The sequence below is a fragment of the Myodes glareolus genome, chromosome 19, assembly GCF_982192425.1.
Source record: "Myodes glareolus chromosome 19, mMyoGla1.1, whole genome shotgun sequence".
Taxonomy (NCBI): domain Eukaryota; kingdom Metazoa; phylum Chordata; class Mammalia; order Rodentia; family Cricetidae; genus Myodes; species Myodes glareolus.
In genome coordinates this window covers 56,639,097-56,711,185 of record NC_142044.1, presented here as the reverse complement: position 1 = coordinate 56,711,185, position 72,089 = coordinate 56,639,097, and the positions used below count along the sequence as shown (strand labels likewise).

Sequence of the window (72,089 nt, the reverse complement as noted above, 5' to 3'; positions counted from 1 at the left end):
ATACACAGAGATGCTAGAGAAAGATGTCAGGTATCTTTCACCTTATTCCTTTGAGACATGGTCTCTTACTGAATCTAGAGCTAGGCTGACAATCAAGAGGCCCCAGTGACCCTTGGGACTCTGTTTCCTCATAATGCTTGGGTTTCTGGCAAGCATAGCTGTACCTGGCTTTCTGCATGTGTCCTGGGAATTCAAATTCAGACCCTCATGTTTGCATAGCCTGTGCCCTTAACTAGGCCTGAGCCATCTCTCTAGTGTCAAAGGTTCTGTGATGTTTAAAGCAGCAGAGTGTGTGCACGCCTATCATAAAGACACTGTGGACAGTCTCCCCGGTTAGCTGACACCCACACTCCCCAGTGCTTGTCCTGAGGTTCACTCTGCTGCCTACTCTCACCTGCCTTCTACTGAAAGTCCCTCCTGTATGAACCTGCTAGATGCACATTCAGAATCCAGGTGACTGAAATGTCTTTGGTTGTGAAGGATTTTGCGCATGCCCTAGAATTCTCTAACAATTCTGTTCATTACTTTAAGGGTTTTATTTCATCGTTCTCTAAAGTCACTGCTTAATGAAACAGCAACCCTTTGAAAAATCATTAGTTTCCTAAAGGGAAGGGACCTTTATGTTGATGTCATTGTCAGCAGTTCATAGAATGGCAAGCGGGATTTTCCTTTGTACTTAGACTGCTTGGGATTGAGTTGAGATGGACGGCTCTCTGGGTTGATGTGTTTTGTCTGTTGGAAACCTAAAGCTTTTGCTTTTCTAAAATATTTTTCGCTCTGGTTTCTGGCTGTGGGATGTTAAGATTAGTTGGCAGCACCCCAGAGAACCAGAAGAGAGTTTCCATGTTATCCTCTTAAAAAAAAAAAAAAGAAAGAAACTTTTAAATTTAAATTGGATATCTCACACTGGCCTCTTTTCAAGATTTGGATAAGTGTGCCCCATGGAGTCTTAAGTTCAGTACTACATGGTTTTCCGTGCTAGTGTGTCTTGTTATAGTGGTTTGAATAAGAATGTTCCTCATAGGTTCATATATTTGAATGCTTAGATACCAGGGAGTGGAACTGTTTGGAAGGATTAGAAGGGTTAGGAGGTGTGATCTTGTTGAAGAAAGTGTGTCACTGTGGGTAGGCTTTGAGGTTTCAAAACCCCATGCCAGGCCCAGTTTCTCTCTCCTCTCTCTTTGCTACCTGAGGATAAGATTGTGACACCCAGCTACTCTTCAGTACTACCCCTGCCTGCCTGCCTGACGTCATGCTCTCTACCATGACAATAAAGGACTAATCTCTGAAACTGCGATCAATCACTAATTAAATACTTTCTTTTAGAAGTGTTACCTTGGTCATGGTGTCTCTTCATAGTAATAAAACACTGACTAAGACTCTATTTCTCTGGTTTTTAAGAGATTCTCTTTCCTGCTTAAACTCTCAATTTTCCTACTTGTGCTCAGACTTTTCACCAGTTCCTTGCCATATGCTCCTTTCAGTCATACTAAATATGCCACTTGTTAATTTTGACATCTGGGCCACCAGTTGTTCAACATCTGGGTCACCTGTGGTTTGACATCTGGGTCATCTGTGGTTCAACATCTGGGTCATCCCTGATTTGTTTCTCTTTGTTGTTTTTTCCACTGAATCATAGTTTCTTCTTGTCTCATAAATTTTCTTTGTGTCCAACTTTTTTTTGCATGTGAAAAACTACTGAAGACCGCTAAAATGCCCAATTTCCCACGTGTGCTCATACTTTCTGGCAGTTCCTTTCCATATGTTCCGTTCAGTCATACTAAATATGACACTTGTTACTTTTGACATCTGGGCCACCAATGGTTCAACATCTGTATAACATCATATTATCTCTATGAAATACTATTCTTTCTTCTGCCAGGTAGTTATAGAGTATGGAGCAGACAAGTGAGAAATCCAATCATTAGTCCCTCAGCACTTTTTTTTTTTAATGGAATTAGTTACGTGCAGTTTATGTGTTAATTCCTGGTTCTAAGGGTGAGGTCTGCAGGTCATGAGACCTGTGCTCCAGGAAGACTCTGGAACCTGTCATGGGCACTATGGGCAGCTGTGATCATCCTGAGTATGGTGACCTTTTCGTGCGTGACCTTGTCTTCCTCGGGGCTTTACTGCTGTGATGAAACACCATGACCGTGGCAACTCTTATAAAGGAAAGCATTTAATTGGTGCTGGCTTACAGTTCAAAGGTTTAGTCCATTATCATCTTGGCAGGAAGCATGGCAGCATGCAGACACGGTGCTGGAGAGGTAGCTGAGAATTCTACATCTGGATCAGTATGTAGCCGGAAGAAAGAGTCACACTGGGCCTGGATTCAGCATTTCAAGCCTCAAAGCCTGCCCACAGTGATATACTTCCTCCAACAAAGTCATCCCTACTCCAATAAGCCCATGCATACCTCCTAATAGTGCTGCTCTCTGTAAGTCTATGGGGGAAGATTTACATTCAAACCACCACATACACCCTCCTTTTTACCACCTACATTTTTTTTTGTTTAGTAACTTGAGATCTGTCTTTATACACATCTTACCTTGCCATGCCTCACCCAAAGGCCTCATCTGCTTCAGTGATGAAAATGTGTTGTGTGACTTCACAGGAAGTTATGAAAAAAATCTATTTACTCCAGATAAGTCACTGACAACTAACAAATTGGAAAAGAAAAAGATTCTGTTAAAATCTGGTGATCAGGTGGGTTTATTGGTAGTATTTCCAGGCAATAGGTAAATGTGACAGTTGTAAAACAGTGGCCTCCCCCCAAAGGGAGTGGCATTATTAGGAGGTGTGTCTTTGTTGAGGTAGGTGTGGCCATTTCGGAGGAAGTGTGTCACTGTGGGAGTGGGATTTGAGGTCTCCTATGCTCGAGCTACGCTCAGGGTAGCACACAGTCATTTCCGTTGCCTGCAGAACAAGATATAGAACTCTCAGCTCCTTCTTCAGCACCATAGCTGCCTTCATGTCACCACCTTGTCACACCATAATGATAATGGACTAAAACTCTGAACTGTAAACCAGCCCCCAATTCAATATTTTCCTTCATAAGAGTTGCTGTGATCAAGGTGTCTCTTCACATCAATAGAAACCCTAACTAAGATAGTAATAGGGGTTGTCTACAGAAACATGAATGACTCAAAATCTGATTCATTAGCAAAAAGACCACCACCCAAACATGAGTGAAACCTCATGAATGTCGCTCTCTGAAACCCCCTCATGACATGGAGGCAGTTAGACAAGCTGGAAGAATCTCCTCTTCCCAGCAGTCCTTGCCGCTTACAAAACCTTGGGCAGGGCCTTTGTGGATATTTTGTTTTCTGAGCTTTCCAAGACTTGAGAGCTGACTACTTCCCAAGCCTTAATGAATTTTCTTCCATTGTGAAATGTTTCTATCAGAAAAAAAAAACCAAACAACTGAAGGTACCATCTGTTATAGCTCTGCTCTCCCTTATGGTGGTCTCTGCCATGTATTCAGTGTGAAGGTATCTTCAGGTACCTCTGAGGGTATGTGTCTTAGTTTTCTTATCAATAAAAATAACAAAAGCTTTATGTAATTAGGGTATTTCTTTATGTTCTGCTTCCCTGACTTTAATCTGAAAAGCTTGAAGCTGTTTTCTCAGCCCACTTATGCCACACCAATATTTTTTTGTTCAACCATCACACATTATATGAAGGCACCGTGGCTTTGTAGCAACAAATGGATAGAGGGTGCAGATCTATATAGATCTACATAGTAGCTGCTGCTCTTTTGAACAACGGTCATCATATATATATATGTGCATACATATATGTAATATATATATATATACAATCATATACATATGCACATTCACACACACACACAAACACACACATGATACCTTTCTTGCCTCCTCTCCTCTCCCCTCTCTTCTCTCTTTCCTCTATTTTTCTACAAAAACTCATTGTCTCAGCTCTCTGATGAATTTCCTAAAAGTGAATGCTCACTGAAACAATCAAACTAAAACAGTCTGTGGGTAGAAAGACTGGGGATGCAGACTGCTTGCTGTCTCTCCAGGGTGTAGACAGCAGCATCTGGCAGGAAAAGCCTTACCAGTTTTAGGGGGCAGGTAGTGGGCAGAGGAGGGGTGTGGGCCAGAACAACTAGGGAATTAGCTTGGGGACTTTGATTTTCCTGCAGACTGTTTGGGTTAATTAGAAACCTTTTTCATGAAGTAGTTGACCATTGGAGGCAGATAATGGATATAGTGGCTTTCCTGACTAACAAAAACCTGCTCATGAGATTCCTGAGGGGTACTGAGTTTAGATTTCTGTTTATTTGACAGCAATCTTCCTTTTTTACCAGGTCAGAGTCCTGCAAAGGCTGGCACAGGCTATCATGTAGGAATTGCTAGTGGCGCCGCCATTTTGAGAATCTTCTTTGAGACTAACATTTGGTCATGTAACTATTTAACTTTTCATTTTCATAAAATGGGATGAAGTTATGATTTTCCATGTTACCACATGAAGTGAAAATTAGCAGCCTGAATTGAAAGATGGTCCCTGAGAAACGACTTCAAGTATAGCTGGAAACCTACAGCAATTTCTGGAAAGATTTCTGTTGTTTATGTGAAGTTGTATGCTGCTTCTGAAACATTGATGAGTAAACCACCGATCAAAATTCCTCCATTTCAAACTATCACAATAATGTTGACTCGAGTCCCAGAAGTCTGTAACTACACGAAGTTTTGGGTAAGTCCCAACATTAAAGACTCTGTGACTACTCGGCTTTAAAGACTGGCAGTTAGCACATCTATGAGGCCAACTCTCAGGGATTAGAAGCCTTCTTCCTCCATCAACAACTTTCTAAGTACAGAGACTGAAATAGTACTGCCTGCCACTCATGCTACCGCAGCAGGATATGGAGGGGAGCCAAGCCAGTGGATTATGGACCAGTTTAGTTAAGGAGATCTGCAAATCAAATTGAAGATCTCTTGCTTCTGTCTTCTTCATCTCTAAAGTGGAAAAAAGAGTAATACCTGCCTTATATGGTTGCATAAAGCTTGCATAAAGACATCAGTACATGCTTGAAACTGATGTTAATTGAAGATAATTATTGATTTATTCAGGTTAGGAGTGCCGAATACAAGAGTTGGGATTTATCTCAATCTTATTCTATCTTTTGAAATTAAAAATATTTATTTTATTTATGTATATGCATATGTGTTAATTTGTCTGCATGTCACATGCTCGTAGATGTCTGTGGAGCCCAGAATGGGGCATCTCTAACTGACATAAGATGAGCATCCCATGTGTTCCGGAAGGTGCGTTTCAGAAACTAAGCTGCAGGTACTTGTAACCACTGACCCATCTTTCCAGCTCTCTCATTCTTACTCCTTATTCTTAACATTTTACCCTAGTTTTAAGGATGAATAAATGAAACCACAGAGGATTCTAGCAGAAGATGTGTGCCAAGGCCAGAAGTCAAACCTAGTGCTTGCAATCCCTATGGTTTAATGACCTCAGTCCCTGACAAGTAAGAAGAAATGAGATGTTCAGTTAGAGAAGCAATTGAAAATTAGCCACATTCTAGATACTAACCCTCTCTCAGATCTGGAGCTGATGAAGACTTTTTTCCCATCCTGTAGGCTGCCTCTTCATTTGAATGATGGTGTTGTTTTCTTTACAGAAGACTTTTAGCTTTGTGAATTCACACTTGTCAATTGTTGATCTCATTCTCTGTGCTCCTGCGCTCCTACTCAGAGAGGCTTTTCCTGTGTCTTCTGAGTTGAAACATAGCTAGTGGCCCTTGAAACATAGCTGCCGGGACAGGGGCATGAAATGTTCTTTAAGGATGTGGTGCCTGGTAGGTTAACCATGCACTAGTGTGGGGTTCTATCTCCAGGAGTGTGTAGACGGCACAAATTAGATATTTAAAACAAATTAAGAAAGGAGGATCAAGATCTGAAATTGGAGGGTGAGTAAGGAGGTGGGGAGAGGAGTGGGGCATCAAATATAATCAGGATTTATTATGTGTCATTCTCAAAGAATTAATAAAAGTATTTTAAGAATTAGCTACGAAGTGGAAACATGATCTGAATTCAGACAGTGAATACGAGGAAGGAAGTCAATCCCTGGGCTTGCTGAGTCTCTGTGTAGAAACCTGTTGCTGGTTACGGCTTGATCTAGTGATATGGCATGCTATAAGTTGGACACAGCCTCATAGTGTTAAATCAAGCACAGTCATACTCCCAAGGGCCTCGCTGGGCAGGAGGGGCCAACTCTTCACCTGCCTTTTGTAAGTTCGTCACATGGAGTGGGATCGGTGTGGCTATGATTTGAATTTTTTTTAATAGAATATTGTCTGTGATTGATTTAAACAGAGGGACTGCGTCTGGCTTCTGTATAAATGTGGTCTCAGCAAAGCCACCTGTCCATGAGACGCAGTGTGGAGGCATTGACTTCTCAGCGGCAGGAGCATTAGGTTTCACTCCTCTCGGCTCCCAGCTCTAACGAGACCTGATAAAAGGTGACTTTGGATTTTGATTCCGCCCTCCTCCCACTTGTGTCTTGTTCCTCTGGGGCACATTAATCAGCACAGACAAGCTCAGAAGGGCAAAGGCAACAGGAGGAGGAGGGAGCTGAGCGACTGGATTGGTGTAATTAGCAGTCATGGCTTAGTGCCATATACAACCTAGGCCACCATATGCTTGTGTCTTGTCCACTCTCAAAATTGATCATTTTTTTGTTATCGCTCTCAGACCCTCTTATTTTACACTGACTGCAGACTTGACATTTTTATTACTCTTTCCAAACAACCAATCATATAGTTGTTCTGTTTTTTTCTCTTTCCTGTTTGACCAATTCTTCCTCTCCCACTACTGCTTCCTCTGTTTTTACTTTACTTTTATTTTTTTTATCTTTTGAATGTAAAATACTTTAGCCCTGAATATTTAGCCTTTAAAAAAAAATAGACCGAACATGTTCCTAGGTTTTTGTTTCTTGTCGTTAAAAGATGGAATAGTTTAAAAAAAAATGGAATAGTTTAATAGGAGCCATACATACATCGGACTAAAGCCTTGCCTATCAGAGAGCATAGTCAATAGAGGGAAAAGACATTCTATAAAACAGAGAAGAAGGTTGGCTAAGTTTCTCACTGGAGAACAGTTAATATCATAAATATATAAAGAACTTTTATTTTATAAATCAACAACAAAACAATTAGACTAGTCTTAAAATGAACAAAGGATTTGAGTAGCTGTTTACCCCAAAATGATATGTGGACGGCTAACAAGTATAGATGTCCAATAGCCTCCAACAAATGCAAATCTAAAATCCCAATGATGTATCACCATACACATCGAAAGAGTTGCTGTCAACAGACAAGTGCTAGCGAGGAAATAGGAAAACTGGATCCCTGGTGCTAACCTCATAGATTTGTAAAATGATACAATTGTTAACATTCCAGTATGGATGTCTCAAAAAATTAAAGAGAGCAACTGCCGGCTGATCTGACAATGTCGTTCTCCTGTATGCAGAGCAGGTGACACTGAGCTCTGCGTCTATCTATGCAGCCAAGAGTTTCAACCCAATGAAAACATCCATCTATGGACGAATGGGTCTACAAATGTGGCATGGTCACATCCAACCTTGGAAAGCTAAACACTTCTCATCATGGGCTGTAGCTCGGATGAACACTGAGATAAGCCAGTGGCCAAAGTACAAGTGCCACACGGTCCTACTCACGTAAGGTATCTTAAAGTAGACACAGAAAATACATTGGTGGCTGCAAGGTTGCTGAGGGGAGAAAAAAAGGAGTAATTGTTTACTGAGTGTAGATTTTCAGCTCTGTAAGAAGACAAAACTCTGGGTGCCCATTACGCAGTAGTACGGACATACTCAACACCACTAAGCTGTAAACCTGGAAAAGTTCAGATAGTAAATTCACGCCTCATTTTTGCACCTCCCAAACTGTAAACTTAATATGATGTATGTACTTTTCTTGTTTTTACTTTATTTGCTTTTGGAAAAGTATTTTTTTTTTTACTATTCACATTCCCAATGTGAAATTCAAAAGAAGAATAATGTTTTCTATTAAACGCGTAAATCAACAAGGCAGGAGTTGGGCAGTACTGATGCAGCACCCACAATGTGAAAGTCTGAAATCAGAGTTATTCAACTCCCCAATTATTAAACACCACCATGATGCCTCAAGTGGAAAATTCCACACTTGCTAATGTGAGACATTCTTTCATAAACAACAACATTGTTTGAAAATATTATATGAAATGATCAAGTCATGTGTATGAAACATAAAGGAGTTTGTATTTAGAGCTGAGTCCTGTCCCTAAAGTGTTTCGTGATGCAAATGTTGAGTCCCAAGTCTGAAACTCTTCCAGCCCTGAGTATTTCAGATAAGAAATGTTCAACTTATGAGTATGTGAACATTAATTTCTGAGTATGTTCATTTCAATTTGTCTTTGTTCTCTGCTTTCCTTCTCTCCTTTCCCCTCCTTTTCTCCCTTTTCTGCTCCTTTCAAACCTCCACTTCCTCTGTGTCCCCCCTCTTCTCTTCTTCTACCTCATTCAGCTGCTACTTACTGAAAACACTCTTGCCTCCCTTTTCTCTTTCCTTAACTTCCACAGTGGAAACACAACCATGCATCCTTAAAAAAGACTAACCTTATTCTGTTTGCCCTCAACCTAAATAACGTTTAATCTTTAAATACCCAAGTGAGCAAATAATTCCATCCCGCATTATAGATGATTCTTGTCTTATACTTCTGCTCAATTTTAATGACACAAATAAGTGTTTTTAGTACTTTATATTTTGACATGTTATTGGCCAGATTTTCCCATGCTTGGCACATTCTTTATGTTATCAGATGTCTCCTAATACAAAAGAAATCATTTCTGCGTATAGTTTTTGTCACAGTTATCTCCTATTTTTCGTATATTAAAATGCCATGGATGAGTCATCATTGACATTTGGCTTTGCCCAGGAATGACCTCTGGGTTTTCATTCTAGTCTGTAGCACTTTATTTGTCTTCTCTCAAGAACTCGGCAACTAATCTAACAGGTGATTGTTTTTAGGGAATTGATTTTCTGTCTTTTTCTGAGTTTTATAATTTGCTTTTGATAAGCTAGATTTGTACAATGGTGTTTGAGCATGTGTTCGTTTATGCTTTATGTGACTGGAATTCATAGGGATTCTCAAATCTAGGAATTTATGAATTTCATAATTTCTGAATATTTTCCTTCAAGTATTTCTTCTCCTTCATCAGTTTCCATTTTTATATCCCTCCCTTTTCCATGTTGATACACCTGTCTTTAATACTTCACTTCTCTGAATAATTTTTTAGGTTTATATGGCTCACTAATTTTCAGTTATTCTCTAAGCCTTTAACTATTCTTTTATTTAATTAGATATTTTTATTTGTAAGATCTTTGTTGGATTATTTTTTTGATTTTCCTGCTTATTTTTATAGCATCTCCTGGCTTGTTTATTTTTCCACCTTTATTTCATGCAATTCATTAAGCATGATTATTTTATGAGTTGTAACTGATCATTTTAGTACTGGAAGAATACCTGTTTCTGAAATTGCTTCTTTGTAGGAATTCTCTGAGTTATGAGTTGGAAGCACTCCTTCTAGGAATGGGATGCATTCATCTTTACTCTGTACCATAGAAGGGTGCCCTAAAACTGGGTCAGCTTTAAGTGATTCTCTTTAGACACTAACGTCAATGGCACTAGTGACAGTCCCATGTGAGGGCAACCAGTATCAACCACTGTCCTGTCTAGTTTTACATCAGCATGATACAAGCTGTGGTCATCTGAAATGAAACATTCTCAATTGAGAAAATCAGACCATTATAAAGACTTTTTAAGATTAGCAATTGATGGGGGAGGGTCCAACCCATTGAGGGTGGTACAATCCATGGGAACCTATAAGAAAGCAAGCTGCATAAGCTATGATGAGCAAGCCAGTAAGCAGTGCACCTCCATGGCCTCTGCATCAGCTTCTACCTTCAGGTTCTTGCCCTGCTTGATTTCCTACCCTTACTACTTTTGATGATAAACTGTTAAATGGAACTGAGAGCCAAAAACCCTTTCCCTCACAAGCTGTTTTTGGTAATAGTGTTTCATCTAGCAATAGTCTACCTTAACTAAAACATATTGGTATCAGGAGTGGGGTAGCAACCTGGCCGTGTTGCTTTGGGGAAGACCGTGGAAGAACTTTAGACTAGAAAAGCAGTAAGTACTCAAATCTTATTGAGTCGTTCTGTGAGTGCATGGAAGACAAAAATATTGAGAGTAATGAGACAATAGAGGTCTGGCTTATGATTTACTCTATCAGGGCCTTTTTTCTATTTTGAGTTAAGAATCTGTGGTTCTGGTTAGCTGGTGACTGAAGAATCAGCTGTGATTAACAAGATACCAGAGACACTAAAGTAAAACCTTTTCTTGGCTGAGACAATAGATAGTGGTCAGGAGGGTCTGAAGAATAAGCATGATTTAGAAGAGGATGGCACAATTGAGGTGAAGGCTTCTGGGAAATGTTTCTTCAGGGTCAGCACACAAAGGTTGTGTTATAAGGGTTGCCAAGGTTGTACCTCATTCTGGCAGTCAAACTTGGGAGGGTAGAACTAGAGAAGTAACTTTTGGAAGCCCAGAAGTTGGTGGATGATCCCAGACATTGACCATTGAATTATTTACTTTGGGAGTTTCAGCTTTCTTTGTTGAGATTGTACTTGTGCCCTGGTTCTTCTCTCTTCAAGTAAGAAATTATTTAGCTTGTTTTTGATTTTACAGGAGCCCACAGTAAAGAGACTCAGAATTTTTTAAAAGAGATTTTGAAATTTTTCTAAGGGTCTTGGATTTTAAAAGATACTGAATTTTTAAGTGTTTGAATTTTTAAAAATTGTAGAACTTTTAAAATTTGGAATGTTTATACTCTAATGTTGATATTCATGTGTTGTCTTAGAGATGAACATGAAGGGGGAAATTATGGCTTAACAGTGATATTTGTGTCAAGCTGACAAGGGGTCAGTTGTCATGACTAGTTTTATGTCAACTTGAAACATGGTAGAGTCACAGGAAAGGAGGGAACCTCAATTGAGAAAATGCTTCCATAAGATCCGGCATTCGGGTATTTTCTTAATTAGTGATTGATGGGGTAGGTCCCAACTTATTGTAGGTGGTGCCATCCTTGGGCTGGTGGTCCTGAGTTCTTCTGTAAGGAAGTAGACTGAGAAAGCCAGTAAGCAGCATCCCACTATGGTGTCTGCATTAGGTTCTGCTTTCAGGTTCCTGTCCAGCCTGAGTTCCTGCCCTCCCGGCTTTTGTTGATGCTGAAATGTTATATGGAACTGTGAGCAAGATAAGTCCCTTTCCTCCACAAGTTGCTGTTGGTCATGGTGCTTCATAGCAGTAACAAAAACCTTAACCAAGACATTTAGGAAACTCTCTTAACCTTCATCCCCAGCCTGAGATGGGAGGACTCATCTTTGCCTCCTTAGATTGTACATCATCTTTTGTAACAGCTACATCTAGGATATTTTCAATCTAGTTTCTGGTATTGCCTACCCAAGGTTGGAGAGCAGACAAAATCTTAGTGAATGTGTATTGCTGGCACACACACACACAGATAGATCAAGGGCCCCAGTACCTCAGATTCATTGGAATGGCAAAGCCTTCCCCTGGTCAGAGTTCAAATGCTAACAATGTGTCCAGAAAGTATCCTCCTCAGCTTCCTCCTCCTACAGTGACCCTCTGCTGATACTAGCTAACCTGCCCTCTCCTTCAACTGCATATAACAAACCTGCCTCCATGTTTACCTACATAAAATTAATATTCTGAGTCTCCCAGCTGCTGGTGTATCTCCATCAGCGTGCACAGCCTACCCAGTATCCCAGTTTTTCTGTCTAGTGTCTGTAGTTTCTTCATTCCCATTACCCTAGCCAGTTCAATCCCAAAGCTATGCTGGTGGCAACATTCAAGGCTTTGTCCTCAAATGTTTCCTGCATGAGGAAGTTCATAGGGAGAGTTATGTCATCTCTCTCTTAACATCTATTACTGTTTAGGTCCTGGTTCTAGGACATTGCTTTTACATCACCTATTCATAATTTTATCAAACTCTCTGTATGTTTACTGCAGAAAGCACCCATAGGTCTCTAGCTTGTAATATTTCTAGTAATCAAAATTTATATTTGAACAGAAGTTATCAGACTCTATAAAAATAATTTATTGACTAGCTCTGAGCATGTAACTAATATTGCTATTTCTCTATTTTGGTGTGTTTATAACCATTTTAGTACAAAACATTTTCATTGTAGTTGTAAAATTCGTGTATTTGAAAATTAACTTATGCTTTAAATTTAGTGTTTAAAAGTAATCTATCACAATTTGTGAATATAGTTTTCTGTGAAAATATTTAGAACTTTCTTTCTTCATTTAGACCTTTGTTCTCATTGGAGTGGATCTCTATGTGTGAAATCAGGTTGCAATACTATTTTCCATAGAAATACTCAGTTGTTAGGCTCCAGTTACTTAATAATCTATTGTTTTCTCAGTTTTTCATAATTTTCCAATACGCAGAATCTATAGAGATCTAGTTTATAACTAAATGTATCTAGTGATAATCCTTCCAAGCTTGTAGTTCTTTCTGTATTAACATTATACCTTACAATTTTATTGAAAAACTGTCTTTGAAGTTGAATTAGCATAGCTCTTATGAAATTCTATAATGACTTAAAAGTTCTTTGTAGAGTTACTTGAGTTTACGTCTTTGAGCTCTGCTACGTCTCTCCCGTTTCTCTTGTCATGCTTGTGGGCATGTTATATTATGTGATGGGCGTGGAGCAAGCAGGAGTCTTCGAGCCTGAAGCTGATGGGAGGGTTGAAGCTTCCTAAGTTCCTGAAAAACCTTTCGCTTCTTTATCTGTGCTGGAGAAATGACTTCAGCACACTTCACTCTGTGTTCACTTGACTATTCATGAAGGCATGTATTATCTTTCATATGTATATTAGCGGTTTATAATTACTTTTTACTGATTGTCTATTCAAGTTTGTTGTTCCCTCTCTTGTGTTTATATCTGCAACTTAATCTCAGTATTAATTACATAAACCACTTTTATGTTAAATATGTTAACAGTCAATCATGTTTGAGGTGATAATTTTCTCTAGGTATTTGCTTTGGGCTATACATTTCCAATTGTACTTTGGCCTTTAAAATTTGCATTTAATGTTTCTCTACAGCACATCTTCCATCTCCAGGCTTGTGGCTTGTATAACTTTTGTTTTATCGTTGAATGTATTGCATATATAAAAGGTGTATAATGTGTGTGCCTGTGTGAATATGTGTGGATACATGTGTGAGTACATGTGCCTCAAGTTTCTTCATGTCTATATTCATGTGTGTGTATATGCATGTACATGTGTGCACATGTGTACATGTGTGTGCATGCGTGTACATGTGTGTTGTAGCCTGAATGCAAAATGTCTCCATCAGGTTCAGGTGTTAAACTTTTGGTCCCCAACTGGTGGCTGAAACTTTAGGCGTTGGGGCCTAGCTAGAAAATATAGATTCAGAGTGAGGCTTACAATGTTATTCCGGTTCCAACTCTGTGGCACTCTCTCCCTGCTTCCTGTCCATGGTGAGGTCAGCAGTCTCTACCGTATATCCCCATTCTCGTGACGCTCTGCTTTTTCATGAGCCCAGAACAATGGACTGAAAAGTCTGAAGGACTGAACCAGAGTAAGTCCTCCCTTTCTTAAATTGTTAGTGTCAGGTGATTACTAACTAAATCACCAACTAGAACATTAATGAAGTTTGTGATACTCTCCCATCATAGTTTGTTTGAAAAGATTTTAGTTTTTATAAACTGAATGTCAATTTTTTTAGCTCTTTTTCTTGTTATTTTTGGTATTGCTTGGTTATTTGTTTGAGAGAGGGTGTTACTATGTGACTCTGTTTGGCCCAGAACTCATTTGATAAACTAGACTGCCAATGATCTTGTGAGGATTTTCCTGCCTTAACCCTCCAAGCCCCCAAACACACACAGAAACACACACACCACATGAACTGTGGTTACAGGTATGCATCTCCATACTCAGCTAAATATTTTCATTTGAAATTGCTCAGAGAAGGCAAATTTTACAAAAAGAATGATAAGATCGAGAATTTATGTAAAGAGGAAGGTTGTAGAGATGGCTCAGTGGTTAAGAGTGCCTAGTTCTCTCTCAGAAGACTCATGATCAGTTCTCATAGCAGCTCACAGCTGTCTGTAACTTCAGTTCCAGGGAAGCCAATGCCCTAGTCTACCCTCCATGAGCACCTGCATACATGGGGTACACTTAGATACACGAAGGCGCACACACACACGCTAAATAAATAAGTGAATATTTTTGAAAATAATTTGTGTAAAGATAGAACTCAATAATAAAGCACTTTTCTAGCATACATTGCCAGCTGCCTCCAGCACTGCAGAAAAAGTTTATGTAAAGACATATATGACATATAATTTGTATCAATTCAATATGCCAATTTATTTTGCCCAAATTGCTACAGCAATAACTGAGAGTATTTTAACATATAAATGAAAGTTCAGGAACAAAGGTACCCACTTCCTCATTATTTTCTTTTGAAAAGAAATTACAAGTGTAAGATAAACTGACTTTAATTGCAAAGGAAAATGTCAGGAGTGACATTTCAACATTTCAGCATACTAATGAGCCTAGCTCAAAGAAATGTAAAACCAACCAGGCGAATGTCATCAGTTTCTTCAGGACCTCACTGTTAGAGGAATAAACAATTAATATGTTAAAATGATTTGCTGCTAACGTATCATTATGTGCCATAAATATCAGCCTGACCACGTTGATTGGACCTTGACAGGGATGGGCATGACTCCCATTTAGTTAGCAGTATGACAAGCGAATGAAAACGTTCCAGAACATTCTACGAGTGGGAGTAGGGGTGCACATGTGAGAAGACAGCACAGTTGACAGGTGAGAGCTGAGTCAGCGAATCAGTCATTAGACCTTCAGATCCGTCCCTGTGTTTCATGCTCCTGATACATCTCACCATGACCCTCAGCTTGGCAAACATCCTCTGGGATATCCGAGAGGAATGTTGCTCAGGCTGTGTGAGACTTGACACCTCAGAGAAGGTGGAAGATTTTCGTTGCAGTTACTTGAACCATCATTTGATCGTGAGCCCTTGCTCTAGGCATGTTACCTTCCTCAATCAATCATACCAACACTTTCTAAAATAGTCTAGTGAATTAAAACTCTGTGGGTTTTCCATATGAACCTTCAAAGAAAAAATACACAGGTTGCCTTTTAAGTTGTTATTGACTTCCACTTCCTACTCCAAGTATCAGGTTAGGAATTTTCATGCAATTCTAACAAACAACTGTTAGCCATAGCGAGAGGTGTGCATGCTTCTAGAATGCTACCCGACACAGACGGGGCGATTATAAACCGTCTAGTCTCAAGTCCAACCTTCTCTTGTAATAAACAACCACGGAGCCACACTAACACCCGTCTTCCCTGGAAATTGTCCTCAGCATCACAGTCTTTTAAATAATTCATCCGTTCATTTATTTAAGAGCATGCTGTGAGCTCTGTGCCTCGCAGGATGATGAAGATAATCTGAAGCAGAAAGCATGGCCACTCCCAGAAAACTTAGAGGCAGTCACAAATCAAGTGAGGGAAATCATGAGTATGCAATTACAGTGCGGACCAATGCCTTAAAACAAAGACTAAGTTCCTAAGAACAGAGCAACCAGGGCATTTGGAACTTGGGAAACAAGGATAAGAGTCAGGGAGGCTGGGCCTTGGGGACCAAGGGAGAGAGCCAGGGAGGTTGGGCCCTAGGAACAAAGGGGGAAGAGTCAGGGAGGCTGGAGCTTGGGGACCGAGGGAGAATTCTCTAGTATAATAACGCCTGAGCTGAAGTAAAATGGCAGAGATGGCTGAGAACAAATATTCTAGCTATTCCAGTGGGGGAAGACAGTGAGTTCAAAAGATCTTTGATGAGAGAGAGCTTGAAGACATGAGTTTCCACTCCCATGGACCAGAGGGAGGCTGAGGACACTAGACTCCACTCCCATGGACCAGAGGGCAACCAAGGACACTAGTTCCTACTCCCACTCCCACCCTTGACCTTTAGCATGCTTTCTCTTCCAGGCTTCCACTAAACCCATTCTGTCTCCTTAGAGCATCGCCTCCCAAAGGCTCCTAAAGCCACAGCAATTTTCTCCCCTGCTCCTTTGACTCTGAAACCTGCATTGTGTCATTGTCTGTCCAGCACTGTCGTCTGTCTAGCACTGCACTTTGCCCAAGTCCAGTCCTATCCTTAGCACTGAACATCTCTAGTCTTGCTTGCCAGCTCAGCCCCCTACCTTTCTTGCAGGGGTCAGTGGCCCACACAGTCATGCCTTGAAGATCCAGGTCGTATCATTCTCTCCAGTCATGTGTCTACGTGATTTCCGCGTCTTGTGGGGAGTGTTTATGACGTCTGGCCTTCCAGCATTATAGCATCCTCACTAGGAGACTGAGGGAGGCTTCACTCCACTTTTGCATTCACTGCTGGAGACTCACCTCGGTCTTGTCATTGCTGATAACTGAAGCTCCTCCGTAATCTCAGTGATAAACACCTCATCTGTAGGCCTCTAACATCGCTCCTTCCAGCTCCATCTGCTTCCAAATGTCTGCCGTTTCTCAACCCTGTACAGAGCTCTGGTTGCTTTTTCTTGTCTTGTTAACTTTTCTATGTGTGCTTTGTGCACACCTCACAGCTTATGCTGACTTTGTAATAAAGACTGCGGGGCAGTGTCTGGACTCTCAGTGGGCATAGGAGGTTGCTACCAAGGCTGATGACCTGAGTTTGATTCCCAGGACTATATAGTGAAAGAGAAAAGCAAGGTCATAGAAGTAGTCATATGACCCCAACATGCATTTTGTGGCACATGCCTGCTCCCCACAACACAATAAATAAATGTGATAAAATATTTTGACAAAGAAATAAAGACCATAAACCCATATACTGTATAGAACTATTTTATCTGAATTCAAAAAAGACAGTACAACCATAATTATAAAATATGCAATATAAAATGGCAATGCATATTTATAGGTATGCTGTGCTCAAATTAAACTTCTCCCTACATTAAAATCCACTGAACCATATTTTATTTGGAAATAAAGGTTCAAAGGAAACAAATAAGTCATTCAACAAAAAACAAAAAAAGCAGATAGAATACAGGCAGTCGGAATTTAGAGAAAGAAAGAGAGAAAAGAAAATATGAACCCATAATAAATAAAATAAAATAAAATAAAAATAAAAAGCAAAACAATGAAAGGCAAATGAAGAAAGGAGACTGCTAAGTCCAAATGCGGATTCCATGAAAAATTTAATGAGATCGACTTCAGACAAAACTATAAAAAGTTAAGACAAACAGCACCAAGTACTCAGTGGTGGTCTTTACTTCAGTAGCAAATATGAAGTATGGTTCACCTGCATGAAAAATAGCAATGTGATTCTTATGATGAAGTTAGTAATATCCTTATAAGAAGAAACACAGAACATCACCCCACTCTCCCTGCCTCCCCCACCCCATTCAAGGAAGACATAGTTCTCTGAAACTCAGAAGGAGGAGGCTTCTCACCGGACCCTAATGATATTAGCCCTGTGACCCCACTCAGACTCTTTCATCTCTGACTCTGAAATTTTGCAAAGTTAACTTGTATGGATTATCCCCAACGCTGTGCCGCTTTGTCACAGCAAAGACAAACACAGGTTGAAATTGGCAGTGGAAGACCCAAGGCAGAGACTGGCAGCAGGGTAGAATGTACCACAGCTACACCGGGCAGGACATCACAGCTAGAGTCAGAAAGACGAGTGGTCGGACACAAACTGAGATATGGTCCTACTCACCTGTGTGGTGGAAGCAAAAGCTCATGCTTCGTGAGGACCAGAGAGGACAGGCATGGTGACGGGCACTGTGCCAGGCACAGTAAGCACCTAATTAATGACGGTTGTAATCTTATTAGTAACAACGTACTTTAATTTCCTTATTTGGAGCATGGCAGCTCGAGCCAGGGAGGTGTAATGATTGGGAGAGATGTCTGAAGATGGAGAGGCCACGTGGGACGAGAAATGAGAAGCAGAATTGTACCAGCTCCCTAAAACGTAAAGACGTGTCTGGAAGAACATTTCGAAATGTTAAAACCACATAGCTACCCTCTGAAATGGGTCTACTACCTAAATTCAAGACTTCATAAGCAAAGAGAAGTATGGCTTTATCCATCATTCTGGAGACAGTGGATCTCAGTGACCATCCTTAAAAGATTGTCCCAAGCTTCCTTTCAGTGACCTGAAAAATGTTACTAGAAGCAAGTTTCCTGGTTCAATCACTTCTAAGCTGTTTAAATTCCAGTCCTGACAGAAAGTCAGACACTCCTCTAACCTTAACTACCTCTGTGTACCAGGCCTAACCTCTGCAATCAAGGAAAATAGTGGCTGATATCTTAATTGCCGCTGTCTGGCAGAAGAGGCACACACCTGTTGACAGATGGGCTTGTCGCAATTTCTACGACAGAAATGTTAAAGATAAGACACGATTCTTCTTAATGCAGTACCAGTTGAGAGAAGCAACTGAAGAAAAGGCAGAGACCCCAATTTTATCGAGGTTGTTTTGTTTGTTTGGTGGTGCAGGGGTTTAAACCCACGGCGTCACGGGTAGTAAGCCAAGTGCTCTGTGACTGAGTCGCAACCCCAGTCACGACAGGATAAAGGTACACAATATCATTCTTCCTGACTGATGTGAGGCCACCATCTACTCACAAGTTTCTGGGAAAGAAAATCCCACAGAAATATGTCAGAAGTTATCAGGACAAAGTCCCAGCTTTTGAATAAGACCCAAATCATGTGTGCTTAAGGGAGATGCTGGACTTGGTCAGTCCTGGCAAGGGAGAAACGTTGATAAGTCTATTCTCAAGTGAACACACACTGTAAACAAGCAGGTCAGTTTAGCAGGGATATTCTGTAAAATGTCTTAATAAATACACAACTCGAGAGTAAGGTTTGATGGTTGTTCTCGGTGTGATTGAGTTCTGACTGCCTTCAAGGCCTTGGGCTTGGAGGGAACAAATAGCTTCTGAGTCGGGAGAGTTATCGAACTCCCTAAATTCAACCCAGGTATTTCTCTTTCTGCTCTCACTTGATTTTCCCATAGGCCGACTTGGCCACCTTTATCTAAAGTGCTCGACTTTTGGCAGTGATTCATCGCAGATGTTCCTTCTGCGCACTTGGCAGTTGTTCCTATCACTACCACGTGTCAACAGGTTTCTTTGAATTCTACTGCCTTTACCATTGCCAGGACAACCATATCTTCCTGCTGGGAAAAGTGACCTCAGAGTGAGAGGTCCGATACCGACCATGTTCTTTCCATGTGGACTCTTGACTTAGATCTCTGTGTAACTCCACTCCTTGGAGGGGAAAGCCTTTTGCCATTGAATCTTCGGTTGCTCAGATAAACCTGTTCTTTCTTGTTAAAACCAGCCAACCATTCTTCTGAAGTGTGAGCATGCCAAGCCCTTCATAAACACCATCATCCCAAAGTGGTAGTTTATACCAGTTAGAAACCCTTGTTGCCAACTGTAGAGCTGGGTGCCTGGAAGCTGCCTTTGTGCATTTTTGATAGCACACTGGGTCTACTGGTTCACCTTCCTCCTACTTAAGCACCACTGTCCTACACTCTTTGAGTAAATGAAGGAACCCTATAAAACATCCTTTTCTTACAGCAGTGATATGCTGTTGTTCTGTTTAGAAAGAAAGACACATTACTTACGTGCGAATACATGGTTTTTACCAAAGTTCAATGGAGAAATGATAAGTGAGCCTTGAAAGATTAAGCACCCAGCAAATATATGAGGCAAGACTCTTGCCATGGTTCAGCCAGCAACTACTTAATGCAAAGTACCCAAGGCTGTGTCAACACAAGGAAGGAAAAGTTGGTTAAAACTGAGAAAGATAAACATGATACTTTGGTGATTTTGAGTGGTCGTGTTTTAGGTAAATGTGTCTCCTTTTTAACCAACACTTTGTTAAATCATCTTCCTTATGGGTAGGTTAACGAGGCACTTTCTGACATGAAGTTCTTTGGTTTCTCAAACTTGCTACCCAGCAAGGATCTTAATACTACTTACATGCAAGCGACAAATGCAACTAAGGGCCATAGACGTGGGTGGGTCTCATTTCCTCATGTCCAGGACAAAAGAGTAGTTCAGTTCTACCCAGGTTTGTCTCTTTCATCCTAACTGTGCACGATAAATGAGGAGCGCTCGATGCAATGGCTGGGGTTGACCTTTAGAGAGCAGCGCTCTTCAAACTGGCTTTCCCTTTGCTGTGACGAGGGACGTTTGCAATCATCTCATTTCTACGCCAGCTGGACAACAGCAGATAGACAAAGCCACGTGGTTCCCTGTGTGGCTGTGCAGTCTTGGGCAGTGGTCTCCGCTTCTAACTGCAAGCATGGCGATCCGGACTGAGGGGAATTCGATCTTGCCTCCATCAGCTTGCTAAATGCTCTCTTTCCCACAGCTATCAGGCCAGGTGCTGTTGAAGAACGTACCAGAGAATTTTCACTTTTCAACTTTGTTGAAGTCACATACCAAGTCAAACGTAATTAGTTACATTCAAGAGGCAGACGGTATAGTATTTGATAATAAAGTATGAAAACCTTTCCTTAATTGAGCAATGCATTTCACATGACCTCTTTTGCAAATTTCAAAACTGATTTTTCTCAAGCAGGTCTGTACATTATTTGGATGCAGGCCCAAACAGGTTAAAACTGATTTAATACTTTCCTCTAAGGAATTATGGAAATGAAAGCGAGTCTGCACTGAGCCGCTTATGTTAATGCCGGCTCCTACACAAATGAGATCTGCATCTGGGATAAAGGAGTGGCAAAGAACTCTTTGAACAATTTCTCCAAATATAACCTGTTAGGATCATATTTAAATAAATTATTTCAAACTGGGTGAACTTAATGGCCATTATTAGCTTGTTGCAAAGAAGTCGTTGATAGCATTAACTAGATGCCCCATAGACGTGTCAGCTTTCCTTTCAGGAGGACCTGTAAGCATGGATATTAGAATGAGGAAGTGTGTGTGTTGGGGGGGTGTATGAGTGTGTGTATAAATACACACACACACACACACACACACACACACACACATTCAAATTGGGCAAATATCTCTGTGGCACCAAAACATACCTTTTGGAAAACAAAAATGCAACAGAATATTCACACCTGCATTAGCCATATTTAAGTCATTGCCACCAAGTGTCTGAGAAGAGAAAAGGTTTATTTTTGGCTCTTGGCTTCGGAGGTTTCAATCTATGGGTCACGGGCTCTATTCTGTTGGCCTAAGATGAGCAGACTGTCATGAGGGTGGGAGAATGTGAAAGAGAGGCTGGGTACCTCATGCCAAACAGGAAGCCAGGGGAGGGGGCAAGATATACTCTTTAGATTTCATCCCCAGTGACCCACTTCCTCCAAATAGGCCCATCTCCTGCAGATCATTTAGCAATGAATTTCTTACAGGCTTAGCCCTTGGTATGGTTTCCATGCTCCAATCACCACTGCTCAACAGCACCACCAGTTTGGCGCCAGGCTTTCACCCTGTGGGCACTCTGTGGTGGCACCCTGGGGAGACCTTGACTTGCTACTGCTTTTCCTAAGCACAGCACAAAAGAGATTTGCTTTCTGCTTTGGGCATTTTGGTCACTTTTTCCTCTGGTGGAATTTAGAAAATGCTGATTTTTCCAGCCTTTATCGATAATACCTTTACAAGCTCCCCACAATTCATTGAATGCCAGAAGTGGTAGAAATTCCATTCGTCTTTGATTCCACAGGTAATGTGTAATGCACATGTATTGAGATTACTGTACCCTAGTATAGCATACATGTTAGTAATTGATTCATGACTTCTCAGTCTTTTTCGATAAAGCCTCTAGTGGTGAGGTGAGCCATATTTATAATCCTTCTTTAGCATTAGTCTTTCACATGCTAATAAGAAAGAAAAGTCCCTAAGATTTTCCCCAAGACTCATTTAACTCACAGAGGCAGTGAATTTCCTTACAAACACCTGTGCTATACCAGCCAGTGAGATGTTTTCTTCACTGTGTATATGTCCTATTGTGAGAGAAAAGTCTGGGATATATAATGGACTGGAGAGAATAAAATAAAATAAAATAAAATAAAATAAAATAAAATAAAATAAACAATCTGTCCTCCATTGTTTTAGATTTGGTGCCTGCTTCGGAGTGATTGTATGGACCCCTCTGGGAGCCCAAATCAGTACCCACCCAGGTGGGCTGTATAGAAAGGTATTATCTCTGCAAGCCCGCTAAACATTTCCCTTCCACTCACTTCAAGTTCATTTCTAGAATGTCTATGACATCCCATACAGTACAAATCTAATCTGTACAAACTGGTGCTCTGCTCTTCTCCTCCAGTGAATCATGACAAGAATAAAAAGTCTTCATACGTTCAAGGAAGATACCACTAAGAAGCATTTTCAATCTAAAACAAATAAATAAAAAAAAATTCAGTACCCCATTTTTTAATTGGGTTAATTAGAGTTTTAGTGTCTAGTTTCTTGAGTTCTTTGTATATTTTGGAGATCAGACCTTTGTCTGATGAGGAATTTGTGAAGATCTTCTCCCAGTCGGAAGGTAGCCTTTTGGTCTTACTGACAGTGTCCTTTGCTTTACAGAGCTTCTCAGTTTCAGTAGGTCCCATTTATTCATTGCTTCTCTTATTGTCTGCGCTCCTGGGGTTCTGCTTAGGAAGTCGTCTCCTGTGCCTATATCTTGTAGACTACTTCCCACTTTCTCTTCTATCAGGTTCAAAGTGGTCGGATTAATGTTGATGTCTTTAATCCATTTGGACCTGAGTTTTGTGCATAGTGATAGATATGGATCTATTTTCATTCTTCTACAGGTTGACATCCAGTTATGCCAGCACCATTTGTTAAAGATGCTTTCCTTCTTCCATTGTATGCCTTTAGCTCCCTTGTCAAATATCAGGTGTTCATATGTTTGTGGGTTAATACCCGGGTCTTCTATTCGATTCCATAGGTCGACTTCTCTGTTGTTATGCCAATACCAAGCTGTTTTCAATACTGTTGCTCTGTAATAGAGTTTGATGTCAGGGATGGTAATGCCTCCAGAAGTTCCTTTATTGTATAAGATTGTTTTGGCTATCCTGGGTTTTTTGTTTTTCCATATAAACTTGATTATTGTTCTCTCAAGGTCTGTGAAGAAGTTTGATGGGATTTTGATGGGAATTGCGTTGAATCTATAGATTGCTTTTGGTAGAATTGCCATTTTTACTATGTTGATTGATTCTCCCAATCCAAGAGCAGGGGAGGTCTTTCCATTTTCTGGTATCCTCCTCAATTTCTTTCTTCAAGGCTTTTTTGTTGCTTTTATTGTTGCTGTTTTGTTTGGTTTTTGGTTTTTCGAGACAGGGTTTCTCTGTAGCATTGGAGCCTGTCTTGGAACTCTCTCTGTAGACCAGACTGATCTTGAACTCACAGAGATCCATCTGCCTCCGCCTCCTGGGTGCTGGGATTAAAGGCGTGCTCCATCATTGCATGACTGGCAATGGCACTTTTATGTACACCTGGAGCTATGCAGTCAAAGATGTGAACTCAAAGGAGAGATTAAATCCTGGGGCATATGAACCATTTTTGAACAAAGGTGATAACTTCTGAAAGGGCTGGATCAATGGTGGACTTTTGGCTTCTAGGGATGATAAATTTGCAGAAAGTGACCAGGAAGTACACAAAGGGGCTTGTGGAAGATGAAACTTGTTGTAATGTTTGTGTAGGGTCTTGCTGGGACTTCCATTATGGTTCTAGAGTTCTTCCCTTCTTGCTGGGGTGAAGACCCCTCTTACATAGGACACTTATGTCCTGATTTTAGGCATATACAGGAATAGCAAAGGATTATTTTTTCTGGATCTGTTGTTTCTCAGTTGGCTTTGACTCAAAATAATATTATGTTAAAGCTACACATTTGGGGTGGCAAATCTAAATTGTCCTCATCCATAGTAAATGGCAGTTTAGTAATGAAAATAATAACCATGATTACCAGTGAAGTATTCCTTTATTGAAGATCTTCTTTTTATAGAGTTTTTCTCTTTTCTAACTTATTCCCTCTTTTACACAGATTAAGCACAATCATACTTGATCAGAAATATTAATTTATTTGTAAAGGACAGTCATGCCTTAGACCAGTGGTTCTCAGTCTTCCTAATGCTGTGACCCATTAATACAGTTCCTCATGCTGTGGTGATTCCCCCCAACCATAAAATTATTCTCATTGCTACTTCATAACTGTAATTTTGTTTCTGCCATGAAACATAAGGTAAATATCTGTGTTTTCTGTCTTAGGTTACCCCTGTGAAAGTATCATTCATCCCCCCACAAAGGGATTGTAACCCACAGGTTGTGAACCACTGCCTTAGAATGACTTCACAGACATCATTGCTTGCCAACATGTAGCATTTTCAAGTTTCATTTAGTATTCGCACTTTGATACCTCCTTCCCTCAGGCATCAGACTGTAACAGGTAGCACACTGGAATCAGTTGAAATGCTCTATTGATCTTTAGAACAGTCTTTAAAGCGGCTTATTTACTCACATGATGAATTTCTTTGGCTGAGCAACTATGTGGTAAAGGATGTGTTTGACTCAGAGCCAGCAAATACTTTGGAGTGGGTGAATGAATCCATATCGTCTAGGGTGTAGGTTAGGTAAGGGTTTAAGTCTCCAGTGACTTTAATCTAGGCTCAGTGACTACTTGGAACTGACACAGACAAAGAAATGGGGGTTAACTAATTTGGGATTGAATTGAAGACAATTAATCCTCTCCCCTTTGGAATACAAATAACCAATATAATATTCTCCCACTGGATGCATTTAAACAAAAAAAATCATTTTTTAAATGAAAAGCCAAAGTGCTAGATGATTCATATTTCTAGGAAACTACTCCTATGGGAACTTCCATCTCTGAATAACGCATTCTTCTTCAAAAGTATGTTTTTAATAATAAGGAAAATGGGTAAATTTATGATGTTTATGGTGAGTGATCTCCAGAGATTTTTTTCTTTTATGGTATTTATATGACCCACCCTAGGCATACATATACCATAGAGAAAGCCCATCTCTACTCTTCCATATGTAGAATCCATTAATCTCATCTGCAAGCAGGATAGATGGCGTCATGCTATTACTGAGATTTCAGGTAGGGTGGCTGGGAACTCCCCTACCCTGGGCACTGGAAATGGAAGCACACCAGCAGATCTTCATCTTCTTGACAGCCCTTAATTTTCCTAATGCAGAAAGCCATGTTCTGAAAAAGAAGTATTTATTATGTTGGGTTATTTTTAGGAAAAGAGATTTGCGAGAATAAAAAAAGCACACCACACATTAGCAAAAGACATTTCTAACACACACACGTGCACGCATATGTATATATGCATATACACACATATTAGGTAAATGACTATATATGGTCAAACCATTAAAAACAAGATGAGCTATCTACTACAAAATAGACAAATAAAAGAACATAACAGGAAATCCTACAAATGATTAACATTATTTCTAAGTAATAACTGGGTCTCAAAACAAATCCTAATAATGACTCTGAAGGTATAAAAATATCTAGGGAAAGACAAGTTAAAATTCATAGAACATTCCTTTCAACACGACTCAGTTTGCAGAGACAGAAAAATATGATAAGTTATTATGAAAAATTCAAATCAAATAGAGACAGGTCCAAAAATTACCTAAGTGATAACAACAGTATTAAAAGAAGCGTTAGAACTGTGTACTGTATGTTTATGGTTAAATGAAAACATGAGCATATTAAAGGCCTTAATGTGGGCCTGAAACCTAAAAAAGTCAAGGTTTAGCCAAGGGCTTTCTGAAGAAAGAAACCAATAGAACAGAAGACAATCCAAAGAATTGACAGTGTGCTTATATTAATTTCAAAAGCTTGTGCACAGAGGAGGAAACGATCCGCAGAGTGAAGTTACAGACTCCAGATGAAAAATTACTTGTCATTTATACGTGAGACAGGGATTAATATGTAGAATATTTGAATAACTTCAAAAATGAAATACTAAAAAGCCCATTCAACTAATAAATGGACTAGTAAACTAAATAGATAGCTCACAAGAGAAAACACATACACAGCTAATAAATACTTGTCCTGCCGCTCCTAGATGTATCTGTGGCAAACCGAGGTTTATATAACACAGAGACACTTGTTGCTTACTGCTCCTCTGTTCTAAGACACAAAACCATCTTACATTCCCATCAGCAAATGGAGCACGATTTCTAATTTATCTTAATAATAATAACTCAGAGTCAGCTATTAGGGGGTGAAAGCTGAAAGACTGGGAAGCAGAGCCACTAGTTCTTACCTTTATGAATCCTCAGACTGAATGCCATGAGTTTGTCTCCTCCCGCCTTATATTCCTCTCTCTGCCCAGCCATATCCCTTCCTGTCTCCACCTCCCTAGCGCTGGGATTAAAGGTGTGTGACTCCAAAGTACTGGGATTAAAAGTGAGAGCCATCTTTGCCTGGCTCTGTTTCTCTTTGAGACCTGATCAATCTAGTGTAGGCCAGGGTGGCCTTGAACACACAGAGATTCATCTAATTCTGACTCCCAAGTGCTAGATTAAAGGTGTGTGCCGCCACTGCCAGGTCTCTATGGCTTGTTCCACACTAGTATAGATGTTGTCTTCAGCAACAGGACCTTCTCACCAGTTTGTGCAAAACAACCAGTAGCTTGGGCTGTTTGGGGGTTTCCATGGGGTCCATTTGACCAATAACTTGATTAGATATAATCCCTTCCCAGTACTGGAAGCTTTATTGGGTGATGAGAGATGTCAAGTTGGAGTTCCACCTTCCCCATTATTTGTCAATTTCATTTAGATCACTTTTATACATGTATATATTTTAGGAAGCTTTACTATATTAGATTTCCATATGACTCCTCAAATGGTCCTTAGTTTTAGCTGCCCTTCCCTATATCCCCTTCCTTGCCCCTCTCTTTACTCCCCATGGCTATTCAGTTTGCCCATTCCAATTACCCCCTACCCTCATCTATCCATAACTATCTATGCTATTTTTTCTTCCTAGGGTGATCCGTCCTTCCCACCTAGTTCCTTACTCTATTCTTAACCTCTGTGGTAATATGGATTGCTGCTTGGTTATCAAAGAATCAACAGATAATTAGTAAATGCATGCCTTATATTTTTTCCTGCACCTGGGTTACTTTCAAAGAATGATTTTTTTCTGGTTTTATCCATTTACCTGGAAATTCCATTATTTCATTTCTTAAATAGCTGAGTAATAGTCCATTGTGAATATGTACCACATTTTCTTTATCCATCCATCTGTTGATAGGCGGCTAGACTGTTTTCAATTTCTTGTTATTATGAATGAAACAGCAATGAATATGATTGAGCAAGTGTATCTATGATAGGATGAAGCATCCTTTGGGTGTAAGCCCAAGAGTAGGACGGTTGATCCGAAGGTAGATCAACTCTCAACTTCCTGAAGATCCACACACTGATTTCCACAGTGGCTATGTAAGTCTTTACTCTCACAAATGATAGATGAGTTTTCCCCCTACCTTCATTTTTAACAACATAAGCCATCCTTTGCTTTATTGATCTTGGCTATTCTGATAGGTATAAGATGAAATCTCAAGGTAGTTTGTTTAAAGATTTATTTATTTTTATGTACACTGTTTTTTGGGGTTTTTTTGTTTGTTTGTTTTTGTTTTTTGCCTGCACATATGTCTCTGCCAGGGTGCCAGATCCCCTGGAACTGGAGTGGCAGACAGTTGTGACCTCCATGTAGGTACAAGGAATTGAACCTGGGTCCCCTGGAAGAGCAGCCGGTGCTCTTAACCACTGAGCCATCTCTCCAGCTCCTCAAAGTAGTTTTGATTTGCATTTCTCTGATGATCAGGGTAACTGAACATTTCTTTAAGTGCTTCTTAGTCTGTGCAGTAAAATAGAAGGATACAAAACTGATTTAAAAATCAGTAGTGTTCCTATATACAAATGACAAATGGACTAAGAAAGAATTTGATGGAAACAATGTTTTACAACAGCCTCAAAAATATCTTGGGGGTAACTCTAGCCAAGCACGTGAGAGATTTATATGATAATAACTATAAGATATTGAATAAATAAATAGAAGACGATATCAGGAGATGGAAAGATTTCCCATGCTCGTGGATCAGTGGGATTGATTTAATAAAAATAATTCTCCTACCAAAAGCAATACACAGATTCAATGCAATCCTCATCAAAATTCCAACAAAATTCTTCACAGAACTTGAAAGGACAATTTTCAGTTCCACAGTAACAAAAAAAAAAAAAAACCCAAGAGAGCTAAAACAATCCCAAAAAATAAAAGATCTGCTGGATTTCATCACTATCCCAGTTCTCAATTTGTACTATAAAACTATAGTAATAAAAAACAGCATGATATTGGCACAAAAACAGACACGTTGACCAATGGAATTGAATTGAAGACCCAGAAATATGTCTATACACCTAGCAAACCTGATTTCTTAATGAAGAATATAGAAGCACACACTGGAAAATAGACAGCATCTTCAACAAATGGTGCTGGTCAATCGGAATGGCTGCTGCACACAGAAGAATGCAGAACATGCTTGTCACCCTGAACAACACTTAAAGACCTCATCCTCGTTCGTGGTGCTCTCTCTGTGTGGAAACATCCACCATCAAAAGCAACTTGGGAAGGAAAGGGTTTATTTGGCTTATGCTCCCACAGCACTATTCATCATTGGACGAAATCAGGACAGGAACCTAGACAGCACAGACAGGCAGGAGCTGATGCAGAGGCCATGGAGGAATGCTGCTTACTAGCCTCTTCTACCTGCCTTGCTCAGCCTGCTTTCTTATATATTCCAGAACCAATAGTCCAGGGGTAGGTTGGCCATTAACAATGGGCTGGGTCTTCCCACATCAATTATTAATTAAGAAAATGCTTTATAGACTTGCCTACAACCCGATCTCAAGGAGCCATCTATCTTCTCAGTGGAGGCTCCCTTCTCTCCAGTGACTCTCACCTGTGTCAAATTGACATAGAACTCGCCAGCAAAACTGACCACTTGTCAGCTTGGCACACAAACTCATAACTGCTCATCCATAACCTAAGATCACACATTAATAAAGAATCGCAATACAGAATACTTTATTAACTTGAAAAGTCGCACAACTGTCCAAACTCAAACACTTTAAAAGTCATCTCTTTAAAAATAACCAGCCTCTTTTCAAATCTGAAGTCTCTGTGAAACTCCGAAATGCCTTTCTTAAAAAGAAAGAAAGAAAGAAAGAAAGAAAGAAAGAAAGAAAGAAAGAAAGAAAGAAAAGTTAGAGTCTCTCAACTGTGGGTTCCTATAAAGTCAAAAATAAATGAAATATTTATAATTTCTTACTTTAAGAAGCAAGGACCAGGGCATAGCCACAGTCAGATCAAAGCAAAACGAAACTCTAACAATGTAGATTACTCAAATATTCACTATCTGGGACTCACTTGTGGTCTTCTGGGTTCTTCCACAGGGCTTGGTTACTTCTTGGGCTTCGCCCTCTGTACCACGTATGTTTTGTCTTCTAAGCTCAGACTGCTTCACTCCATGACCGCTGACCTGAAACAAGACCAGATATACTGAATCTGATAAGATGGAAAGTAGGAAACAATCTTGAACTCATCGGCACGGGACATGGCTTTCTGAACCGTTATCACAGGCGATAAGAAAAACAATGAATAAACAAGACCACATGAAACTGAAAATCTTCATGGCAAGGAGCACCAGGATTCTGACAAAGCAGCAGGCTACAAAACGGGAGAAGTTTTTTGTTTGTTTTGTTTTGTGTTTAACCAACTACAATAGAGGACTGATATCTAAACTATATAAAGAACTCAAAAGCCTGGACATCAAGAAACCGGGCACAGACATAAATGAGGAACTCTCAAAAGAGAAAAGACAACGGCTAAGAAGCACTTCTTTTGTCACTGATAACTGAGACCTAAACAGCGGTGAGGTAATACCTTAAGTGTAAGTCATTCATAGTGGCTAAGGCAGCACATAGATACCACCTGCATCAATCAGCTCAGCTTGGGAGGCTGCATGCATGTGACTCCGTGTCCCAGCAGGTATGGGTACACAAGCACGCACACCCATGCTTTACACAGCGTTCAGGAATCCTCAAATGCCTCTCTCCTTTGCATTTGTTTCCTGCCTTTCATCCATCCTAACCCTTGATGGGCACCCTGAAAAGTTCAGCAAGTTCTCTGAACTAATCACACCTTCCCATTTGAACCAAACAAATCTGTCTTGGTCTGAGTCACAGTTGAAATTCTAGACTTCGAAAATATCCTTAAGTAAATATTAAATTTCTAGAAACATAAAACAAAATTAAAAACTTAACTTCAGTGACAACAGCTTTCTTCCAGTAAAAAAATAAATAAAATAAATAAAATAAAATAATGTTTCCCAGAAGAGCTCCTCTGAGCTAGAGGGCCTCCCTACCACAGCTGCCAACTTTGGTTTGACCCCATCTTTGTTGGAGTCAGACAACGACTCAAGGAATGAGGGCCTCTTGAGGTAGGGCAATAAGAAGGTACACAAAGAAAAAAGTCAGTACATGTTGGCCCTCTTCTGTGAAGACTCATCTGGAAACTCAAGCAGCACCTAACCCATCCGTCTCTCCATTGCACACATGGGTGGTTAATGACAGCAAAGCTAAGGAGCGTGCACCCTTTCACAGTTCTGACTTGGGGTGGTCATTTGCTTCTGAGCTGTTATGTAAAGCTGAATGATGATTTAGTCACAATCTGAAGAACCTAATTTCCATCATGTTATTTATTATATGCTAAAGACAGACAATTGTCCCATCCTTTCCCTTCCCCCTCTTTAATTCGGGGTCTAACACTTTTTCTGGCACTAGGATGACTGCCATTTTAAAGTAGATTCTAGGATGCTGTCTGTTCGGTTTGCAAGACTGAGTGTACAACACACATGGTGCTGGTCCATGTACTTCTTGCTATTAGGATTCTTAGTTTGTTTCTAATTATTATTGTTGTTGTATGTGAGTGATGCATTTCGTCGGGTACATGTGTGCTAAGGGTGCCTGTGTGGCTATTAAAAGACAAGCGTGGAGTTGGTTTCCTCCTTCTGCTGTGGGTTCTGAAGATGGAACGCAGGTCACGAGGCTTGCACAAGGGGACAACATTTCCTGCTGAGCCATTATTAGCATTTTTAGCCTTGTTTTGTATGTATCTGACCTTCATAAATTCTGTCACATTTATTGCCACTACACATAAACTGTCTAAGGCTAATGATAGGTGTCTTCTTTCTGGTACAGAAGAATGTAGACACACACATGCATGCACACCTGTGTACACACACACACACATATGCACGCCATTGAAAGGTTAATCATAATTGAGTGAAACAGCTTTCCAGAACCAATTTCAGTTCTATGAAATTTTGAATTACCTATTCAATGCTTTTTCTTTGCAAGCCAGTAATTAAAGGAAAGAAAAAAATGTATATTCAATACGGAATACTTTCTATTTTTAGCACTCATTAAAAAACATGACTAAACTCATTAATTTAAGTGAAAGGAAAATGTCCATGCCATTGTTTATTTTCAGAAGAACTCTAATCCTCCATTTTAATTTAAGACATAAATATAAAAATGGAGTTTCCTCTATAACGTCCACACTTCTTATAATATTCTTGCCTTTTTACCTGTGTTTTTTTTCCCCTGTGTTGTGACATATTGACATTTTCCCCATGGAATTGTAACTGCTATATGAAAATTCTTGTGTGCTGTAGCTGGGTTGGTATTCAAGTGGTTTTGGAGTATTATGTTGTAAAGGTTAGAGAATGCATCTTTGGAGTGGGATGTTAGGTTTCAATCATGTCTCCAATACTTACTAGCTATGTAATTTGGACACTATATTTAAATCCTTGGGGCTGCAGAGATGTCTCAGCGATTAAGAATACTGCCTGCTCTTCCAAAGGTCCTGAGTTTATTTCTCAGAAACCACATGGTGGTTCACAACCATCTGTAATGAGACCTGGTGCGCTCTTGTGAAAGAGACCTGGTCAGTCATCCTCATTAACTTAGAACATGAATCCCAATATGGTCGAGTACAACAGAGTCGCCATATACGGGCTACCTGTGCATGCTTCAGCATTGCCAGGGCATAAATTTCATTTTCGTGTTTATTTAAACCCTTGAGCATTTGTTGACTTGTGGATAAAATGGATAAAATTCTGACTAAATAAAATACCTAGATAAAGGTAGTTTAAGAGAGTTAAGTAACTTCAAGTGTGTAAACTGTATCGAAAAATACTTCAATTATAGTAATTTCTCAATGCACGTTAGTCATATTGTCACTGTCTTTGCAATACTCACGATATTTTCATAAAACAAAATATCCACATAGAAGCATATCGACGGTTTTTAGAAAATTAAATGTGTCTCAGAAAATATCTGACTGAACAAGGGATAAAATGCAGGAAATACAGTACAGACTAATAGACAACACAAGGATCAGAAATAGCTCAACAGAATCTGAAGAAGCACAGGATGAAAACAGAAGTGAGGTGAGAAAGAGCAGGGATGGAGAGCTGAGGTCCTAAGGTGCAGGGAGCCACAGGGCTGGCTGCAAGACAGCAGAAACAATAGAGAAAGAAGGCGGGGCAGCCATGAACTTGCTGTTACAAAGTTACAAAGCCACACTAGAGTAAGCCGACATCTTCTTTTGTTCTCTCTAGGAACACAAGACACCAGGGCTGATTATTGTGACTGCATCCTAAACAGAACCTACCTGGAAGTCACAACCACACTTCCTTCTCTGTCACCTGAGTTTTGCATTGTCTCTCAGTTGTGCCTAGTCTCTGTTTCTCCAGTCAGGTTACAAAACCCTAAAAGGTGAGTGTCTTCCCTGAAGGAAGTACAAATTATGAATAAAAGTGAACCTAAAATTGGAAGCATAGTCTCCTAACTCCTAATTGAAGAAAGTTCTAATTCCACTGAGCCATGTATTTGCTTGTGCATGTGTCTGGGTCATGTGTGGAGGTAAGAGGACGACTTGCAGGGAGAAGCTCACTCTTTCTTCCAGCATGTGGGTCACAGGGGTCAAACTCAGGTCAACAGCATGCCCCTTTACACGTCGAGCCGTTTTGCCAGCCCTAAGTCTTAGATGAACTCTCATTTCCTGCGGTTTCTGTGCCGCAGTAAGTATATGAAAGATGTTAGGTGCAACGCATTGTATGTTTTGACATTCCAGATTCTGCCCCACGCAGTCATCAGCATTAGCCAACTGTTTATGGTTATAAAATAACTAAGATAAAGCAGCTTAAAAGAGAGAACAATTTATTTGGTTCACAGTTTCAGAGGCTTGAACCTGCGACCACTTGATCCTTCGCCTACTTACACGCTGTGGTGGAACAGTGCGTTACTGGGGAAGGAGTAGGGAAGAGCCCAGTTCCTTTCCTGGCATCCAAGAAGCAGTGACAGAAAGAAAGAGGTCCCCAAATCATCTTCAAGAGCAAGCTTCCAGTAGTGACTTAACTCCATCTGGGTCCCGTCGCCCAAAGGTTGTTGTTACCTCTCAAAACATTACACACTGGCAACCATACCCCCGCCCCCAAGCAGCATGATCCACAATGTAAGCTAACCAGAAGCATACTGGGCAGCATCAGCAGGAAGGGATTTCCAGGTAGTAGGCCATCCTTCCCTGCCGAGGAGATGTGATTAAAGGCACCAACTGGATACCTGTGGCTCATCAGTTATCTGGCAGAGGTCATGTTGCTGTCATGTAGGGCAGGACCATCACCTACCTTCTCAAAACAAGCGTACTTAAGCAAAGCAGTGCGAGGGCTCCAAAAGGACGCAAGCAAATGAGTTCATGAATTATTTAGACATGGACGTGTCATTCTAATGACTGCAATTAGAAAGCGCTGTTCCGATCAGTGTTGCTGTCTGTATCACTGTCAACTCTCCTGCGCCTGTAAATCTATCTAAAGCTAAGTGCCGCAAAGTGGGTCAGCCTAGCTCAACCAGTCCGTTTGATGACTGACTAGACATTTATGTCACACTTGAGGATAAACATGGCTTCACGGTAAATCCTAGTGAGGCTAAGGGTCAGGAGTAGGGGTGAAATGAGATAATCTCTCCATGCTTATATGCACTTCCAGACTGGCCTAGAATCCATTCTGCCCCCACAGGCTCAGAATTCGGAACCATTTGCTGATGCGATCACATTTTCTTCTTTGCGATTCATGGAAAGATGTGCAAAGTAAAAGAATTGGTAATCAAGCCTGCTTACCACTCACTCCTTCTTACCACTCACATATCTTACCACTCAGACATGGTTTACAGTTTTGCCTGCATGGTACCCTTGATCAAACAAAGAAGAATTCAAAGTTCCTTGGGTAACACATTCACGGCCTTCTGCCCATTTTTTTTAATAAAGCAAATACAGCTTCACTTAAGGAGGCTTTAGCGTCTGAATCTTACGTGAATGTCTCTAGCGTGTCTCAAACTGTGCTCTCCCTAGGCTAGCATCCTTGGCCATTCCAGTGGTTCGCTGGAGGTCCTGTGCATGGAGGGAGAAACAATTAACAAAGTCTGCCATGGGTAGGCGACATGGCACAGGGTGATCAAGCTTCTGATTTAATTAAGATTTGAGGCAATCATTTTCCTGTTGAGTTTGTGGTTCATTCATTTACACACCTTGGAGATCTCTGCAAGAAACTAATTGTAGGAAAAGATAAAGATGGTATTCCTACAAAGAAGAAAATGGGGGGAGGGGAAGAGGAGGAAAAGAAAGCAAAAGAGGTGGAGGAGAAGAAGAAAGATGAGGAAAAGAAAGGAGAAGCAGAGAAGGAGGTGAAGGAAAAGAAAGATGGGGGGAAGAGAAAGAGGAGGAAGAAGACAAGGGGAGGAGGGAAACGGGGGAGGAGGAGGGAGACATAGGAAGGACAAGGGCAAGAGGGAAGAGGGAAACAAAGGGAAGGAAGGGGGAGGGAGATGAGGGGAGGAGGAGGGAGGCATAAGGGGAAGGAGGAGAAAGACAAGGGGGAGGAGGGAAACAAGGGGAAAAAAGAGGGAGACATAGGGAGGAGGGAAACAAGGGGAAGGAGGAGGGAAACATCGGGAAAGACAAGGGAGATGGGAGGAGGGAAACAAGGGGAGGAGGATGGAGAATTATTTAAAGAGGCTGGTGGAGTGGCAAGTTTCAAGAAGTTGAGCTGGTTCTGAACAGAGAATCTGAATCCTGGGATCTGGATTCAAAAGTACAACTCTCATCTCATAATGTCTATTCAGAGGGCGGGGCTTCTGCACAGACCAAAGCAGGAGCTTTGGAATCGAAGCCTAGAACACCTCGGCCCGCATCTTCACTGGAACCCATATTTCTGTGAGGATCTTTTCTCTTTCAATGCATACATTCTTAACAGGAAGCATGTATTGCTGCTCACCTGCTCACAGGGCTGTTCACACACTGTCAGGGGTGGGAAAGCCCTGAGTGTTCATTCCACTTCCATGTACTAGGATGGGCATGTCCTATGTCCTCATAAATAAGAAACGACTATCTAAGTCACATCTCCTGAAAGGCACCCAAATACACCTGTGTCCGTCTTGGTTCCCTTCCTCTGCTGGCTGATTATTTTTTGTGTCTTCCTTTTGAGCTTAATCAAGTCATTAAAACACTTTTACCTGACATGTGTAGAATATTAGTTAAAGATGTACTGTGGAACATTTGTTTAATGATGCAAAAGTGTGCTGCATTCTTTTAGGTTGCATTTGTCTAACTCTGTGAAACTGTGTTTCTTTGCCTGTCTAAAACATCTGATTGCTCTAGTAAGGAGCTGAATGGCCAATAGCTAGGCAGGAGAAAGGATAGGCGGGGCTGGCATGCAGAGAGAATAAATAGGAGAGATCTGGGAGGAGAGATTGAGGAGTGAGAAAAGAAGGGGCCAGTCACATAGTCACACAGCCATACAGCCAGACAAGAAATAAGAAGGAAAGAAAGAATACATAGAAATAGAGAAAGATAAAAATCCCAGAGACAAAAGATAGATAAAAACAAGATAATTCAATTTAAGAAAAGCTGGCTAGATTATTTGAAAGTTTGGTGGCAGGCCCCCCAAAAGAGAAAAGAGTAGAAGAGTAAATAAAACAACAAAAGGGTTTTCTCCTTTTCGTCCACTCATTTGTGTGTATATGTGTGTATGTGTATGTGTTTGTATGTATGTGTTTGTGTATATGTGTGTATATATGTTTTGTGTATGTGCTTGTGTGCATGTGTGTATGTGTTTGTGTATATTTGAGTATGTGCTTGTGTGTATGTGTGTATGTGTTTGTGTATATGTGTGTATATGTGCTTGTGTGTATGTGTGTGTATGTGCGTGTGTGTGTGTGTGTGTGTGTGTGTGTAGCCAGAAGCCAGCACCTACTCAACTTACTTTACCAGCACTATCAGGTATCACCAGGCATCTTTTATTATCATTTTGGGCTCTAGAACCAGTGCTACAACTCTAAAAATATTGCTGCTGTCTATTTTGTGGTAATGCCAAAAATACCTAGTTTCCTGGTGACTACATGCGGATAGTTAGGATCTCTCTGGTGTTAAGCAAATGTGTCCAACTGGTAAGGAAGGAAATTAAGGCGCTAATTGGACACAATTGCTTTTAACAAATCACTTAAGTGTATTGCACACATTGCACAGAACAATGAGCCAGGGAATTTGTTATAGAATATCAATGAGAGACTAATGTGTTCTTAAACTAATTGTCTTCTGGAACAAAAATAATAATTCAAAGACTGAACCTGAAATTCAAGGATTTTGCTTTTTAAAAATCTACACAGAACAAACCAGTTTGGAAAAGAATTTATTTTATAAGGTGAAACATGCACTAGGAAATTCAGATATTCTTAGTATTATTGAAATAATTTTGGCATTACTATTAATCTGTTAAAATTGTTAAAGCATTTTTTCAGAACAATTCTTTTTAATCTTATTTAAAAAAAAAAAAAAGACCTTACTGTTAGGTTCCAAGAAATAGAACAGTAGCCTCGTGGCTTTCTTTTACTTTTCTTGATCTTTCTCTGGAGCAGTTCCCACTTGTCTGTGGGCTGCCTGTGAGTGACATCTGCCTGCACATGAACGCTAACCCTTTTCTTTGTAACTGGATCTGTGAGGCTGATTTATTAATGGCCTTGATAACTGGCGGCAGAGAACCAGCCACTGCTAGACGGTGATGCTGTGTTAACTAGCTGTGAGACTAAGCTCCTATTTCGTTAGTAACAGAACTTAGTGAAACCTTCATGCCCTCTGCCTTCCTCCAGCATACCAATTACAACAGCTTTTCCTTCTGTAACAACTGGGTCACAATGGCCTGACTACACAGGCAGGACACAGATTGACGGAAGCGGTTTTGCATACTGTCCACGGATACCACTGGATATGTCGGGCTATAGTTATGTTCCAGATGTGGGATGTGCGAAAGATGTGTCAGGGGGTTTCAAATCTCTGCAATTTCACGGAGATTGTGGTGGCAGCCTGCGCAGGGCCTGCACAGGCCAACCCAGACAGAGCCCTGGTACTGAGAGGGGAATGGGAACACAGCTCCCATCCCTAAATAAGAAGCTATTTCCAACTGACAACCTCTCACAAAGGAAAAATTAGTCTTTCCAATGGTGTCTCACTGGGTATATATATCATACTTAAGGGCAGGCCCTATGCCCAACAGTAAATGACTAACACAAGATAAATGTCCAACACAAAATGAACTCAAAGGTATTTTGGAAGATTTTTTTTTTCTCATATTGCCTTGTTTGGTCCTTTTTTTTTTTTTAACCTTCCTTGCTTTAGGAATTCCTATCACCAGTAGTCTTAAGTTACCTGCCCACTTGGGCGTGGCCTCTTATACTATAAATGCTGATGTAAAGCATACATCAGGTTTCTCTTCCGGCTGCGGGATTTAGTTGCTGTTCCCCATTCGAGCAGAGGACTGTGATCTATGAATCTACCCCTAAATAAACAGCTCTTTACTATACTTAATTCTGACCTAGTGTGGGATTTTTTTTTTGTTTTTTTTGCGTTCGTCTTCACTTCTTGGTCTTTTGCTTGTATATTTTGGTTTCTAATGTTGTGTTTTTATAGCTTTTGGTTTGTGTGTGTGTGTATGTGTCAGGTGGGGAGGATTTAGGAGATGAGGGGAAAGAAACTATGATAAAAATACATTGTAGGAAAAAATATTTTCAATAAAGACATAAGAATGAAAATGAAATACTATTTGAATGGCCTCCTTTATAAGTTCATATATCAGTATCTATAATTCTAAAAAAATTAAATGATATCTAGGCCGCTTTAATAACATAAAAATGAACAGTGGTTGCATCACCAGTCCATAACAGTGTTCAGTGAGTCATTTGTCATGTTTTATATCTCAGATTGTTGCATGTTATATACACACAGCAACAGTAAGGGTATTTAGTTAGCCTAGGCATTGCTTTCCTCCACTGTTGAAATAAGGTTGTCCTGAGACATGATGAAAATGTGGTCAAATCTCAACTGTATTGACTTTTCCATAATTGTAGCCCCGAGCTTCTGAGAGTGGTTTTTAACCATGATGAATAGTAGAATTATAAGGTGATGTTTAAAAATAAAATCGATGGCCAGGTGCAATCTGAAACAGGGAGTTCCAGATGTGGGGATGAGACTTGGGCATTAGGCGTGTTCCTGAAATCCCCCGGCTGTTTTCAATGTACAATCAGGGCTCTCAGCTGCTTCAGGAACTAAAACCATTAACAGAGTTGAAAACCTCCTTGTTTCAGCTGGGCAGATCTACATACGCCCTTTTCTCACCAAATGACTTACTCTGAAAAACTATCCACTGGAGGATGCAAACCAGGATATAAAAGGCTGCGATCCTTTGAAAGGCACTTTGGAAAATGTGATGCCAGCTCCATGCTGCCAACGTTGGCACATTCTCCCCATAGAAACTGAAGCTGCATTCCTTTCTTTTTCTTGGAAAAGCTTCTTGGAAAGTACCCATGTAGCATATAGTCTACCACAAAACCCTAGCAAGAATTCAACCAATCTATGCAAAAGAAAGCTCTTACACTACACTTAATTTTCCATGGATATACAATATTTTTAGAATATTCTCCTTGCAAACACAAATAAGGCCACCTCTTCCATTCCAGTCCATACCCAGACTCCCTTTATCTTTCAAGGCAAGCCAGCCCTCCATGGTGTCAAGGACTAGAGTGCCTATAAATTAGGAGGCTAGTGCGCATGGGCCTGTCGCTCAAGCCCTTCAGCGTCCTTCCTACCCTTGGATACCAGCTGAGGCTGAACAATGGGCAAAACCCCAGCTGACAGGAGACAATTTAGCCCTGTGCACAAAACATAAAAGGTAAATGTATGTACTCCATGAAAGGCACGAACTGGAAATGTGCTTGAGTGTGTCGCTAAAGACTGTGTTTCAGCAAGAGCAGAGGTGGGAGAAGTGATGTCGGCTCCGTACTACACCTTCTTTGGAAGGATGCTGTGGCCCAAAGGGTCTTCATCAATGGGATGTGGTCCAGCAGTCACTTGTCACTCATCTGTGATAAGCACAGGGGTGGAGAGCAAGCCTTTAGAAACCTTATAGCAATTTGACAACGTAATTTTATAACTGTAAAATCTAATAATGACAATAAAACGTTGGCTTGTGCTTTAGATGCCTTTTTCCACTTCATTTTTCATGTAATTTTATTACATTTTAGTTTATATTGTTGAGGGGGGAAAACAAACTCAGCCAGTGACATTGAAAAGAACACTTTAAAAGGCCTCTTCACCGCAAGCAGGCTGGGTTTTAATTTCCTTCCAGAGGCATTTTTGTAAAACCCAGTGTTCCTGGTGTTTAAAACGAGCGATTAGAAGACACTGCAATAAAAGAGATAAAAACCCATGTAGCTGTAGTCCAGCTGTGCTGCTCCTGAACATAAAAAACCCACCCATCTCCATTATTTTTTTTATAGACTCATGATGTTAATGCGGACACCACAGCAGGCACATAAAACTGAGGTAGAGCTGGGCGGTGGTGGCGCACTCCTTTAATCCAGCACTCGGGAGGCAGAGGCAGGCAGATCTCTGTGAGTGTGAGGCCAGCCTGGTCTACAAAGAGAGTTCCAGGACAATCTCCAAAGCTACATAGAGAAACCGTGTCTCAAGAAACTTCCTCATTGTGCAAGCCAACCTCTCATCGAAATCCCCTGCGACAGATTTTAGTTGTTAACTCACCGTGAACCTTCTTTTTTAAAATGTCCTGCATAAAAGTACAGAGCAGGAGATGGAGCTTTCGGGAGAAACACTCATGTACGTGGAGCTTGGTCCAGCCCTGGGGCTAGAGGGAGGCAGTGGAGCTGGAGAGATGGAGCCTAGCAAAGTGTCCTCAGGAAATGACCTTCAAGGGAGCCGTGATGGCCTCGGCCCTTTCCTCCCCCTCTCTCCTCTCTGGGAAGCAGTGGAGACAACTCTGCTTGCTTGACCACCTTGCCCCACTCTTGTCCAAGGCAATGACCGAGCCTTCAAAATTGTGACCCCCAAATAAACGTCTTCTCTTCGTAAGTTGATTTATCTCAGACAGTTGATACAACAGCAAATAGCGACTACCACAAAAATGGTCAGTGTTCTGCTTCAAGTACTCATAGAGCTATCACAGTTATTCAAAGAAGAATCATTTTGTCTCACCATTACACTGCGAAAAAAAGAAAAAAGAAAAATAAGTCTAGTTACCTATTACCATCTGCTAGGATAAACAATAACCTATCAATTGTTGCTCTTTAACGTGGCATAGCAGAGATTTTTGTACACTCTTGCTATGGCGTGATAGGACTTAGGATTTTTTCCATCACTCAGTAGGACAAGGGGAAAGTGACACTCTGTGACTTTTGTGGGTGGTTCAGGGAAGGCTGTGTGGCTTCTATCCAGTTCTCTTGAAACTACTGCACTTGGGCCGTCCCTTCTGAGATTCTCTGTAGGTACCAAGGTCTTTTTCCCTTCTCCTGGCGATTCGCAGGGCCGTGTGACCTCCAGCTCCCTGGAGATTCTGCACTAGCACTGGCTTGAGGGGTTAGCTTAGGAAGAACCTGGCTCTCTTTGTTATGGTGATTCCACCTGTATTCAAGGTTCTAGCAGTGGGCCCATAGCCTGGCCTCCCCCAGCTGATTCTGCCTGAGGCGCTGGGGCCTTTATTCTCCTTCCTGCTTCTGTTGGGAGGAGGCCTTGCCCTTTTTGATCCCCCTTGCCCACTTCTATAAATACCCGACTTGAGTTTAATAAAGTTGCCATTTACTCTTGGTAAATGAGCAAGGCCCTTTTTTTGTGTGTGTCTCTTTAAACCCTCAGGATAGTCGTCCATTCTCGTGGGCCCAAGTTCAGGAAGGCCGGGTGTGGGTATCCACAGGAAGGCGGGGTCCAACAATTCTCCATCTACAAAGGCAGCCTCTGGGCTGGAAGAAGCCCAGGGAGACAACAAGTGCATATTTTAGTCAGCTTTTAAACCTCCTTGGCCTACATGTAGTGTGTGAAGGAGTGACCGAGCCTCCCAATGATTCTAGAGCCCGACTGTGTAAATCCCTTGCAGTTGGTCAATTCCTTCAAGCCATCACAGCCTTGCCAGGAGAGCGTTCAGCTATGGCAAAGCCGAGACAACACATGCCTGCTGCTTTTTGTTCAAATTGCTGATACACACTATTCACAAGCATAATAACGCGATGATTGCTTATACTGTCGACTTTACTATCGATTGTTTTGCAATCAAATAGCCCAACCTAGGAAAGGATTTCCACAGCACCGTGTGCTCTAATAGGAAATAAAGCACAATTATATTGGTTGAAGCTGACAAATGGAGAGGTTCTATTTTTGGAAGAAAAAACTCTTTTTCGTGACTCTGCTTTTGATAACAAATTTGTCCTTCAATATCCACAGGGGACGAGCTTTGAGACACATACTGTACACACACACACACACACACACAGAGAGAGAGAGAGAGAGAGAGAGATCCTTATACCCCAAAACACAAATTAAATAAGGGCAAGGCTTGATATTTTGACATTACAGTTTTAAGAAAAGCATATTTTTTTTTTTGCCACTAGCTTTTAGTAATCAATTCTTTCTTTTCTTTTTTTTCCCTCAAGACAAGGTTTCTCTGTGTAGTAGCCCTGCCTGGCTATCTTGGAACTAGCTTTGCAGACCAGGCTGACCCCCAACTCACAGAGATCCACCTACCTCTGTCTCCCAACCACGCCACCATGCCTGGCTTAGTAATCAATTCTTTTCTTTTTCTTTCTTTTTTTTTGTTTTTGTTTGTTTGCTTGCTTTTGTTTTTGTTTTTTTTGTTTGTTTGTTTTTCGAGACAGGGTTTCTCTGTAAAACAATCCTGGCTGTCCTGAAATTCCCTCTGTAGACCAGGTTGGCCTCGAACTCACAGAAATCCACCTGCCTCTGCCTCCCAAGTGCTGGGATAAAGGCGTGCACCACCATGGCACCATTTAGCAATTGATTCTTAATTATCAAATGTCAAAACAAATTTGAACCGGAGGCTCCATTTTGATAAACTGGAAGTATTTTATTTGCCTAAGCATGGTTAGGGACAAAAGGTGACATCTTTTATAACTTTTAATTCTTTGTGCACCAAGATTTTATGCCAATCCAGATGCCCTTCTGTTTAACTATTATTTGGATTTACATTGGCTCTCTGTTAACCTTGCAAATTTTAAATGCAGCCTGAGTGCAAGTTAACCATTATCCTCCATTGTTTGAAAACATCACTCAGTAAGAACTGATACAGAAGGCAGACTGCAGCTGCCTTCCATATTCCTCCTCCAGCCAACACCACCACCGTCTTTCCGCCCTCTTTAGACTAGTACCATAAATCTTAATTTCATTACACCTTATACTAGTTTGCCTTTAATTTGGGATTACTTATACAAGATAATGAAAATTAATAAATGTTCAATTAAAGCATTTTCGAACTGTAAAATTTATTTCGATATCTTAGGTTGGGATGAAATATAGCATTGCTTCCCCCATCAAAATTGACGCAGAGCAGGATGAGGATGCCCTTCAGTTGGTAGAGGGTGTCCATAGCGTACATGAATCCCTTGGTCCAGTTTCCAGAGCTGTGTAAACTCCACAGTGATGACACATACCCAAGATCTCAGCACTCAGGAGGTAGAGGCAGAAGGACCAGAAAAGGCCAAGGTCATCTTGCTGGGCCACGCAGAGAGAGCTCAAGGGTTGCCTTGGCTATATGAAACTGTCTCAAAACATGAATGAATAAGCAAATAACACGGTCTTATGTAGCCGCTTTTTATTTAGCAGCAGGAGTTCCAGAAACAAATTAAGACTGCCAGATGAGGGCCAGTTTCATAACGGAAACATGGTTAGCCACCTCTGAGACTGTGTCAGGAAAGGGAAAGGCAGTAGCTGGGTATTCACGAGACGCTGCTGCCCAGTTCTGAAGCAGTCTAACTAGAGAACTGAAGTAGACCATCTTTGTAAGGAAAGCAGGTGAGCTCATAATTGAATGGAAGCTCAAAGCTCAAAATTGTGTAGCCGCATTGTTTTTGTCCCGGTGAGGTCACAGAGGTAGAGGGATGTTAGGACTGCAAAAGAGGAAATAAATGGCATCCCGAAACAAGAAGCCACAGAGACTGGGGTCTTACAATTCCTTCTTAAGGTACAGCCCCAATAAACTAAGTCCTTCCCACAAGGCCCCACCTTTTAAAGGGCCATTGTCTCACAACCACACTGACGATCAAGAATCCCACAAACAGACTTTCGAAAATGCATCTGGACCATTAACAAGCTGCCTTATCTTCAGTCTTCCAGAGAGGACATGATGCTGGCTGGGATGAAGGTGGCAGCCTTGAAGGTGGTATCTAGTGGTCAGGTGTAATTTGATGCTAACACCAACAAGATTTTATGATTGTACTTAAGATGGAATGTGTGAGAAAATAAGAATCAAAAATAACTTTAAGTCCATAGATATTTACAGCTTGTCTCAGGCCACATACAACAAAAGCAGGAAATAAAGCCAGAGCCAGGTGCTCTCTGACATCCAGTGTGGGGTTTGTTGTGGATGGTTCAAAGGAGCCCAGCCCATGTTTGAGATCTCAGTAGCCACATGGAAGCTGTTGTAGCACTGTGCAAAGTTCTTTATCGGGCCCTTTTATTTGATGAGCTTGAAATATGTGTTCTGGACTCCAAGGCCCTGCAGCTGCTTTGAGGCCTTGCTCCCAAGCCTTCTAAAGCCTCAACCAGTAGTTACTGAGGTCGGAGGGAGAAAGAACATCATATTGAAGTCTTTGCAGATTTTCTGGTTGACTCAAAATAACTTTATGTGGTGTAATAGAAGGAATCTAACCAGATTCAAATTCCTCATTTCCAAAGCGAAACCCAAGTGATACAGGTTTTCATGACCTTTCCGGGGAACTCCTCTCTCTGGCTTGGGTAAAGGCAAATTTCTGAAAACAGCTAAGAAGAGAGTTTCTGAAGCTTCCAAGAACCAGTGGCCTTTTAAGAGCTGTGTTCTTAATGCTTGTCTAGTACACAAACTTGGCTGTTCTCTTGTTAATGATTACTTTTCTATTTGAAAATTCTCTAAGTAGATGAGATTCATCTACAACTTTATTAAGGGATTTTAAATCAAAAAAGGTATGTTGTCTAACTCACATGGTCCAGAGCAGTTAACCTGAGTGTCTCTTGTGGTCATAAAGAGAATCCATTGACTCTGGCTGTTAAAACTAAGGGTTGGAGGGCTCTGAGTTTCAAACTAAACTAAGGCAGTGCAAGGGTAGGGTTGGAATTCTAACCCAAGTCTTTCTGGCTACAAAAGTTTTCCCATTATAACCAGCTGAATTATCCAAGAGGAAATGGAGAAGGGTTTATATTGATGTACTTTGGTGTTGCAAAGGCCTTTCATGCTATGAAGTGACTAGACTTGAGTTCATTCTCACAAAGTGGTACTCTTGTCCACTCCTCTGGGGCTTTGCAGGCATGCTCCTGCTAGGCTAAGACAACTGAGCAATGATCTCCTCATTAATATCCTGATGTATGACATTTGCCAGAATGATTGACTCAACCTTACTGCAATTTGTGAGACTGAAAGATAAAGGTTTTTCTTTGGAAAAGCATGAACAAATTTTGCCACCCCCACCCAGCCCTTTAGGCCAGGAATTATTAACTATGTAACTATTAAGAAGTGGTCAGAAGAACTTCCCCACCCCCACAAAAAAGGAGCAGAGTATTAACTTAAAACCTGACAGTGAATCCAAGATTTCAAGAATCATTCACCAGATAAGACGTGAATAAGAAGACCGTAGTTAACCAAGAGCCTAACAAGACATACAAAACATAAAGCCAGAAAATCCAAGTTTTTAACAACAGTTTTTGGAGGGGTGAGGATGATCCTGAGAAATGAGCCAAAACAAAGCTTAAAATTTAAGCAAATGGGAGTTGGAGACACAAACTTGCAATGAAAATGAATCTAGAACTGTTTATTTAGTCAAGGGTATTTGGCTTATTTCAAAACACTGCTACAAGAAAGAATTTTCTCTTCTCTCAGGGATAAAGGCACAAAATATTAAAAGATAACACTAATGGAGGACATGGCGTGCTGCCCAGTGAGCTGGTCTAACATTTGACTAACACTGAAGTCATGTTAATTTCATGTTATATTTTGCCGCCTGATGGCAGTCACATTGGCTGTACATAGATGCAGTCTAGAAAGCCTCAGAATACTGTATCTGAAGGAAGCATGGAGTGATTCAATCATATTGAGAGACAGCTTCCTCACTATCCTAGGTCTGAAAGCGCCTAGATCTCTTGGATCTCGCAGAGAGACTCTTTGAATACTGACTGCTTCTGAGGTTACATAAGAACAGAAAACCAACTGAAGACCGCAAGTTCATTTACCCAGGCAGGGAAGGAACAAGCTAGACACCACTTAAGATGGTTTAGGTCTTTCTTTGAAGCGCTCTGGGAACTTACCTGGATTTGCTGTTCCTCTTTCCTCCTTTGTTGATTCAAGCTTTCCTGTTCAGTGTTTACCCTGCCTTGGGTTTTTGATACAGATACTTCTAGTTCTTCTTCCATTTACATGCCAGCACCTTGTGTTAAAGTTCCCTGGTAGATGCAGGGAGGAGAGCCAGATGGAAGCTACATCCTGACACCAAGAAGTTTCTTTCCAACCTGGAGCGATGACTCAGCAGCCAAGGGCACTGGCTGCTCTTCCAGAGGACCAGGGCTCTATTCCCATCATCCACGGAGTGGTTCACCACCATCTGGAACTCCGGTCTCAGGGAATCCAGCATCCTCATCTGTCCTCCTTGGGCACCAGGCACAGACTTGGTGCCCACGGAAAACACCCACATCTATACATATATATATATGTGTGTGTGTGTACATACACACACACACACACACACACACACACACACACACACACATATATATATATATATATATATATATATATATATATATATATATATATATATGAAGTTTCTTCTGTGCTAAATTCAAAGTCTGGAAGGATAGCACTTAGACATGATTCCCACGTACAGGAACACTGAACTCTCCAAAGCACAGAGCAGACCTACATGAGCTCTCCAAGGAAGCACTACTCCTACTTACTAGGAGAAAATTTAACTACACTACTAAGGCCATGAAGACTGAACAGAAAAGGAATACATGAACAAGTGAAGGTTGTATTGGAGGCATTTCAACTTTTTTTTTTTTTTTGAAGAAAGGATACTAAGGGTCTTCATCCCTTTAACTCTGAGAAGTTTTCTAGGCACTTAAGTGGAAGATGGATGAGTCTCCACGGCTGTGGGAAGAGATGAGAAGCGTGAAGCAGAACCCTGGCACTCTACGGCCTGGAGAAACCATTTGAAATGTGATGCATTCCAGACCCCACCCCTTCACTTCCGCAGTTCTGCAAGAGGATAGCAACAATGCGGTGACCAAAATAACACCAACTAACCAGCGCTCAGTTAGTAGTTGGGCAAGAGGATTGAGAATTCTAGTCGTCTCTTTCACTCCTTGGCAGCTTCAGGAAATCTGATTCAGGCCATGAATAATCCCTTTGAAACAAAATGTCTCCTCTAGCGGGATAATTAGACCATTACTAAGGACAAAGTATCCAACATCAAAAGCATAGACTCCAAGAAATCACATGATGGGCAGTCTTCTACCCAAATTAAAAGCATGCTCAGCATTAAGAGTTCACTGCCGTAAATGCGGGGATGTGAAATAATTACATACAAGCTTTGGTCAAGGAACTACAGCACACACCGTAAGAAAGCGTGACTCGCTTCTGAAAAGAGATTATGTTCGTTCTTTTCTTTTCTTTTTTTTTTTTTTAATTTTTGAGACAGGGTTTCTCTGTGGTTTTTGGTGCCTGTCCTGGAACTAGCTCCAGACCAGGCTGGCCTCGAACTCACAGAGATCCGCCTGCCTCTGCCTCCCGAGTGCTGGGATTAAAGGCGTGCGCCACCACCGCACGGCACGTTTGTTATTTTCAATGCTTGAGCTGGTGCTTGCAAGTCTGGCCTCCACATTTGATTAAGTCATTCATCATCTCTACGAGGCTGCTGTTACCACAGTGTATCCTCAGTTGAGAATCAAGGCTGTCGCTGCTGAGGGTGTTTGAGAGGAGGCTGGAAGTCAATGGAAGGTCTCGGCGGTAATAATTACAGTGAGACTACTCCATAAATTACCAGATTATTTCCTCTTGGGGTCAAGACCCTCCATCTTCTTTATGCCTAAAATAGACAACCAAGTGACCTATTACTCCCAATCCAAGCACCAAACCACCCACTTTATTCATGGGACAAATGACTGGAAACACATCATCCCTATTCTCAGACTTTGGTTTACCTTAACATTTACATTCCTCCAAAAACAATGAGGGAAAGGATGGTAACTTTCAGTAAGGAATTTTCTTTGAAAAGATGCTTTATGCTGTTTATAATGATGGGCAGTGCACTGGTTTGAGTGGGAACATACCCCACAGCTGTGCCACTTGGACACTTGGTCCCCATTTGCCGGCCCTGTTTAGGGAGGTCTAGGAGGTGTGGCCTTCTTGGAAGAAGTAGTTACTGGAGGGGAGCTTTAAGAGTTTAAATGTTTGTGCCATTTCCAGTTTGCCCTCTCTGCTTCCTGCTCATTGTAGAGACAGATGTGTGTCTCTAGCCGCCGCTCCGGGGGCTGTGCTCGCTGCTCGCAGCCACACTGTTCCCAGCTTCACGGACTCTTAGCCCTCCCTTTGGAACGAGATGTCCAAATAAACCCTTTCATAAGCTGCCTTCGTCATGGCGCATTATCACAGCAACAGAAGAGTAACTAAATAGACAGTACTAAGCAAATAAAGATTTTAGATTTTCTGCAAATGTAACGAAACCAGTTTTTCAAATCTACTATTTTGAGACTCGAGATGGATGAGTGGCTTCTAAAGCCGTGGCTTTCTCGTGTCTCCCTTCTGCAGAATTAAACCACAATGAAATGATTCAACAAAGGCTTCTGAAGAGATGAAACTACCAAAGAGCAGACATGGCAGTCTCCTAAAACTCCATCCCATGCAATACTGTGCTCATAATGTAGTTACTGTCCACACAGTGTTAGGAAATCGGAAGCAGTCTGAACCAGTTATCCGCAAAGCCGCTCAGCTCAGATGCACCCCTCATTCAGCAGATTTCGTTTGCCCCGTAAAATTCTGGCATACTGAGGATCAGAAGACCTGAGACCAGGATCCATGAGACTGTTCCAGCTAACTCCGAGGTCAGCTTCTGGCCTGCAATCTACTTACCTGAAAAATTAAACCCACAATCTTTGTACGAGGCAACACATGCGAACTTAATTTGTATCCATGTGACAATACATTGTACACCATAAACGACCTTATCATACCATTTGCTAAATAACTCTTTAGCTAAAAGTAAGTCTATCGAATATTTTGCCAGATATTTTCTATCTTCAAATGGCATAACACTGCCTGTTGGAACCAATTCTAGAACTTTCTGAGTACCCATTGCTCAACTAGGGAGAGAAGTTGTCATAATAGCAGTAGGATTTTCTTATAAGGGGCTGATACTGAGATTGTATTAGGGTACCTAAGAGCCATTATCCTGGTAGTTTTCACCGTTTTGTGCATTTTATTTGTTTTTTTAAAAATTCCAATTTTTATTGCTTTCTGCATTTCCTGATGTACTTTTATGCAACTCTAGTTCTCTTAGCAGTTTTGAATTGAGTGATTGTTGAATGAATAGTGGTTTAAATGTTTTCCAATTCTGCTCTAACTCAGCCAAATATTCATTTCATATTCTGAACAAAGATAATTCCAAGAAAGATTTACATTTTAAGGTTTTGGAAAAAAACATAAATGCTAAATAACAAGAAAGAAATTTGTTAGGAGAGCAATTTAAAATAGTGTCTGTGTTAGCCAGCTTTTAAACTGATTGATTTTGTATGTGTGCATGCCTGTATGCATTTGCAGGGATCCTGATTTTCCATGGCATGCATGCGGAAGTCAGAGGACAACTTGCAAAAGCAAGTTTCACCATCTGGATCCCTGGGATCAAACTCAAGTTAGCAAACTTGGCATCAAGTGCCCTTACCCACTGAGCCATCTCTCCAGGTGAACTAGCTTTTCTGTTACTGTAACCAAATATTTGAGGTAGGCTAACTTCATAATGGAAAAGAGGTTTATTTAGCTCACAGTTCTACACATCTGCGGAGCTAAGAGTGCCCTGGCTCAGTCACAGTACTGGCCTCTTACCAGGAGAATGCTGTGCAGAGCATCTCATGGGAAGAGACGAGGTGGGCGTGTCTGTCTGATCATCTTTTCTCTTAAGAGCTATCAATCAAATCCAAACCAGTCACGGGGGTATCAACCTAGCCACCTGATCTTCCTCAAGGCCTGCTTGTCACCACACAGTGGAGTTGTTTCTGCTCTCCTGATACTTGCTGCTTGCAGCCAGGTGGCAAACCATTGTCAAAGCGTAGCAGAGGCATGTTTGGTGGTAGTGTCTCCACTCATCCTCCAGCACCTGAAGGGTAGCCTGTGTTCATTCTCTTATTCCACAGAAACCATAATCAGTACAAGCGCAAACGTCAGCAAAGAAGGTGTCCAATTCATAGATAAATTTTGCTCAGAAAGTTTGCTAATCATGTTACTCGGAAAACATTTCTTTGTAAAGATCATGTTGGAAAATACTGAATAGATACTTGTGTAAGCTTAGAAGGTTCCACTTACTTTTGTCTCAAGTCCCTGCACCATTCCATGTGGGTGTGCATGAAACAACCACACAACTATGTGGTAGAGCGCTGCTGCCATGTGTGCCCAACTGTTAGAACACTGTGGCCGTGGTGTTTAAAAGTCTGTGCCAGCCAAGAATCCGTGGCCCCAGGCTGTTCCACCAGGCACTCTTGCAAGCTGGGCAGTAACGGGAAAATTTGGGGTTGGGCAGGGGATTGAGTGTTGCTCTTTCTTCCTGTCATTGCCCACATAATTCTATGATAGAAATCATATTTCTCTCATAATTATCACAGTACTCTGGGTCCTTTCTATTTTCAGAAGAACAGCTCTATTCCACTAGCGTTTTCACTCCCGATCCAGAATCAACTAGCTCCTTTCCTTCATGCAGATAAAGACCAGGCCACTAATTTTGACCTCCTCTACACATACTTATTTGAGTCTTGTTCGCTGGTCTTTGTTCTCAAAACTATGTAAAGCAAATAAGATTCACCAAAACTATAGCAAGGTAATATGTGTTTGAACTGCTTCAAATTGGTGAGAAACAGAAAGTGGGAGAAGGAGGGGTCGTAGGACCGTGTCACCTCAGTGCAGATGAGTCCAGATCCTGAAGCCTCTCTCTGCATGATCACTCTCACCTCACAGAAACGAGAATTTGATTTATGTGATTCAGGATGTCCCCCAACAGAAGCAAACTAGTCACTCAAGGGAGCATAGCTAATCCTGTGCTAAAACTGAAACAGATAGTCAGCAGACAAGCTACAAAAACCCTCCTTCATTTGATATACATAGAACAAAGTTTGTGTCATGTGATCAGCCTTCCTTCCTGCCTGCCAGCCTGCCTGCCTGCCTGCCTGCCTCCCTCCTTCCCTCCCTCCCTCCCTCCCTCCCTCCCTGTTGTAACAGTCCTAGCTGTCCTAGACTAGCTCTGTCTCTGCCTGTCTCTGCCTGTCTCTGCCTCCCGCCTCCCGAGTGCTGGGATTAAAGGCGTGCCAGTTTGTGATCAAGTTTGTTACTTGGTTCCAAGTGTAAGAGTGACTCCTGTGGTAGCCAATCATAATTCAGTATGTTGTTTAAATCCAAGCTAGTCTGGCTTTATGGAAGGAAATGCAGTGAGTGCCTAGACGGGAAGCTGCTGATCCTCGATGTTCTCCACGAACATCATTTCTCAGCTGAACCTCTAAGGAACTTGAGGCAGAGATCACACGTCAGTGTTCAGCGCTCAGGGACGCAACTACCCTGTTTGTGCTTGGGCTTCCGAAGCTCAGCTGAGAGTAGGATTTACATTCTCTCCAGAAGACGGGGACAGCAAGCAAGTAGGAGCCCTTGGCATGCAGACCACCGGGGAGACATTTTAAGGTGAGTTACAGCATTATGGAAGCAAGCTGAGAATTCCCTTCAAAGCCCTTCTGAACCGTTTTAACAGGGACGAATCGGCCACCAAGAAAGAACACATGATCAGGCTTTGAAGCGTGGCTAGAGCACCTGTCCCCAGGAAATGAATAAAAATCAAATGTTTGCAGAAGGCCACTTTAAACATCCGTTGTTGTGTCCTCACTGGGGAACTATTTTCAACGTCTTCTCTTGAATTTTAACGTAACTAGTTGTGAAACTGGACACTCTCTGCCATCACTTGAATGAACACACAAAACAAATCCAAAGAACTGAGGGCGGTTTTCAGGAAACAGTGGAAACACGCAATGGTGGACCTGACCACAAAGATTGCAAGGATTCATTCCCATATCTGTACTCTAAATTTTGCTGAGGAGAGGCGTGGCAGTGCCCATACTTTTCCTGGTTTGAATATGGACCCCTTAGCCAGGAAGGAAGCTATACTAACACTTACCTTGGGGTACCAGTTTACTGCCTCCCCCAAGCTCATTCAGCCCCCTTCCGTTTACTTCTTTCAATAACAACTATAAATGCGAAAGCAACAATAAACAGGGAGGTACCCTTCATACTCATGCAGTACCCAAGGGCATCATAAATATAAGCAAACTCTTACCATATGAAGCAGAGTCACCTTTTCTGATTTGAGACACTGCCGCACCGACAACAGGCTTAGCTTTTTAGGGGTCTTTTGCTGGTCTTTTGTTGGTACCGTTTTTAGAGGAAACATTCTGTAACCAGGTGTTTAGCTTTTCAGTGGAAATCAATTAATGGAAAGCTCTCTTCCTGAGCCTAATAAACTATTCAAATGTCTTAACACACCTTTAAGGTAAAAATGTTCAGGAGTAGATTATAGTGTTGTTCTTTTCAATTATACTCATTTCAATATTATTTTAATTCTAAGTTGTTAAACAAAGCATATTTGAAGATTGAGAGAAACTTCACAAGAACATTTTATAGGAAAGATATATTTTCTACCATTCTTATTATGATATATACATGTGTGTATGTATATGTGTGTATATATACATATATACATATACATATACATATATTGAACTGAGAAAATGCTTCCAACATATCAGCCTGTAGGCAAATAGTCTTGGGGGCATTTTCTTGACTGATGTCAGATGTGGCAAAGCTCAGGCCATGTGGGTGGTACCACTTCCTGCGTAGGAGGTCCTGGGGTTATATAGGAGAGAAGTAGAGCAAGCCAGTAAGCAGGATTCCTCTACCATCTCTGCCTCAGTTCCTGTCTCCAGCTTCCTGATCTGCTCCCGCCCTGTCCCTGACTTGACTCCCCTCAATGATGAACTGTGATAGGTGATGTGGGCCAAGTAAACCTTTTCCTCTCCAAGATGTTTTTTCTTATGATCTTTGTTGCAGCAATGAAAACTAAATTAGAACACTTCCTCCGAGACTTTTTGTTTCTTGCAAAGGAAATTATTAGTATTTGTTCATGGCATATGAAAGAGCAGTTATAATGTCCTGCATTGCATAGGGTCACTGGTGGTTCAAGTTGAAATGTGCCCACGTGTCTAACAGTAGATGACACATTATATTTTGCTTATCCCTTCATCACAATCATTGAGTACAGATTCCATCAGAAAGAACTGAATTCTGGTGACCACTTACATTCAAAGATTACACTGAAATCTTCATTCACTGAATTATTTGGCTACATAACACTTCAAGTAAAAGAAATAAGTGAAAACAATGTTTTCAAACCCACGTGTGATCATTTTTCCATCATCCCACAACAATAAAATTGAGTGATAGGCCCAATGAAAAATCTTTTCAAAGCAATTAGATCAATGTTCATACTTGCATTCCAAGATCTCTGCCACTGTCCCTTAACTCAAGGCTTATTTCTGTGGTCAGCTGACTTGGAGTCCTTCAAAAGAGTATCCAGAATGAGATGGAATTGTAGTGTAATTGTTACATGTTTTTCTGATAGCTAAGGACATTAAAAAAAACTGTCCATAAGTTTATTGGCGATTTGTATTTTACATTTTAAAACTGTTCATTCATTAGCACAGTTGTTGATTTGATTGATTTCTCATTATTTTTGAGTTTATATATATATATGTATATATATATATATGTATATATATACATATATATATATATATATATATATATATATATACATGAACCCTTTACTGCTTTAGCTAGCAAAGATGTTCTTCACTGTACACTGGCTTTCTCACCTGTTTCATTTGCTGTACTGAAGCTTTTTACCATTGCAAAATCCCATTTCTCCACTTGTTTCTTGAGCTATTGGCATTCTTTGAAGTAAGCCCTTGCTTATGTTCACATGTAGGGGTATTTTTCTGTGTCCCTGTAAAGTTTTCAGAATTTCAGGTCTTATATTAAGGACTTTGGTTCATCTTTGAATTGATTTTTTTCCCTGGGTGAGAGATAAATATATAGTTTCATTCTTCTATGTTTGCTACCTTTTCTACAATGTATATTTTGGGATGATTATCCAAAAGTCACATGGCTATAGTTATTACAATGATTTATGTGCTGCTTTTATACCATACTGTTTTTATCACTATGGCTTCTTAGTAATCCTTGGATTTATGTATGAGATCCCTCCAGCACTGCTTCTTACTCAGGTTGTTTGAACTATTTGGGGTCTTTTCTTACTCGCATATGATTTTTAGGATTAGGTTTACTATTTCCTTGAATAATGTCATTGGAATTTTAATTGGAATTGCATTGAACATATAGATCACTTTTAATGTTTTAGCCGGTTTTGACAATTTAAATTATGCTGATGCATGAGCCTATTGTAGCCTTTCCATCTCCTAGTATCTTCAGTATTTTCAAATTTTTATTATAGATGCCTTCCTTGGTTAGATTTATTACAAAGCATATTTGAAGCTACATATTTGAATTATTTCCCTAATTTCTCTGCCATCATATTCATACACAGAGGCTTTCTTTCTTATTGTATCCTTTTTTCCTCTTGTCTTACTGTTCCAGCTGGTACTTCAAGTATTCTATTTATTAAATAAGAGTAGAGAAATTGGACACTCATCCCTGATTTTTGTCTGAATTATTGTCATGGTCACCTGCAAAGAATAATAATTACAGGACACTGAAAATGGCAAGTAATAAAGGTTCATCAATGATTTTTACATAAAACAACTGAGGTGCATGGCTGTATATTGTTTCTTTGACCAAACTGATGTCTTAGGATATTTGGGCTGCTATTAAAAATACCATAAACTAAGCAGTTTATAAGCAACAGAAATTTGTCTTTCACATTTATGGATACTGAAGTCAATAATCGTGCTATCCTGGTCAGGATCTAGTGAGGGCCCTTTTACTGTGTCCTTGGGTAGTAGAAGGCTGTGAGATGTGTCCAAGGTTCCATTTATGAAGACTTTCACCCTATTTGGGAAGGATTAGTCCACACAAATCTCCACTCCTAATATCATATATTGGAGATTAGGATTATGTTACCCCCATAAATTTGGGGGTAACTAACCATCAATAGCAATAAAAAATTTCACATTAGAAGATAAAGAAATGAAGTTTCATCTTAGACATTGGCATTTTTGAATCTGGGTAAATTCAAGCACAAATACATAATGAACTGGATATGGTACAGAGAGATCATGAGAATACTCTGAAATAAAGAATTTCCTACCTAGGAAGGAAAAGGGGTAGGTAGCCATGTAGACTCTGATATCGTGGGGCTTTGAATAAGCCACGTCATCATCTCACAATACCTTCAACTTTCCTTTTCTATTTTTTTAAAAATCAGAGTCTATAATACATCTTCAAGGCTCCCCGTTTGAGACATGTTGCATTGTGTCTGAGTAATCTGCCAGAAAAGGAAGCTACCATATGTCACAATTCATCACAAGAATTCTCATTAAGAAGCATAAAAGCATAAATCTGTTTTCCAAACCTGGCTTTTCTTCATTTCCACTCTATTATTATCATGTTCCATATGAGATTATAAATTCTATCAATACATGTGAAATAGAGGGAAAGTTACCCAGCAACGAAAGTGTAAGGTCTGCTTCAGTAGCTTTCCTAGAGATTAAAAAAAACAACAACTTTTGTCATATTTTCTGTCTGCTTGCTCCTTGTACAAAGGTCAGAGGACATCTAACAAGAATCAGTTCTCTCCTTTGACCAAATAAGCCCCAGGAATTAAATTCAGGTCACTAGGTTTGGTAGCAGGTGCCTTTACCAGCTCAGTAGACCTTTCCTAAGAGTTTAAAAAAAGTTTTGCAAAATATCAATATAATATTTTGCAACTGGTTCATTAAAATACACAATTTATTAATATTTCTATTGTAATCACAGAATTAGAGCCAGTCTCTCACAGTGAATTTCAGGCATTTTATTATACCTTTCTGTATTATTCGCAATTGACCCACACAACCTCTAACCTCAGATTAGATAAGAACTAATGTACATCCTGTGGCTATGCATTCACCTATACTAATATCTTGCACATATATAATCATCAGAGGTGTAGTCATTTGTGCCTAGCTTCTTTCACTGGAGTGTGGTGGTGTGAATAGAGTGGCTGTCAGAGGCTTATATCTTTGAATGTTTAGTCAATAGGGAATGGTGCTATCTGAGAGGGATTAGGAGATGGGGTCTTGTTGGAGGACGTATGTCACTGGGGGTGGACTTGGGGTTTCAGAAGCTCAAGTCAGGCCCAGTGGCTCTCTCTTCCTGCTGCCAGTTGATCCAGATGTAGACCTCTTAGCATCATGTCTGCCTGCGTGCTGTCATGTTCCCTGCCATGGAACTAAGCTCTGAAACTGTAAGTGCTTTCCTTTATAGGAGTTGTCATGGTGATGATGTCTCTTCACAGCAGTAGAACACCGACTAAGACACTAAGCATGCTTTCCAAGTCCATCCAAGTTGTAACTTCATTCTTCTTTAATAGCTGTGATTTAAATAATACTTATATTATTTAATAAAATTAAATAAAATAAATGCCATCATTAATTTACTCATTCCTTTAATGAAGTTATCAGTTGGCTATTTTGAAAACTATATTATGAGCTTGTCTACCAATTTTGTGCTGAAAAACCTTTTCGTTTGTCTTGAGCAGAAGTTAGCTCTGTCCTGGTGTGCTTCTTGTTGCTGAGATAAATACCTTGACCAAAAGCAGCGTGGAGAGGAAGGGGTTTATTTAAGCTATAGCTCATAGTCCATCATCAGGAGAAGCTAGGACAGGAACCTGGAGGCAGGAGCTGAAGCAGAGACCCTGGAGGAACCCTTCTAACTGCCTTTCCTCTTTATGACTTGCTCAGCCTGCTTTTTTATATAACCCAGTACCATCACATTGGGCTGGGCCTTTCTGTACCAATAATCATTCCAGCTAGTGGCTCACAGATGTGCCCACAGGCCAATCTAATGAAATAAGTTCCTCAACTGAGGTTCCCTCTTCCCAGGGGAAGCTAAGTTGACATTCGCCCATCAGCACACTCTCCTGAATGAAGCTCTCCTCGGGTTCCCCAGAGCTCTCTTGTCCTGTTGCCATGCCCCTGGCTGCTAATCCTAAGTATGGTTAGCAAGCCTCTGCTGCATTCTCTGAAGCTGTGTGATGTCTGCTTTCTCTACTCCAAGCCCCTGCCTACCATTGTCAGAATCCTGGTAAGCCACTTCACAACAATCCCCAACTCCTGATGTCACAATGAGTTCACCTTGGTTACAGTGATCCACTGACCCCTTCGGTATGCTTACTAGTTAGCTGTGGAAGTTGGAACGTAATTGCCCCCCCCATAGGATACTAGGGAGTGGCACTATTAGGAGGTGTGGCTTTGTTAGAGGGGGTGTGGTCTTGTTGGAGGAAGTGTGTCACTGTGGAGACAAGCTTGGAGGTTTCCTATGCTCAGAACACTGTCCGGGGAGTCAGTTGGTTTCATGTTGCCAACAAGATATAACACTCTCAGCTCCAGCACCATGTCTTCCTGAATGCTGCTGTACTCCCCGTCTTGATGATAATGGACTGAGCCTCTGAAACGGTAAGCAAGCCTCCCCAGTTAAATGTTTTCTTTATAAGATTTGCCACGGTCATGGTGTCTCTTTGCAGCAATAAAAACCCTAACTAAGATATTAGTTTACAGAATATAGTTTATAATTCAGAACTACCTTTCCTGTAGTTGGAGATCAGCTTATCTCTAATACCACAAACTTTTCTATCACAGTAGCTTACATAAAACTTGTCTTGCTGCTTTTAACAAAGGTGTACCCCATGAGTATTTATGGAATATATAGGTTCTATAATAAATTCTAAGTTTTAACTTTTGGGAAAGTGTCAAACTGGTTCTAAAATGGCTGAAGAGTTTATATCTCCATCAGGAAGGTATGAGTATCCCCATTACTCAATGTCCTCCCAGTATCTTCGATTACCCATTCTTATTTATTACAGCCATTGTGATAGGTTTAAAATTGTATCTCATTCATAGTTTTGCTTTATCTAGCAGCTAATGGTATAGATTTTTCATCTTTCATGTTTGCTGGCCAACTGCTTATCTTCTCTGGGGAAATATTTATAGAAATATTTGGCATATTTCTGCTTTTACTATTGAGTTATGTTTTCTTTTTTAATAGCCAGTATCAGAAAGATCAAAGAAATTATAGTCATATAAAATGACTATAATCTTAGTAGATTTGAGTTACTATAACAAAATACCATTAATCAGTTTATTTATAATCCACAAAATATATTTTTTAATGGTTCCAATGGTTAGAAAATACAACATTAAGATTCTAGAAGACTCAGGACTTTGTCAATGGCCACTTTCTGGTCTATGCATGGCCGTCTCTCGTGATAGCTATAGTAATAGAAGTAAGGGAAGAAATAGAGTAATGGAAGAAGGGAGCTCTCTGGCACTTCTTTTTAAGGGCACTAATATTATGTATGAATCTTCCCTCTTAGTGATCTAACCCTCTTCCATGGGGTCCTTTTCCCTAGTTACGATATCCAAACGAATTTGTTAGGAATCAATGTATACATCTTAGGGTATTGCATTCCAGTTTGACACAATTTACACAATAAGTTGGTTTCAAAATTCTTAGTTAGGATAAATGACATCACGCCACCGGCATTAGTTTCAACCTAAAGCAACACAAAATGGTTTTATTCATATAATGAGAACAAATTTTGCGTTGATGTTCAAAATTTCACTTTGTTTCCAACTCTAATCTCTGTTTAAGCTGGTTTTGTTTGTTTGTTTGTTTGTTTTGCTATACCATTCCTGCATCAGAATCCAGACAAAAAGAGGAGTTGGCACTAGAAACTCTCTATGAAGAGCTCTTGGGGAAGCAGGCTCTCTGAAAACACGGACATGCGGACACGCGTTCATACACATAACAGGACTCATTGTTGGCCCCTGTGATTATTTCTTCCTTTCCTTCAAAGGGGTGTCCAAGTTGGATAATGGCCTGTTAGTTGCTGGAGTTTCAATTGTCTCGGTGTCCCGCATGTTCATTATCCCGATGGGAGAGGTCTTCGGCAAAACCTTCAGAATCAGACTTTGAGGCGGGTACATTGATCCCTAGAGAAGGTGTTTATCTGATGAGTTTCTACCCCTGTTATTCTTACTTTAAAGATGTCCAGTGCTATTATTTGGAAAAAACTGATTTGTCTTTGGGCTCAGAGGAAGAATGAGGGCCCCTGCTCAGACAGAGTGAAGGAAGTGCACTTCTTCTCTTCCTGTCTTTTCTACTCAGAAGTTTTAGTTTGTGGAGTTTCTAGAACTCTAACACTTGGTTCTCCTTAGTGGTGAAGCCTCTACTGTAGCCAGACTCTGCCCAGCATTGCTTAGCCTCGCCTATTGTCTGAAATACTGGATGCTCTCCTGAGCCCATTTTAGCCTTCGCTCCGAGGACCTTGTCTTCACTGTCAGTGGCCACAAATCAGGTGATGGTGGGGGGTAAGACTAAGGAGTGGGACTGGAGGGCACTGGCCTCTCCTTCCTATACCTTGGTAAGGTGCTGGTGACTTGCACTCTGGAATCACCATCCATGTCCAGTGACACAGGGTCCCCAAAGACAACATCTTAGCAGAATGACTCGATATTTCCTGGTAGGACATTTTGCCTGGATGCCATGATGCCCAGAAGCAACCACTTCTTTTGCTGCCTTAGTTACTGAAAAATTAGGATCCAGGTGCTCTGGTGCTCTCTATATCTAAAATTTGGAACTGAGTTCCTTCCCACACAGAACAGAATTTTAGGACTTTGTTGATAGATGTTGAAGAACATTGTCTAGCTGCTACAGAATAGCTGAGCTCTGTAGAAGATCCACCCATGGATTCTGTTCTCCTTCATCCGGGTACTTCAGGCTAAAGACTCTGAAAATCAAGTTTGTTGAGGAATTGCAGCGAGTCCCAGTCAACTCTTTCACAAGGTCAGCAGTGATGTTGTAGGTGTGGGGAGCCTCTTGGCTGATAAAGTCATTCCATATGACTCCAAACATTTGAAATTGTTTGGATCCTAGTTTTGGCCTAGTGTATGGTCTGTCATGTTGAAATTTCCATGTACACTGGAGAATAATTTATATCTGCTATAGTTCTAGCAATACTGGTCAGACTAAGTTGATTTATACTCTTGTTGAACTCTACTACATCCTTATTCATTGTCTTACTCTATTGAGATGGCACATTGAAACTCAAATTGTTTCATTCAATCTTACATTTATTTCTCTAATTCTATCATTTTTGTTTCATTCTTGATAATTTTATTATTATTGTAATTATAAAAATCTCCTTTTATCACTGGAAATGTATTGATGTAGAAGTCTATCTGTGCTCCATTGATAATAGCCTTTATAGGTTTATAATAGTTTCTACATGTTTGGTATAATTTTTTCCAGTCTTCAGCTTTCAACCTGTTCAGTTCTGTGAAACCACAATTGTGCACCTTATAGGAAGCACAATGCAGAGTTTTCTCTGGTTTCACAAATTATGGTATCAGTTGAATTGTTTTTGAAACTCAGAAAATACTTGGTCTAGCTTTTTAAAGAAAGATTTCTGTTACTGTTAAGTGCTGAACTATCATTTTAAATGACATTCCCAACTCATAGTAAATTTAAGTCATATTTTATAAATTTAATCCTGACAGCTATTCTTCAGGCATTCAAACAACATAGAAAAATGAACATCATTCCATAAGAAAGAGAAAATACAAGCATTTGGATTTAGATTGTTGGGTTATAGCTCTCATATTTTATCATAGGGATCATATTCTTAAAATGATATGATTTTTATAAGTTTTAAACTCATACCATATTTTAGAGAAAACAGTGTTTGTATATGTTCCATACCCAATGCCATTATGTCTCACGAGTCTTTAGAAGACACTATTGTGAGCAGTGAGTTGTTTATAGAAGGATTCTAAAAGAGATGTGAGTATAACCCCACCCACTGGCCAGGAGCCATTTGAAACAGGAGCTGATCTTACATGGTAGATGATTAGAAGCCACATGTCAAGCAGAATCCCTCATCCTGCCTTAACGTGAAAGTGGTGTGCTCCTCTCTGGTTACTTTGGATATACTGTTCACTGTAATTGCTTTACCTGTTATGTAAACATAATTATGAAGCATTGGTAAGTGCTCCTTAATCTGCCTTTGATCTAAAAGAAAAGGGACCAAAACCACAGCACAGAATACAGTAATTACATCTCATTACTATGCTGTAAGAGGAATCTTTCAGATTCACCCAAGTCTTAAAGGAGAAACGTGGAGAGGTCACGGAAGTCCAAGGTGTCTGAGCACCAGGAGCCATCATGATCCAGAGGATACCATCATCTGAATTTAGGACAGGAATGCTCACTCTACAGAGGAAGCTTCTAGAATGATTTTCACCTTCCATTTGCAAGAGGATGACAACTTGTATGGACACACTTCTTCAAAAGCAATGTCCATAAACCTGATGATGTCTTTGGAATTACTTTACAAATTAAATTCCCTTGAACTCGAGAAAACAAAGTTACCGGCTTCTTTGCATCAGATGATGTCAGGGAAAGAAACGCCAACAGTCTCAGATGGGTGTTCGGTGAGATAGAAGAGCAAGAGGGAGTAGAAAAATCCAGCAAGAGGGAGCTGGCTAGGCTGGGCTCTTTCTAGTCACATCTGCACTTAGGAGGAGGAGGACAGGCAGTGTGCTAGATAGTTTGTAGGTGAGGTCTGTCCAACTGTGTACAACCTGGCCTTGTACAATAAGGATTCAGATGGAATACTGGCTAAGAAGCCAAAGCTATGCTCCTTAAGAAGGCTGAAGGTTGCACTGGCCCTATGGCCTCCCAGCAGTCAGTGTGAGTAAACTGGGCTTCTATGGAGGGCCTGAAACTTGGCTAAGGGATGCTGAGAAAGAAGCGGAAATGGGAGAGTAAGGGAGAAAGACTTCTGCGAAGATAGAAAAGTTTAGAGGTAGGCAATGGGAAGAGACCACTCTTTAGCTAACATACTGGGGGTGAGGAAGTCACTGAAGAGAAAATAATTTTTAAAATGGGAAGTTAAAAAGTCGGTTTTTGTTTTTATTTATAATCTTTTATCGAAACATTTTAGTCAAAGAATTTGTCAAAATGAGAAATCGAGCCATATGCAGAAAGATTGGAGTCTATTTTGTCTTTTTCTAGCAAAATAAAATAAATGAGAAGCAGTCAAAAAAATACAAATATGATTGACCCAATGCTTTCTTTCCCAGCATAAGTCTTACTCGGCCACCATTATTTTTCAAGTGTTAACGAGCTGTTCTCCGTTTAGTCTCCAGATCATGTCTGGAGCAAACACTGGATATGTAGCTATACTCCTTAGTCCGGCAGCAAACCGTATACTACCAACTTCCACTGTGTGGTCCCAGGCCTGAGGGGCTGACAGCCTGAAAACTGCTATTCAGTCTCCCTGGGAGGAACAGGCCAGGGGCACATCTGACCCCAGAGAACAGAAGCGTTCCAAAATCGACAGGAGGGAAAGACCAGGTTCCCTCTCTATTCTGCTCAAAACAGCTTCAATCAAGCAGTGTGTGCGAAGGACCTTGGAGTGGCTCACTGAGATGTCTTTCCCCAGTGACTCCAAATCACAATGTCTGGATTTATTAAAGTAGTATAAGGTCTATGGCTAGAGAAATTTTAGGGGCCAACATTTCATAAGACTAGTAATCAAAACCGCAAATAATGCCTGCCTGGAATATTTTTGCAGAGGTTGTTTTGTGTTTATTTGGATGCCTCACTCGAGATACTCCGGGTGCCATAGAATACTAGAGACTCAAAGCCAAAGAACTACAGTGAAAACCCTACTCTTGTGTATAATATCGAGATATAAATAAGTTGTTCCATATCCCTGTCACTTACCAGGCTTTGACACCTATATCCCACTCTATCAAGTAAATCTGTTACTTTTAAAAAAGCATTTGCTTTGTTCACATTTATTTTTACTTTGTAAGACATGGAACAATAATGAAGTTACTCCTCACTTTATTTTGTAGGCCCAAAATTTTACTGAATTTACATCATTACATCTCATAAATTTTCTCATCTTCTCTCCTTCTCTCTTTCCCTCTCTCCAACAGCAACAAAATAAAAAGAGGTGGAAATGGATAATTACACTAAGCCTTATTTAGCAGGAGGTCTGAGGTGCACTTCGGTGCTCCAAAGGCCAGACAAAGGTTGATCTTTCCGTAATTTGTGGAAGGTATTCGGACAAAGTTCTTAAGGCTTTCGTGGTCAACCTCCTGCTTCCTTCCCCTGTCCACTGACCCTCGGTATTATTACTCCAGCTTTACTGTGGTTCTCTGTCCTGACTGGTTTTGTTTATCAACTTGTCACAAGCTTGAGTCATCAGCGGAAGGAGCCTCAGCCTAGAAAACTCCTTGAGATTCAGCTTTAAGGCCTTTCCTCAGTTAGTGATCAATGGGAGAAGATCCAGCCTATGGTGGGTGGTGCCATCCTTGAGCTGCTGGTCCTGGATTCTGTGAAAAGGTGGGCTGAACAAACCAATAAGCAGCTCCCGTCTACAACCTCTGAATCAGCTCCTGTCTCTGGGGTTCTGCCCTACCTGAGTTCCTATCCTGACTTCCTTCAGTAATGAACAGCAATGCCGAAGTGTAAGCCTAATAAACCCTTTCCTCCAGAACTTGCTTCTTGGTCATAGTGTTTCTTTTGTCACAGCGAGAGAAACCCTAACAAAGGCACTCTCCAACACTTGTTTTGTTCCTCTGACATACTATTTTGTTTGGTTTGGTTTGGTTTCTTTGCTCAAGGTATCTCCCAGATTTGCTTACTTCCTGACTATTACTGAATATTTAACTGAAGCATGTCATCTTCCAGTTTACTACCTTTTCCTATCCATGACCACACTCTAGCATGGGTTTATCTGGTATCCTCACACTGTCCTGTAACCATAGGCACAAACATTGCTTCTTAAATTGTTCCATCTCTGAACTTCTTCACTGCAGGGTCGCCTGGCATATGATGTGGATTGTCGTCACATAAATGAGTAGATTAGTGACCTTGCCTTAGAAAACAATGTCGTTTTGGTGTTTTGAATAGGTATGGTCCCATAGACTCACACGGTTCAGTGCTTGGCCTATAGGAAGTGGTACTATCAGGAGCTTGTGTTGCAGTCGTTGTGGTCTTGTTGGAGGAAGTGTGTCCCTGTGGAGGTGGGCTTTCAGGTTTCATATGTGTTCAGACCATGCCCAGAGTGGCAGCTCTTCCTTCTGCTGTCTGTAGATTAAGATGTAGAACTCCCAGCTTCTTCTCCAGCACCATATCTGCTTGTATGCCACCACGTTTCCCCGCTGTGATGATAATGGACTAAATCTCTGAAACTGTAAGCCAGCTCCAATTAAATGTCTTCCTTTATAAGAGTTGCTGTGATCATGGTGTCTTTCCGCAGCAATAGAAACCCTAGCTAGTATAGTAATTTTTAGGGACAAATATAATATCCCTGATTTAGCATTAGAATATGTATTTCCTGATAATTTAGTGTTTCTACTCCCTTGAAAAATTCTAGACCCTGATGCTCTATCACACTGTTTCAAATGAGGTTTGGAAGTCGAATGTGTGACTGAGGCAAGCATCTAGGCTTGATGTAAATGTACCATCCCTAATGACACCCACTGCATCCTTGTCTGTTACTGTGCTCTTTTCTGCAGTAAGGACCTGAGTAGAATCTTTGGGCATCCTATTTCAGTTACAGGAAATTGTGACATAATGCCTTAAAATAAATGAATCTTAGCACACCCAATTCAATGTGGGTCCAGATGACTTTAACAGCAAAAGAACACTTCAAGTCTCACCTCCTTCTCTGTGATCTTGCAGGCCACCTCTAGTCTATAAATACATAAATTCAGAGATTTGACAGCTCTGTTTACGAATTTATAAGGTTTTATTGATTACATGATGGAAAAAACTTGGAGTTGGTTTTACGTTGTCATTGGCGTTCATGAGGTTGAAAGTTTTTCTTTGATCTCCATTCCAGCGTTTTAAAAGCTTGGAAACGGCAGACTGAAGCAATTCAAATTTATGTAGAGTTTGACAGTGAGTTAATTACCAGAACTATGCAAAATTAAATTTTGAGAAAACAATTCTAGCATTTTGAATACTTGTCTGCCACGAATGTATTTACACTCAAGCATATGCAAGCTATCTGTCAGCTTGCTGGCTCATTTTGAAGATGTGTCCACTTAAAAGAAAAATATTACATTTCAGTGAATCTGACAGAGCATAGAGGAAAGAAGACAAATAGTTTGCCCTTTCCCCTAGAAAGGCATGCAAAACCCCACACTAGAGATGACCTCATAGTAACTGAACTCACCAGCACCACACTTGCTAAACTAGATACAGACATTAATCCAAACAGTCAGGGTGGTCTCTTCTCAAATATGCACATTCCACACGCTGCCATAGATATGCCCTCAAGTCAGAACGACCCTAACACAAAAATAATGGAGACTCCAGCTCTTCACAGAGATTTCAAACATGCCCACATGACCATATATCCTCGTACCATGTGAAATTATAAATTCAAGATTTCCATTGTGTCAATATTTTGAGAAGTATTAAAGTAGCGATTTTCCAACATGTAATCATTTTACGTAGCTTTAATACCTTCTCTTTAGGTAAGTTTGGCAGATGTTTCCCTGAAACATCCTATGGTCAGAGGGAGAAAGATAAGGGCACAAGTTCCCTAGTTTAAGAAACAAAATGTATCACCTCCATAAGGTGAGGGGTAGAGAGAGGGACCAGGAAGTGAATATGTGGGAAGGGCTTGTCATACGTAGAGAACAATGGATGGCCCTACCCCATGCACATACCAGAAGTACCACTTGGACTCAGTGGTTTAAAAGAAATACATGAAGTTGAGGACATGTGTGAGAGCGGATCTGTGGGGACTTGGAGGCTGGGGTTGCGACTAGATTTATCAAAACATTGTATACATGTCTAAACTTCTCAAATAATAAACGTTAAGTATACGTTTTAAAAAGTAAAACATCAAAGACAAGCTTTAGTCTCTTATTTGCCATATTCATATAGTGTTCAGTCCCCATTATTTGTAAGAAATGTTATCAAATGCCAAGATGGGGGTGGGGGCGAGGAGAGGAGGTGATGTTCTGCATGTCTTTCATTGTCTTCAATGACTCATAGTTTCTCCCATATGGAAGTTTATTTGTTTTCAGATTCTCAATATGGTACAAGGAACAATCCAAGCAAAAAACACACCCACGTTTGCTTTGCAAATTAGGAAGCTTATTGAGATGAGGTTAGGGAATCTCAAGGAAGGAGACCGCCAGCAGTGTACTTGGGGTTCAGTTGGTCCAAAAGCGAGTGTGTAACCACTTAGCCTCTTTGCCCCACTGTCAATCTCTCTTGGCTTCTCTCTTTTGGCTGCCTTGCCACTGCCTCTTCCTCTGACAGGCTCTTTAGATTTGATTTTTGCTGTCCTTGGCAGTGACTTGAAATCTGGCTCTTGGTGACTGTCCAGTTCTACACAACAAACTGGCTCTATATCCCTCTCCCTAATTCCAGGAAGAGAGAGAGAGAATCCCTCTTGGAAGACGGTTCCTCTTAGCTCCAGTAACTGGAAAGCAGGAAGACTTTTGGTAGGTATCTTCATACCGAGGTTAAATTTCCAGCAGATGGTGGGGAGATACCTTATCTTGGAGCAACTTGCTAAAGTGAGGGCGGTGACTAAATCTTGCCAAGAAGTTAATGATTGCAGAGCTAAGTGGGTTCGTAAGAGAAACCTATAGCTTTATAGGAAGCAGCTCTAACCTCAGTTTAACTCATTCCTTGTAACATGAGGGGCCTGCTTGTTGGAGTTTTCTGTCCTGCCCGGTTCCCACAGCTGTTTAGCCCCAAAGAAAATCACACAGAGATCTCTATAACTTATAAACCTGATTGACACATTAGGTCAGGCTTCTTGCTAGCTCTTATAGCTTATATTAACCCATTATTCTGATCTATTTTAGCCATGTGGCTCAGTGGCTTTCTGTGAATGCAGTTATCCACATGGGCATCATTTGTAACACAAAGGGGCCTGCTTGTTGGGGTATCTGTCCCGCCCAGTACCCCACAGCTGGCAAGCCCCAAAGAAAATCACACAGAGATCTCTGTAAGTTATAAAACTGATTGGCCCATTAGGTCAGGCTTCTTGCTAGCTCTTATAGCTTATATTAACCCATTATTCTGATCTATTTTAGCCATATGGCTCAATATCTTTTCAGTGGGACAGATCACATCCTGCTGCTTTGGTGGTCTGGGCAGGAGTGAAAGGAATCAACTTCCTCCTTCCCAGAATTCTCCTGTTCTCATTGCATCATTTCTACTTCCTGTCTGGTTTTCCTGTCTATACTTCCTGCCTGGCCAATCAGTGCTTATTTAAAACATGATTGACAGAATACAGACAATTCTCCCACACCAATTTCTTAGACAGTTTGATTGACAGATGAATATGCAGGATCATATTATCAGTTGTGGAATGAGTGATTTGAAAGGCAATTCTTAAAACATGAAGGTCAATTAGGTTATGTAGCCAATATATATGCAAAAAGTATATTTGACAAATATCAGTGTAAAGGTTAAAACAGTGCTTTGCCAATAAGTGAAGAAAGAGTAGGGTTAAAAAAAATTTTATTTTCTCTTATTGAAAATAGGTTTTAAAAAAATGTGTTCTAATTAGTTTTCCTTCCTCCATCTCCTTCATGATCCTCCCCACCTCCCTTTTCATCCAAACCCACACCATTTTTGTCTCTCTTAGAAAACAAACAGGCATCTAGAGACTAATAATAAAATAAGAATAAAACAAAGACAGGCAAACTGAGATAGGACAAAACAGTCAACCAAAAGAAGAAATAGAGCCAAATAAAAAACATAAGAAACATTTATAGACTTTAAGACGGACACGTTCACAGACACAGCAGTCCTGTGAAAACACATAGTAGACAAGCAACATACTTGTTATGTTAACAATACATACCTACCTACCTACCTACATACATACATATAAAAGTAATATCCTTACAAAACATTATGGGGCACAGACCCTCCAAAGATGCCATTGAGTTCGTGTGTGTGTGTGTGTGTGTGTGTGTGTGTGTATTGGCCATCTACTGCTGGGCATAAGGCCTGCCATAAAGAGTAGTTTGTATCTCCAATGAGACTCCCTGGAAGAAAACTCACTTTTCACGTGTGAGTGGTTATCAACTGGAGAATGCTTCTGGGCTAGGGATGGGGGTATGTGTCCACGGCTGTCAGTACTGGGAACCCATCTGGTGCAGATCCACACAGGCCTTGTGGATGCCGTCACAGTCTCTATGAGTTCAATACATGTGCCTGTTCTGCTGCGCTTAACAGACCTTGTTTCCTTGGTATCCTCATCCTCTCTGTCTCTTACACTCTTTCAGCCTCCTCTTCTATGGGGTTCCCTGAGCCCTAAGAGGAGAGATTATAGACATCCTTTTTAAGGACTGAGTAATCCAAAGTCTCTCATTCTCTACACATTGTCCAGTTGTGGGTCTCTGTGGTAGTTCCCACCTACTGCAAGAGGGGCCATCTCTATTGATGGCTAAACAAGGACAAATGTATGAGCAGAATGTCACATCTTTAGGTGTTATTTTCTTGATATGTTCCTTGAGCAGAACAGTAGTATTGGTTTCCTGTTTCCCCCTAGGTCCATAGCCTATCTTGTCTGAGGTTCTTGACCATCTCAACAGCATTGGGCATAGATTACATCTCACGAGGTGAACCCTAAATTCAATCAGATATCTTTTGGTTGCTCCCACAAGCTCTGTGCCACCACTACACTAGTGCATCGTAAAGGAAGGTCACCATTGTAGATGAAGGCTTTGCTCTTGGGTTGGTGTTTGCATTTCTTCTTTAGGAGTGGGAGAGTACCTTCCACAGCCATGAACACTAGTCTGTGCTCTCTAGGTAGGCACTGGCTTGCCATCTCTGTATTCAAGGAGTTATGTAGATGCTGCCTTCAGCAAAAGGCAGTACATCAATTTGCAGAGAATAATCAATAGCCTTGCCAATAGTCTGGGTTATTTGAAGGTTCTCAATGGGACTCTTTGGCCAACAATTCAATTAGATGGAACACATTTCAATTCCGAGGGTTTTGTTTGGTAACCAGAGATTTCCAGCTGGGGCTCCATCTCCCTTTTAATTGGTTATTTCATTTAGAGAATCTTCATACACATATTATAGGACACTTCTACTGTCTTAGGCTTCCATATGACCCCTCAAATGGCCCTCCATATAAGTCCTCCTTCTCTCCCTTTCTTCCTCCCTCTCCCCATTTGTTCTTTCCATTCCAGTCCCCCACCCCATGTCTATCTATAACTTTCTGTTCTATTTTGTTCTCTTCAGGAGGAGGAAAGCATGGCTTTTAAAACCAGGACATTTTGAATAATGTTCAGAGGTTAAACATTTTAGAAACTGAAAAGTGAAGCTGGAACAGGAGCTAGAAGAAATGCATACAAGCATTTGGACCCTCATGGATTTTAATGGGTAGTAGAGTTTCCTCCAGAGACCAATGGCCAAGAAAAAGGAAGAATTCCTTTTGTGTTTTCCCTTTGTTCCTCTGTATTGCATAATCCCTGGTCTGTGAACCAAAACCTGACATTATAAAAAGGTTTTCCTAGGCTAAAATATTGATTTTGTTTCTTTATTATAATGAGTGTTTTATCTGTGTATATGTATACTATGTGCCCACCTGGTATCCACAGGGGTCAGAAGAGGGCATCAGGTTCTTTGATACTAGAATTATGGATGGCTGTAAACCATTTCAAAGTGGATGGGGGTCTGCAAACTGAACCCAGGTCCTCTAGAAGAGCAAGCGCTCTCAACCACTGAGACATCTCTCCAGCCCCTGCCTTAACCATTTCCTATCTTCTTGTATGACTAAATGTTTTAAGCTCCACATCATCAAACTTACAAGCCAACTTCCGTAGGAACTCTGAGAGACTTCCAGATAACCAACCCACAGATACAAAGAGCTGCCTATCTCTAAGTACATGATTAGTAGGTAGCTCCCATCTTCAGGGGGCTATGTTATGTGCTTAGCAAGAATTGGATTTGTGTAGCCAAATGTCTTTATGTTAGTTGTACTTGTTTTTGTAATCATGTGACTAATTTAATATGACATAGACTGGTGCACATGATGGGGAGAAATCTGTTCTTTCCAGACTACTAAATCAAGCATGTCAGAGAGTCTAAATAGTATAAACTGCCCACTCCCATGCTTTCAGTCTTGAGACAATATCTTTCTTACTATTTTTAATAAAATCTCTGATTCTGCTTCACACTGGCTGTGCCTAAATTCTTTCCCACATCAAAGTTAGAAGGTATCAGTTTAGCTTGAGTCCAGGATTCTGAAAGACTAAAGGAACTCCTCAGGTGGCGGAGGGTGACAATATGGAGCTCTCTTTCAGTGTCCCCACCACTGGCCACGTCAGGCCTCGGCTTGGCTGGCATGCTACTGGTTTTTACATATTTGAAGAATGGAAGAGTTAGGGTATCATGAAGGCTTCAACCAAGATTACAAAGGGTATCCCAAAACAAAACCAGATAATATATCAGGGTCAACATATCTGCATGAAGGCCCTGAGAACATAACACATGAAGCTTAAAGAATGGAGCCCAAGATGCAAAGGTACTTCAGGATAATGAAGAAGATGCCCAGAAAAGCCAAAGACATGATCATAACTATCTGAAGGTTTCCCAAGTCTGTTAGAGCTCATATCATGATACCACGTGTTCTGAATGCCGGACACATAGCTATAGTCTTAGTAATTTCCATGCTGAGCTTTGGTCTTGGCTTTGTCAAATACTTCCCTTAATGTTCCTCTGTTCTTTCCTCCTGTCCTCCACAGGGACTTGCATGCATACCTTGTACATATAGACAAGCAGGCACACACACACACACACACACACACACACACACACACACACACACACAGTAGAAAGCACTCTAAATGAGAGAGATAACAGGAAAAACTGTGAGCTATCTTTAATTTTAAATGTAAATGACTACAGAATTCCCTACCTTCCGGAAACAGTTTACAAAGCAGCATTAAAAAGCAAAACCAGCAACTGCAGATAAAGCCCAGAAAAGGCTTTAAGAATCAAAATACATATGGGATTTAGGTGTCCAAATTGCTTGTGAGCTGGGGAGTCTTTGTTTTCCACCTGTCAGTAAACATTCTCTAAGGAGTCTATAAATGGAACCTTTCTATCATTTGTTTAACCATGTAGAGCTGTGCCTAATCCGTTCCCACATGATAGCTTTGAGGTGTCTCTCCCTGATTTTTGATGGGAATTTGAAACACTGAGAACAATTTGTGTGAGCCAGGATCAGACAAAGGATGACAATGCCGTGTTATTGTAGAATGTTAATGCTTAGGAGAACCCATTGTGCTCCTGCCACTCCAATCAGCTGAGGCACCAAGTGCCTCCACATGTGGATTACCGCTCCATCACCGCAGATAAAAGAATGTTGATGCTGTTACTGTCATGAAAGCTTCCACACGCAGGATTTTCTATTGTTCTCTGTGGATAAGCAATGAAACATTAGAAAGAGGAGAATGCCGGCATGGAGAATTACACTTCTTCATCTACAAGTCATGGCTAAGAAGATAAAACAGAAGAACGGCACTTTAATTATTTTTTAATTTAACTAAGGATAATTTTATAACATTTAGGAGATGCCATAATTTATTTATTAACAAATCTATGAGCTCTTACATAGAAAAGTTTGTATTGTTTTTCTATC

At 40.7% G+C, this 72,089-nt stretch overlaps 1 long non-coding RNA gene across 1 annotated transcript; it reads right to left on the bottom strand.

The window, feature by feature from the left end:
• Window positions 1–24,214: 24,214 nt before the first annotated feature.
• On the bottom strand, window positions 24,215–46,354 carry LOC146891032 (uncharacterized). Its single transcript, XR_014998162.2, has 4 exons — window positions 46,174–46,354; window positions 39,667–39,740; window positions 29,641–29,752; window positions 24,215–25,401 (listed from the first exon to the last, which is right to left on the bottom strand). It is a non-coding gene; the product is annotated as an uncharacterized LOC146891032 (long non-coding RNA).
• Window positions 46,355–72,089: the final 25,735 nt, after the last annotated feature.